The sequence below is a fragment of the Hordeum vulgare genome, chromosome 4H (assembly GCF_904849725.1).
Source record: "Hordeum vulgare subsp. vulgare chromosome 4H, MorexV3_pseudomolecules_assembly, whole genome shotgun sequence".
Classification (NCBI taxonomy): domain Eukaryota; kingdom Viridiplantae; phylum Streptophyta; class Magnoliopsida; order Poales; family Poaceae; genus Hordeum; species Hordeum vulgare.
In genome coordinates this window covers 551,848,176-551,920,264 of record NC_058521.1, presented here as the reverse complement: position 1 = coordinate 551,920,264, position 72,089 = coordinate 551,848,176, and the positions used below count along the sequence as shown (strand labels likewise).

Below are 72,089 nucleotides of genomic sequence, written 5' to 3'. Positions count from 1 at the left end.
GCGTTTGCACGTCCCCTCGAAGGTCTTGATGAACAGTCCGGGAAGATCTGCCCAACTGTAGATGCTTGAGGGGGCCAACTGATTCAGCCACGCTCGCACCGAGCCGTCGAGCATCAGAGGGAGGTGCTTCATGGCGACATGGTCGTCCCCTCCTCCGATCTGGACCGCCACTCGGTAGTCATCTAGCCACGTTTCCGGCTTGGACTCTCCTGTAAACTTGCTGATTCCCGTCGCCAATCGGAAGTTGGGCGGGATGTCAGCCGAGCGGATGGCTCGACTAAAACACTCGGGACCAGACACGATGGTCCTGCTTCCACTTGGACGGTCCATATCGTGACCATCGCGGTGGGCTCGGCCCCTGTCGACCCTTCGCTGGGCGATACGCCCTCTTGCATCAGGCCTTGGGTCGTAAGTGTCACCGACCGAACGCCGATCATCATGATGTCGGGGCCCGTGGGGCCCACCCCGAGGAGGGGTGCGTGAACGGCGGCGATCTTCGTGATTTATGGAACGGCTGCCTCCTTTGTGCCGCTGATGGGAACCAGGGCTGTGAACCGACCGATGCGTATTCGCATGAACGGAACTATTATGGATCCTGTTATGCAACTGGGAGACTGCCGAATTCTGCTGCTGCGCCGTGTGCAACAGGGCTCAGATCTGCTCGATTCCCCTACCAGCCTCTGAATCAGTCGGCTGGAGGGAATCGGCTATCTTGGCAGCTGCAGCCAAGTTGAGGAGGGGTGTGCGGAACAACTCCACGTTGCTCCGCCGAGTGTGTCGACTAGCAGAACGGCGAGGCGGACGACGCGCGCCGGACGTTTCGCCGATCTCGTGCTCGTTCCGGCCAGCTTGAGGGGGATCTTCATGGGAGTTGGCCATGTGTACTTCTGCTGCATGCCCGCGACCCGCATACTCGGAAGGAAACTCAGTCGGAACCGAGCCCGAGTGCTGGGACTGCGGGGCAACCACAACAGACTCTAGAACCGCCACTTGCGAAGACGCGTTCTAGCGCGCCTGGGTGTGTTGCACCCAACGCTGGAGCCGCGGACGGCGAGACCGCTTGCTGCGGCGCGTGACGGCGGTGCAGGTCGGCACCGAAGCCGACTGTTGGAGAAGAAGAATGCCGCGGGCGCCGGCACGGAAGTGCGTAGCCCCACGACGGGGAAGCGCCTCGATGTCGAGGGGCGCATCCCGAAGCCACGCCGAATCGTCGACGATGAAGGAGAGAGCGCCGAAGAAGATCTGGTGACCCATGCTCGAATCTCCACCAGACGACATGACGAAAGGAAGTAGTCGCAAACTCGCCGGAAGTCGCTTAGACGCCTGCCCCACGGTGGGCACAAACTGTCGTGGGTATAAGCCTAACAGTAGATGTGTAGGGTACGAAAAAGATGGTCAGAGTCCCAGCTACGGCGAGGTTGTATGAGTTCAGGCCCCTCTACGGTGGAGGTAATAGCCCTACGTCTCAGTGCTCTGGGAGCTTGTTGTCGAGTGGAATATGGAATACAAATGAGTTGCCAACCCCTCTATCAGTGGGGGAGGGTGACTTATATAGAGTGCGCTGCCCTCCACAACGGTTCCGGTACAGGGGTGGAGTAGTGGCGATTGAATGCGTACGTTACAGGTAACGTACGCCCTAAATGCTAATAAATGCACCTGGAAACGTACGACCGTTTCCCTCCAGGGGGGTTACGATGTTCCGAGTGGTATACAGTCGGTTATCTTGATATCCTCCGAGCGCTAGTCTCCGACTGGACGATCGAGGATGTGTTACCGACTGGATGGAGGGAACTCCTTAGTTCAGTCGGAACTGACTAAGGGCCTTGTCCTTTGTGAGGGGTAGTCCTTGGGTAGGACTTACAGGGCAGGCCTATGACCGTACCCTAGGACTATAACCCCATCATGTAGACTGATATGTATTCTTGAGAGAATGCTCAACTTGTAAGCTTAAGCTAAATTTGGTTGAATCCAAATTTTCCGTCTTGAGATGATTTTGTGTATGTTTATGTCTTGTAGAGACATTGATGATGAAATCGATATACACTGAGGTGATGTAAGGAAATAAATTTTTGGGATTCCTTTATTAACACATGAACAATCATCATCCTTTGAGTAATCCTATGAAGAAGGAACCCGTCTAGTCGGTAGTACCATATGATTCACGACTATTTCTGTTTATAGAGTGACTTATGAAGTTTTAGACAATACATGTTGCGATTTGTTTTTGGATTCGGAAATGAAACCCTTCAGGGACTTTAATATAGATTTTCAAAATGAGTGACTCATATGGGTATGTAGTCACTGCATCCATTAACTGCATGGATAATATTATTTGTACTGCCAACTGTATTTATTATCGAAACATAGTTCCACTCATACTAAGAAGGTATGTTACATCGTAATCGATGTTGGGTCTCTGCGTGAACCCTTTTGCTACAAGCTTCGCTTTTTCACCACCTCATTGACTTTGTCTATGAATGAAAAGTTTTTAGTATTCCATATGGAAGATACTTATGAGGAGTAGGTATTACTGTGGTAAATACCACTCTTTGATTGGCGAGTGCTATTATTCATTACTTGCTTCCTTTTATGCGAACCAATATGAGTACAAGAAGCACTCTACCATGGATTTTGGTTCAGGGCCCAAAAGGTTTTAGCAATCTTTAGAAGAAATATATGTCGACAAATGTAGACTTACGTTATATGATTCTAGAGGAATCGATGAAATTTGTGGAAATGTATTTATTCCTTTTAACTCCTTGTGATTTCTTACAACAATGGAGTCAAGGTGTTTCGATGTCCCGACACCAAAACATTTGTGCACATTTATGTCGGGCTTTGGATGATGAGCATCTAGTGAGGTGTCTTTCAACTTGATGTTGAATTACATTTAGTGGTTGAGGATTTGATTTCCTCTGTTTCCGCGGAAGCATATGCGAGATTGTATCTCATGTGGTCAGATATCTCCCCCTCTTGCTCTAATTTGGGGAGAAGAGTGGTTTATCAGGTATCTCCACTCTTTCTGACACTTTACTGCATGAATATAAACTTGAGTGACACCTTTATCATGAGTAAATGTATATGGCAGATTTGCAATAAGTTGCAAATATGTGATTCTAAACTTCTTGTTTAGATTCTTTGAGTACGTGGATATAAGGACTGAATGTAAATAACATGTCTAATTTATTTCTCGGCATTCTTTGTGGTACTAATCTCCCCCTAATGCTGGAAATGTCCTTATTGCTGATGCAATCAGCATACGGGTTGTGAATAATTTTGATTGACGGATAAATTTTTATTCCTCACATAGTTCCCTAAATTTATGTGAGAGCCCATTGATGTATGCTGGAGTGGTGTTATCGGTATGTAACCGAATTATCGAGATAGGAAATACTTTGTTGATTTGCATGTAATTACTACAAGGGGAAAGTAGTATGCTATGCAGTTGGTATGATTTAGATCATACTTACGGTGTGTAATGTCGTATTTGTCTAGCATGAAGCTAGTAAATTACGATTCTATAAGTTTGGTCATATTATTAATTTCATTATCTTTGATAAGATATTGAACTAAACCATTATGTCTATGTACATAAAGTATTAGGTATAATCAGACATTGCTTGTAAAATGAGTTCAACGAAGTTGTCCATTCGAATGGATTTATCCCTTGTTTAGGATAACTAGCTTGCTCTTACTTTGAGAATCTGAGCAATTAATTTAGTTATATCATTCATGGTTTGTGTGACAAGAGACACACTGGAAATCATTTTATAAATGTTTTCATGAGTACCATGAAGTATCTATATAATACCACACAATGGTTGAGTAATGCACATATCTTCTGAATGTGTTTAAGGAAGAATGAGTTAGCTCATTTAGAATTGTAAGGTGAAAGTTCCTTAAATTAATTTCCCCTATGGCACATGTGGTGCACATAAAATCTGATGATTTGGGAAATTTTGCAACTTGTTAAGTTATGACCAATAGAATTGTCAATAATTTTCTAATCATCCCCAAACCAGGATGGCTAAGGCTATTAAGCTTTATATTTAATTTATTAATACTTAGAAAATCATTGTATACGCAACAATATTCAGTATGAATTGATTCATACATTCAAAATTTATCAAATATAATGTCTAATAAATATGATATTGAACATTACACTACATGTAGTAGCACAAGTATAGGCTGATGTTATTTTGAGAATAATTAGGATATTCCATGAGGTCGCCCATATTACTGAAAAATTAATTATGCAAACATATCATAGGCATAAAGGAATTGATCATTCTTTTATTACACTATACGTTTGGTTCTCCTTCTGATGAAGATTTGAAAACAATCATTTACGAGGATATTTCCTGGTTGTATGTTTGCAAATTTTCAACTATCCCAATGAACTTATTTGCCTTCTTAATAAATTTATGGTTTGGTTTGACCATATGTTTGACGGTTTGGTAATTATATGTATGATATTTATGTAACCACACATTTGAAAAACTTGAGAGTTGTCTTTGTGATCATTTGAAAATGATCAATTACCAATTAAAAGGTAATTATGTCATTGGTTGTCTTTAGCCTTCACTTTACTTTGAATTCCTCATGGTTCTATTTTGTAACCACTGACTTGCATAGTGTTCTTAATGCTAGCAAATATTTGAAGCACCCATTGAGTGAATATGATGATTTTAAGAAATAACATGTTTCTTTACCATGAAAATTGTAATACCATCATAAGAGGATGTAAAGTGTATTATGGGCTTTTCAATCGGATTCAAATACGAAAAATATCTGATCATAAAATCTCAACTTAAAGTTGATTTTATAACTACCAAAATTGTAAGTTGCAATAGACTTGAGGCCTTGAATTTTTTTTATTGGGTGATCATTCCAAATGTGCTCATGACAACATGTTTCTCTTAAGAGAAATATTCAAGGTGAATAAATATTCATCCATTGTCTACTTAGTTTGAGAACTAAGTGAACTTGGTGACACATGAAATACATATGAATATACTTAGCTATTAAGAGAATAGCCATGACACATATTCCAAAGGTGGAGTTATAGCGGCCACAAATGCCACGTGTGGATATAATGACTCATGTCATGAATCATCTTACGATAAATACTCCCACCTAACATGAATTTAAAGCATTTGGAAATGTCAGCCATGGGTTACATGAAAATGCTATTGCATTCATTTTAATTTACTTCTATGAGTAATAAATATATACTGATAAAATAATTTGTTTGAGAACAACCATGGCCAAGGTGATCCTTGGTGAACCTAGGTGTATCCTTCAATATAACACATGCATTGAAATTATTGCTAATGTTTTGGACTTCATTCGTGATAAAAAGTGTGACTTTAGAGTCACGGCCAAAATCATATACTTTGTAATTTTAACATTGCTTTGTAACTATGAAAATAACAACCACAATGTGATGTGGATCTTGCAACAGTGTTTGAGATGGCGACAGGCGGGGCACGCGACGAGATCCTTCGGCCGACACCGCCTCGACCGCCTAATTCTCTGGTGGATAAGCCGTGCGGGGACACCTCACCGATGCTGCTTCCCGATTCCACTACTCTGCAGCACCCTGGGCGGTCAGATCGGGCAGATGCGGCGGTGGGGAATGTGGCATTCCTGGCTCCGGCAGCGGGGGTCTTTTCTCCGCCGCAATTCCTCGCTAATACAACACATCCCCATGCTGAACCTGCAGATCGGGCGGCTGCGGCCGAGGAGAGTGAGGAACTACAATCATCGCCGGTGTTTTCAACCATGGAGTGGTGGACTGCATGGTATGCGGCGGAGGACGAGATCCTGAGGGGTGCTAGATGAGAGGGATTCCTCCACCTCTCAGCGGCGACAAGATGGATCACTATCCGTGACCTCGATGGTGATATTCTCGTGGGGAAGCACCTGCGCTCGGAGGAATCGATCTTGCAGGGGGCGTTGCTTTGGATCAACATTTTTTCGGTCATGGTTCAGCATCCGTGCCCGATCGTGGAATTGTCTTCACTGTCGCCGGTGGAGGTGGTGGATCTGACTGTGGAAACTAGGCGCTTCGGAGGGCGTTTCTGGGTCTTGGTTGAGGACTCTGACAACGAGGATGTCAACAATGATTGCGTGGCGAACAACGAAGACGTCGACGATGACTGCGGGTTGGACTTGGCGTCACGACGTGTGGTACCTTCAAAGGCCTTCACCAAGAAGTCGGAGAAGAAGAAAGCTGCAGTTCGGACCAGAGTTGAATCAGTATTGAAGAAGGCTCCTTCGGCGAAACCTAAACCTTGGGTTGGTCCTCTTCTGAAGGTTAGTCCTCCCAATGTTAAGCTGTCATATTTTTTATATGTTTCAAATTGGAAGGTGGTTTGCAACAAGAAGCATCGTCGGCGTCCAACATCGGTGATGCCGGCACCGCAGACGAACCCGATGGTGGATATCCATAGGGTTCTGTCAGATCGCTTGATTAACTTGGTTGCTTCGGTTGGGTCAGACATTGTGGTGCCAGTCGTGGGTTTTGCTGGGTTGGGTATGTGGCCCAGCTACCGGCCCAAGCTGCACCATCGATATCTATCGCCGTCTCCGGACCAATCAACGAGATACAGTTGTTGGCGTCGTCGACACCTACGATTTCTGGGCGACATAACTCGCCAGGGTTCGCTAGTTTACCTCCTGGTCATGCAGCAAGGATCCCAACCTTGTCGTCGCTCACAAGGATGTCTGGCTGTGGTGGTCCTCCACCAACGCAACAACCGAAAGAATCGGGCGAAGGCCATGGTCGCGAGTCTGGAGCTAGCGGGCCATGCGGCAGAGGTAACGTGGCCGCAAGTCGTGTGCACAAGCGAACGGGAGGATCGACTGCTTCGAGTCGTGGTCGCGGCGATCAGAACACAACTGTTGGCCGTGGTGCAGTGACTGCTGCTAACAAGGGTGCTACGATTGAAGATGATAGCCGAGCGCCACCACGAGGTCAGTGGGGAGACGACGGGTTCGATGCCTACGGTGAGGGGCAACACCGGGTTCTTCATCAACGGGGGGCAGACGCGGGTACGGGTGGATTAACTCTACGGCTCCGGCTCAGGGGTTTAACGGACCTGCTGGAGATTTCGTTGAAGGTGCATCTGGCGCTGCCAACAAGCAGCGCGCCTTCTACAGACCAAAAGGGAGGGGTGGTAGAAGGCCGAATCCTCCCAGGTCACAGGCTCTTGCCAACGAGGAGCAGACCCATACAAATCCCAAAGAGGCTGAAACAACTATGGTTGTATTGTGTGAATTGGATCGGAATGTTGTTCAGAAGTTAGCTGCGGTTGAGCTGCCAGCAAAATTTAAAGACGCGGGAACTGGTACCAATAAGGCAGAAGATAAAGCATCTAAGTGGGCACGCAAAAAAGAAAAATTATGTTGCTTCCGCTGTGGTGAAACTGGACACTTTGCGGCACAATGCTCGGTGCTGCTTTGTGACATTTTGTCGTAAACCTAACCATGACTACGACGGGTGTCCTGTGGTTTTAGGGCAAAAACCGATGGTCACCATTTTTGGAGCTTGCTGTCCGGAGTTGATGTTCTTTGAGTCCCCTCTGTCAACTTCGGTTGCTCAGAACATGGACAACGCTAGGACCGGTGTGATCAAGGTGACTAGGGGAGTTTTATCAAAAGATCAAGTGATTCAACGCCTGCGGGAGTTGGTTTCATCTACCTTTCAGTGGACACCAGTGGTTCTGGTTGATCAGAGCTTCAAGGTTGAGTTCCCAACTAAGGAAGATCTTGCTAGACTTTTAAACTTCAGAATGAGGAGGGTTCCGAACAGTTCTTGTGTTATGGAGTTCGAGGCATGGACTAGCAAGGAGCCAGAGGGGGTACCTATGTCACAACTTTGGATGCGTTTTATTGGGGCACCAAGCGCTGCATTGGATGATTACCTGGTTACTTGGAGTTTTGGGTCGTTAATTGGGAAGACACAACAGGTGGATATGACCTTTACTCAGGCGAATGCTGAGGCACGCCTGTTAGTAAGCGTCATTAATATTAAGCATATTCCGTATGTGGTCCGATGGTGCTATGCTAGTAGGAGCTATGACCTCGAAATCGAGATTGAAGAAAATGCTCATTTCCAAAGTTGGGGCAGCACATGGACATGGATACGGATGGCGGCCATCAAGGTGATGATGCTCAGGACAAGCCGAAAGATCCCTCGATGGGCGATGGGATGGGTTCGACTAGGCCAGAAAAATCATCGGATGTGTCGGCACGGTCGACTTCAACTCCACCTCCGTCCGGTACATCGACGGTCAGCGCCGTCGCTGCTTCGAATCAGCTCAGGTTTGGCTCTTTTGCTTCAACACCAGCCATGATGCGATATGCATCAGTATATAACCAGCCAGAGCAGACGCGACATCTGGTACGACCATCCAATGTTGACAAGGTGGTGCCGTCACAACAACACTCGGGGCTCCTGTGATATGCATCAGTATATAACCGTCCAGAGCAGGCGCGACATCTGGTACGACCGTCCAATGTTGACAAGGTGGTGCCGTCACAACAACACTCGGGGCTGAAGAACACGACGTCGACTGCTGATCTCCTGGTTGGTCCTGTGGAATTGCAGCAGTTGATGATGGATGCACCCGCGGTTCTACCGAACATGCAGGTCCAGCATCCTCCGCTTCAGCAGCAGGAGGCTAATGCAGCATGCATGGCTACGGCGGGTTGCCATGAAGTGGAGCCGAGTACCGCTCCTGGCTGCCCGCTAATTACTCTGGCAGAGAACCTGCACCCGTCCAGAAGCTCTTCCTCCGTGCCAATAGGCAGGCGACCACATTGACTCCGAATGAGCAACCATACAATGATGATGCTATGCAAGGGGCTACGCCGACAAGGGCATCTGCCTCTGCTAATATTGGACAGTCTATGCCTGAGGTTATTGCTTTCAGAGGGATACCAGACCGGAAGACGACTGATAGGAGATCTAGCTTACGTTTTCAAGGTCAGGCGAACATTGATGAGCTGCAGTTGGGCCGAGCCATGAGGGCGGCTAAACTTCGCGACATCGAAGTAACTACAGGTATGTCCGTCAATACTAGTTGTTCTATTCTACACTTCTCAGATGAGGAGATTATTTTAAACGCGAACAAACTAGGGGTATCTTTAGGCAATAATGATAAACAAGTTTCAAAATCAGTTAATGACCTTCTTGACTTAGAGGTGAGAGAAGTATGGACATGATTAGGAACTTAGCTGCGGTTAAGCCTATGAATGATGAAGAAATTAATGTGCTTGGTTTTCGTGCTCTAGAGAGCCTTTGTGAGGATCTCGGACCTACTTCTATTTTAGCTGATGCTGTGATGGTTGAGATGGAAGAGACTGTTTCACCAGAAAAATTTAGATGACAGCGCTAAGCCAGATACCGGTTATATGGACCGGCTGGTTTCTCACGATAGACCAAAAAGACCGTGAAAGAGGAAGGTTTATCTTGTATCGGCGGTTCGCCGAAGTGCGCGGTTAAAGAAGGCAAAAAAATTCTATGATGAAAGATGAGAGGAATCTTTTGGAATAGCAGAGGTCTTGCTGACTTGGCTAAAAGAAGGTTCCTTGCGGAAGCGACTTTAGAACACAAACTTGACTTTATTGCGTTAATGGAGACCGGTAGACATAACTTCACTTCATAATTCCTGTGAACTCTATCCGACGGTGTTGACTTTGATTGGCACTGTCTACCTCGAAGAGGAAGATCTGGTGGGATCTTACTTGGGGTCAAGTGCAAAAACCTTGGAGTGCGACACGTGTCCTATGGGGACTTTGCGATCAAATTCAGGGTCACATCAAAGTGTGATGGGTTCCAATGGGCACTCGTTACAGTCTATGGTGCTGCCCAGCCAAAGCTCAAGATGGAATTTTTAGCATATTTGGTCAGGGTGTGTGGTAACGAGAGTCTTCCGGTTCTTATCGGGGGTGATTTCAACATCACTCGTCGAAGGCATGAAAAAAATAATGATAACTTTGATGCCAGATGGTCATTTATGTTTAATACGATCATCGAAAGTATAGATCTTCGGGAGATTGAACTTTCAGGCAGAAAGTATACATGGGCAAATGCGTTACCTAACCCAACTTTTGAGAAGTTGGATCGGGTATTAAGCGGTGTGGATTGGGAGCAGAAGTTTCCTCTCGTCTCGGTTACAGCTTTGCAACGAGCTATTTGAGATCATGCTCCGCTGCTTGTGGATTCTGGAGAAGCGACCCATGGGGGGAATAAGAATGTCTTTTCCTTTGAACTAGCTTGGTTTGAGAGGAAGGGCTTTCTGAACATGGTTGCCAGGGAGTGGAACCGTCTCAAGCCGGGCAGATCGAATATGGAGACTTGGCAATATAAAATTAGACACTTAAGACAATTCTTAAGGGAATGGGCAAAACATGAAAGTGGGATTTATAAGATGGAAAAGGAGAGGCTCCTAAATCTTATAAATGAGCTTGATGTCAAAGCCGAAGGGGCTGTCCTCCTACATCACGATAGGACTGCCCAGGCCGAGGTTGAACAGAAGCTAAAACAACTTCTAAGAGAGGAGGAGTTGAAGTGGGCGTTAAGGGCTAAAGTGTGTCATGTGGTTGAGGGTGATGATAACACTCACTACTTCCACCTGATTGCCAACAACACACATAGAAAGAAAAGAATCTTCTAGCTTGAGCAGGATGAAGGTATGATATGTCCATTTTGCATCATGCTTTCATGTTGATATTCATTGCTTTTTGGGCTGTTATATTACTTGTGGTACCATATTTATGCCTTTTCTCTCTTATTTTGCAAGGTCTATTTGAAGAGGGAGAATTCAGGCAGCTGGAGTTCTGGACTGGAAAAGGAGCAAATCCTAGTCCACTATTCTGCACATCTCCAAATGCCCTGAAAAGTTACGTGGATTTTTTTTTCTGGATTATAAAAAAAATACTGGGCGAAAGAACTACCGGAGGGGGCCACCAAGGCTCCACAAGCCCCCACTCCGCCACCACCGCCCTGGTGGCGCAGGGCAAGCTTGTGAGCTGCCTGACGGCCCACTAGCCCCCCTCTTTTGCTATATGAAGGGTTTTGGTCTGGAAAAAAATCAATCGGGAGCTTTTTCGTGGTTTCGCCGCCGCCACGAGGCGGAACTTGAGCAGATCCAATCTAGAGCTCCGGCAGGACGATCCTGCCGGGGAAATTTCCCTCCCGGAGGGGGGAATCGTCGCCATCGTCATCACCAACACTCCTCTCGTCGGAGGGGAGGCATCTTCATCAACATCTTCATCAGCACCATCTCCTCTCCAATCCCTAGTTCATCTCTCGTAACCAATCTTCGTCTCGCAACTCCGATTGGTACTTGTAAGGTTGCTAGTAGTGTTGATTACTCTTTGTAGTTGATGCTAGTTGGATTACTTGGTGGAAGAGTTTATGTTCAGATCCTTGATGCTATTCATTACACCTCTCATCATGATTATGATTATGCTTTGTGAGTAGTTACTTTTGTTCTTGAGGACATGGGATAAGTCATGCTGATAATAGTCATGTGAATTTGATATTCGTTCGGTATTTTGATATGATGTATGTTGTCTTTTCCTCTAGTGGTGTTATGTGAACGTCGACTACATAACACTTCACCATATTTGGGCCTAGAGGAAGGCATTGGGAAGTAGTAAGTAGATGATGGGTTGCTAGAGTGACAGAAGCTTAAACCCCAGTCTATGCGTTGCTTCGCGAGGGGCTGATTTGGATCCACTAATTTAATGCTATGGTTAGACTTTGTCTTAATTCTTCTTTTGTAGTTGCGGATACTTGCGAGAGAGGTTAATCATAAGTGGGATGCTTGTCCAAGTAAGGGCAGTACCCAAGCGCCGGTCCACCCACATATCAAACTATCAAAGTAACGAACGCGAATCATATGAACATGATGAAACTGGCATGACAGAAATTCCCGTGTGTCCTCGGGAGCGTTTTTCCTCCTATAAGACTTTGTTCAGGCTTGTACCTTGCTACAAAAGGGATTGGGCCACTTGCTGCACCGTTGCTACTACTTGTTACTTGTTACTCTTTGCTTGCTACGTTTCACCTCGCTACACAATCACTTGTTACCGCTACTTTCAGTGCTTGCAGTTATTACCTTGGTGAAATCCGTTTATCAGAGCCTTCTGCTCCTCGTTGGGTTCGACACTCTTACTTATCGAAAGGACTACTATTGATCCCCTATACTTGTGGGTCATCAAGACTCTTTTCTGGCGCCGTTGCCAGGGAGTGAAGCGCCGTTGGTAAGTGGAAATTGGTAAGGAAACATTTATATACTGTGCTGAAATTTATTGTCACTTGTCACTATGGAAACTGTTCCTTTGAGGAGTTTGTTCAGGGTATCTTCACCACGAACGGAAGCACGAGGAGTTGCTCCTCAACCTGAGGTACCTACTAAAAATATCTTTTATGAAATTCCTTCGGGTATGCTTGAGAAACTGCTGGCTAATCCTTTCACAGGAGATGGATCTTCACATCCAGACTTGCATCTAATCTATGTAGATGAAGTTTGTGGTTTATTTAAGCTTGCGGGTTTGCCCGAGGATGAGGTAAAGAAGAAAGTCTTTCCTTTATCTTTGAAGGATAAGGCATTGACATGGTATAGGCTATGTGATGATACTGGATCATGGGGCTACAATCGGTTGAAATTGGAATTTCATCAAAAGTTATATCCTATGCATTTAGTACATCGTGATCGGAACTTTATTTGTAACTTTTGGCCTCGTGACAGGGAAAGCATAGCTCAAGCTTGGGGAGGCTTAAATCAATGCTATATTCATGCCCCAATCATGTGCTCTCGAGAGAAATCATCACTCAAAACTTTTATGCTCGGCTTTCTCATGAAGATCGTACCATGCTTGACACTTCTTGTGCCGGTTCTTTTATGAAGAAGGATATTGATCACAAATGGAATTTATTGGAGAGAATCAAATGCAACTCTGAAGATTGGGAGCTGGAGGAAGGTAAGGAGTCAGGTATGAATTTCCAGTTTGATTGCGTTAAATCTTTTGTTGAGACAAACACTTCTAGAGATTTTAGCGCTAAGTATGGATTTGACTGTGAGATAGTAACTTCTCTATGTGAATCTTTTGCTGCTCATGTTGATCTTCCCAAAGAGAAGTGGTTTAAATATCATCCTCCTGTAGAAAGCAACATAGCAAAAACCAATCTAGTTGAGGAGAAAGTCATTGCTTTTAGTGATCCTGTTGTTCCTTGTGCTTACAGTGAGAAACCACCATACCCTGATAGGATAAATGATTATTCTAAATCTCCAACTGTGATACATAGGGGTTACATTAGATAACTTGCACCCCCTGAGGAGATTAGAGTTGAACCTAGTGTTGCTATTATCAAAGATCTCTTAGCCGAAGACATAGATGGGCATGTTATCAAATTCTGTGAGGACTCCGCTAGAATTGCTAAACCTCATGCGAAAGACAAACACGGACCTGTAGTTGGCTTGCCCGTTGTTTCTGTTAAGATAGGAGATCATTGTTACCATGGTTTATGTGATATGGGAGCTAGTGTTAGTGCAATACCCCGTTCTCTATATGATGAAATCAAAGATGAGATTGCACCTGCTGAGTTAGAACCCATTGATGTCACTATTACGCTAGCTAATAGAGACACTATCTGCCCTCTGGGAATTGTGAGAGATGTAGAAGTCCTATGTGGTAAGACGAAGTATCCTACTGATTTCCTCGTCCTTGGTACTGCACAAGATAGCTTTTGTCCCATCATATTTGGTAGACCCTTTCTCAACACTGTCAATGCTCACATTGATTGCATTAAGCAGACTGTCACAGTAAGTTTCGAGGGTGTGTCTCATGAATTTAACTTCTCCAAGTTTGGAAGACAAACCCATGAAAGAGAGTCGTCTGGTAGAGATGAAATCATTGCTCTTGCCTCTATTGTCGTACCTCCTACGGATCCTTTAGAGCAATATCTTCTTGAGCATGAAAATGATATGCATATGGAGGAGAGAGATGAGATAGATAAAATTGTCTTAGAACAATATCCTATTCTCAAGAATAATTTGCATGTTGAACTGCTTGGGGATCCTCCCCCATCGAAGGGTGATCCTGTGTTCGAGCTTAAACAGTTGCCTGATACTCTTAAGTATGCCTATCTTGATGAGAAGGAGATATATCCTGTCATTATTAGTGCTCTCCACTCAGAGCGTGAAGAGAAGAAGTTACTAAAAACTCTGAGGAAGCACCGCGCTGCTATTGGATATACTCTTGATGATCTTAAGGGTATTAGTCCTACTCTATGTCAGCTCAAGATTAAAACCGATCCTGAATTTAAACCACTTGCTGATCATCAAAGGAGATTAAATCCTAAGATGAAAGAGGTCGTTAGAAAAGAAATATTAAAGCTTCTGGAAGAAGGAATCATTTATCCTGTCGCTCATAGTGATTGGGTAAGTCTAGTACATTGCGTACCTAAGAAGGGAGGTATCACCGTCGTTCCTAATGATAATGATGAACTAATCCCACAAAGGATTATTATCGGCTATAGAATGGTGATAGACTTCCGGAAACTGAACAAGGCAACCAGGAAAGATCATTATCCTTTGCCGTTCATCGACCAAATGCTAGAAAGGCTATCAAAACACACACACTTCTGCTTTCTAGACGGTTATTCAAGTTTCTCGCAAATACCTATTGCGCAATCTGATCAGGAGAAAACCACTTTCACCTGCCCCTTCGGTACCTTTGCTTATAGAGCATGCCTTTTGGCTTATGAAATGCACCTGCCACCTTTCAAAGATGTATGATGGCTATATTCTCTGACTTTTGTGAAAAGAATTGTTGAGGTTTTCATGGATGACTTCTCCGTTTACGGGTCTTCCTTTGATGATTGCGTCAGCAACCTTGATCGAGTCTTACAGAGATGCGAAGAAACCAACCTCGTCTTGAATTGGGAGAAGTGCCACTTTATGGTTAATGAAGGTATCGTCTTAGGCACAAAAATTCTGAGAGAGGCATTGAAGTTGATAAGGCTAAGGTTGATGCAATTGAGAAAATGCCTTGCCCCACAGATATCAGAGGTATACGAAGTTTCTTAGGTCATGCTGGTTTCTATAGAAGGTTCATTAAAGACTTCTCTAAGATTTCTAGGCCTCTTACCAACCTCTTGCAGAAGGATTTTACTTTGTTTTTGATGAGGATTGTGAGGAAGCCTTTGAAATACTTAAGAAGGCTTTGATAACCGCACCCATTCTTCAACCACCTGACTGGAACTTGCCCTTTTAAATCATGTGCGACGCTAGTGATTATGCTGTTGGTGCTGTTCTAGGACAAAGAGTTGACAAGAAGTTGAATGTCATTCACTACGCTAGTAAAACTCTAGACAGTACCCAAAGAAACTATGCCACTACAGAGAAGGAATTTTTAGCAGTCGTGTTTGCATGTGAAAAGTTCAGATCTTACATAGTTGACTCCAAAGTCACTATTCACTCTGATCATGCTGCTATTAAGTACCTCATGGAGAAGAAGGACGCTAAGCCTAGGCTGATCAGATGGGTTCTCCTGCTACAGGAATTTGATTTGCATGTCGTTGACCGAAAGGGTGCTGATAACCCTGTAGCAGATAACTTGTCTAGGCTAGAGAATGTCCTTGATGACCCACTACCTATTGATGACAACTTTCCTGATGAGCAATTAATTGTCATCCGCACTTCACTTAGTGCACCGTGGTATGCCGATTATGCAAACTATATCGTAGCCAAATACATACCACCCAGTTTTACCTATCAACAAAAGAAGAAATTCTTCTTTGATTTGAGACACTACTTTTGGGATGATCCTCACCTTTATAAGGAAGGAGTAGATGGTGTTATTAGACGTTGGGTGCCTGAACATGAACAGGGACAGATCCTGCAGAAGTGTCATTCCGAAGCCTACGGAGGACACCATGCTGGAGATAGAATTGCCCATAAGGTATTGCAATCAGGTTTCTATTGGCCCACTCTCTTCAAGGATGCCCGTAAGTTTGTCTTGTCTTGTGACGAATGCCAAAGGATAGGGAACATCAGTAAGCATCAGGAAATGCCTATGAACTATTCACTTGTCATTGAACCATTTGATGTCTGGGGCTTTGATTATATGGGACCCTTCCCGAGTTCCAATGGGTACACTCACATCTTAGTTGTTGTGGATTACGTTACTAAGTGGGTAGAAGCTATCCCCACTAAAAATGCTGATCACCACACCTCTATTAAGATGCTTAAAGAAGTCATATTCCCAAGATTTGGAGTCCCTAGATACTTGATGACTGATGGCGGTTCACACTTCATTCATGGTGTTTTCCGTAAGATGCTAGCTAAGTATGATGTCAACCATACAGTTGCATCTCCTTATCATCCTCAGTCTAGTGGTCAAGTGGAGTTGAGTAATAGGGAGATCAAGTCGATCCTACAAAAGACCGTCAATAGATCTCGAAAGAACTGGTCTAGCAAACTTGACGATGCACTATGGGCTTATAGGACTGCTTATAAGAATCCCATGGGCATGTCACCGTATAAAATGGTTTACGGTAAGGCCTGCCATTTACCTCTTGAGCTGGAACACAAAGCTTATTGGGCAATCAAAGAGCTCAACTTTGATTTCAAACTTGCCGGTGAGAAGCGGTTGTTTGATATCAGTTCGTTAGATGAATGGAGAGCCCAGGCATATGAGAATGCCAGGTTGTTCAAGGAAAATGTTAAGAGATGGCACGACAAACGAATACAGAAACGAGAGTTCAATGTAGGTGATTATGTCTTGCTATACAATTCTCATTTGAGATTTTTTGCAGGCAATCTTCTCTCTAAATGGGAAGGTCCCTATGTTATCGAGGAAGTATATCGTTTCGGTGCCATCAAAATCAATAACATGGAAGGAAATTTTCCTAGAGTGGTAAATGGGCAAAGAATCAAGCATTACATCTCTGCTACTCCCATAATTGTTGAGACCAATATCATCAATGTCATGACTCCAGAGGAGTACATAAGGGATGTTTATCAGCCTGTTTCAGACCTTGAAAACGAAGATGTACCTGTTTCGGCAAGAAATTGGACTCCGATACTTTTCCAATAGGAAATTTCTTCCGTTTTGGAATTTTTGGAAAATTAGAAAAATAAAAAGCAGTCCGGAGAGCGAACGAGGCGGCCACAAGCCCTGCCACCGCCCCCTACCCCCCTGGTGGCGGAGGGCAAGCTTGTGGGCACCTCGTGTGCCTCCCGGACTCCGTTTTCTTGCGAAGGACTCCTTCTGGCCCAGAAAAAATCAATATATAGTCGCCCGAAGGTTTTGATCTCCGTATCGCGTAGTTTTCTTCTGCTTTCGTTTCGAGCTTGTTGTCTGCCGCAGATTTAGCTCAAGATGTCTTCTCAAGATTCAGAGGGAGAGAGCTCTGTGGCTGACTACCTTGCTAACCCCAAGGTCTATGGGGATTTGGAACCATATGGCTGGACCACTGATGAGGAAGAGGACTATGAGCCCAAAGGGAAGGAGCAAACGAGTTCCGATGAAGAGGAGGCTCCTCTACCTCAACCTGCAAACACCGATGTGGAGTTCAAGAAGTCAAGCCTCCCTAACCATAGGAAGAAGCCTAAGACCTTGTTTATCCCTTCTCGTTTCTTGCAGGAGAGTAAGCAGGAGCTTTGCCATAGAGTTTTGAAACTTGAGGAGGAAAATGACGATCTAAGGGAGCAGAACGTTTTGCTCAAGTGGAAATTAGACAAGCTCAAGACTGCTCCAACAACACCACCATCACCACCAAAGGAAGACAACTAAGCATTGGTATGGGCAATCCCCTTGGCTTCTGGCAAGCTTGGGGGAGTTGCCCTGGTATCGTATCACCTTTATATCTTTTGCTTTTACCTTTTTTTAGTTCTTTACTTTTCAGTTTTTATTTCTTCTTTTAGAGGAATAAGTCTTTAGTTTTTAGTTTGAGTCTTTTGCTTTTGTCTCTCCCCCGATGTATTCGAGCTTATGACCTATATAATGAAGAGTTTATTAGTTAAGGGCTTTGCTTTGTGCCATGATCAATAGTATGAAAAGAACGATAGCATGAAAGATCATGAGACGATCTTATGGAAAGTGATAACTTGACATATGACACATATGATGATTGAAACTTGTTGAGAATAAATCAACATAGACCTCAGTCATTGTTGCAATTAATAAGAAGTAATAAGGAAAGAGAGGTTCACATATAAATATATCATCTTAGACACTTTTTACAATTGTGAGCACTCACCAAACTATTACATGCCTAGGAGTAGATGTTGGACAAGGAAGACAACATAATGAATTGTGGTTGCTTGGTTCCAAACAATGTTATATGATTAGAGATCCCTTAGCATGTGACGATTGCTTCCACCTCATATTAGCCAAAACTCCCGCACCAAGTAGAGATACCACTTGTGCATCCATAAACCTCCAACCAGTTTTGCCATGAGAGTCCACCATACCTACCTATGGATTGAATAAGATCCTTCAAGTAAGTTGTCATCGGTGCAAGCAATAAAAATTTCTCTCTAATATGTATGATCTATTAGTGTGTGGAAAATAAGCTTTGTACGAACCTGTGATGAGGAATACATAAAAGCGACATACTGCATAATAAAGTTCTTTATCACAGGAGGCAATATAAAGTGAGGTTCCTCCGCACTAAGAGGACACGCATCCAAACCTCAAAAGCGCATGACAACCTCTGCTTCCCTCTGCGAAGGGCCTATCTTGTACCTTTACTTTTTACCCTTGTAAGAGTCATGGTGATCTTCACCATTTCCCTTTTTGCCTTTGTCTTGGTTACCGTCACATGCTTGGGAAAGATCTATATTCATATATCAACTTGGAGTTGAGTACTTATGCTTTATTGTTGTTGACTTTACCCTTGAGGTAAACCGTTGGGAGGCAAAACTATAAGCCCCTATCTTCCTCTGTGTCCAGCTAAAACTTTGACACCATGAGTACCACGTGAGTTGTAACAATTATGGAAAACAAAAGAGATGATTGAGTATGTGGGTTTGCCTTACAAGCTCTTATTTGACTCTTTCTGATGTTGTGATAAATTGCAATTGCTTCAATGACTATGGATTATTGTTGGTTACTTCTTGGTAAGGTTTTTGCTTCATGCTTTGCTTTGTGAAGGAATTGTTACTTTCCCATAAGAATCTTTATGATGTATTGTTGTTCTATGTGTGATCATGATGCCCTCATGTCCGTATTATGTTTTATCGACACCTTCGTCCCTCAACATGTGGACATGTTTATGGAACTTGGTTTTCGCTTGAGGACAAGCGAGGTCTAAGCTTGGGGGAGTTGATACGTCCATTTTGCATCATGCTTTCATGTTGATATTTATTGCTTTTTGGGCTGTTATATTACTTGTGGTACCATATTTATGCCTTTTCTCTCTTATTTTGCAAGGTTTATTTGAAGAGGGAGAATTCAGGCAGCTGGAATTCTGGACTGGAAAAGGAGCAAATCCTAGTCCACTATTATGCACATCTCCAAATGCCCTGAAAAGTTACGTGGATTTTTTTCTGGATTATATAAAAAATACTGGGTGAAAGAACTACCGGAGGGGGCCCACCAGGGCTCCAGAAGCCCCCACTCCACCTCCACCCCCTGGTGGCGCAGGGCAAGCTTGTGGGCTGCCTGACGGCCCACTAGACCCCCTCTTTTGCTATATGAAGGGTTTTGGTCTGGAAAAAATAAATCAATCGGGAGCTTTTTCGTGGTTTCGCCGCCGCCACGAGGCGGAACTTGAGCAGATCCAATCTAGAGCTCGGGCAGGACGATCCTGCCGGGGAAACTTCCCTCCCGGAGGGGGGAATCATCGCCATCGTCATCACCAACACTCCTCTCGTCGGAGGGGAGGCATCTTCATCAACATCTTCATCAGCACCATCTCCCCTCCAATCCCTAGTTCATCTCTTGTAACCAATCTTCGTCTCGCAACTCCGATTGGTACTTGTAAGGTTGCTAGTAGTGTTGATTACTCTTTGTAGTTGATGCTAGTTGGATTACTTGGTGGAAGAGTTTATGTTCAGATCCTTGATTCTATTCATTACACCTCTGATCATGATTATGATTATGCTTTGTGAGTAGTTACTTTTGTTCCTGAGGACATGGGATAAGTCATGCTGATAATAGTCATATGAATTTGATATTCGTTCGGTATTTTGATATGTTGTATGTTGTCTTTTCCTCTAGTGGTGTTATGTGAACGTCGACTACATAAAACTTCACCATATTTGGGCCTAGAGGAAGGCATTGGGAAGTAGTAAGTAGATGATGGGTTGCTGGAGTGACAGAAGCATAAACCCTAGTCTATGCGTTGCTTCGTGAGGGGCTGATTTGGATCCACTAGTTTAATGCTATGGTTAGACTTTGTCTTAATTCTTCTTTTGTAGTTGCAGATGCTTGCGAGAGAGGTTAATCCTAAGTGGGATGCTTGTCCAAGTAAGGGCAGTACCCAAGCGCCGGTCCACCCACATATCAAACTATCAAAGTAACGAACGCGAATCATATGAACATGATGAAAACTAGCATGACAGAAATTCCCGTGTGTCCTCGGGAGCGTTTTTCCTCCTATAAGACTTTGTTCAGGCTTGTCCCTTGCTACAAAAGGGATTGGGCCACTTACTGCACCGTTGCTACTACTTGTTACTTGTTACTCTTTGCTTTCTATGTTTCACCTCGCTACACAATCACTTGTTACCGCTACTTTCAGTGCTTGCAGTTATTACCTTGCTGAAATCCGTTTATCAGTCTTGTGCTCCTCGTTGGGTTCGACACTCTTACTTATCGAAATGACTACGATTGATCCCCTATACTTGTGGGTCATCAAGGTACAATTGTAGGAACTGAGAACCTAAAATTGTATATCACGGACTATTATAAACAACTATTCGGTGCTCATGGCGACAATTACATGTCTATGGATGAGCAAAGGGTCGAAGACGTACCTCAACTCGGTGTGGCTGATAATGAGGTCCTTTCGGCGCCTTTTTCGGAGAAAGAGGTTTTTTAGGCCATTTTGTAGATGAAAAATAACAAGGCAGCAGGACCAGATGGGTTCCCGGCTGAATTTTATAAAAAAATGTTGGCACATTATTAAGGATGATTTACTTCCGATGTTCCATATCTGTTCAACGGGCATTTACAACTGTTTCACATTAAGTTTGTAACGATAACGTTGTTGCTAAAGAAGGAAGGGGTTGTGCGCATTGAACAATTTTGTCCGATCTGCTTGTTAAATGTGAGTTTCAAGATATTCACTAAGGTCGGTACGGACAGGTTGACTAAGGTTGCACATGACATAGTGCAACCGAGTCAAACAACTTTCATGCCGGGCAGAAACATACTTGAGGGTGTGGTGGTCCTCCATGAAACGCTGCATGAAATTCAATCAAAGAAACTCAACGGAGTTATCTTCAAAGTGGATTTCGAGAAAGCGTATGACAAGGTAAAATGACCTTTCCTGCAGGAAGCTTTATATATGAAAGGGTTTGATGATGTGTGGAGAAGAGACGTTCAATCTTTCGTACAAAAGGGGAGTGTTGGAATTAAGGTCAATGATGATATTTGGCATTAATTCCAAACTCATAAAGGGTTGTGGTAGGGGTATCCAGTGTCCCTTATCCTCTTTAACATAGTTGCAAATATGTTGGCAATTATGATTGGGAGAGCAAAGCAAGAAGGCTTGGTAGGTGGACTTGTCCCACATCTCATTGAGGATGGTGTATCCATTTTACAGTATGCTGACGACACTATTTTGTTCATGGAACATGATGTTGAAAAAGCCAGAAATATGAAATTGGTCCTTTGCTTGTTTGAACAGCTTTTGGGTTGAAGTTCAACTTCCACAAGAGCGAATTGTTCTGCTTTGGGAAAGCCAAAGAAGAGCAAGATACGTATTAAAAGTTGTTCGGGTGTGCGTCGGGTAGCTTGTCGTTTAGTTATCTAGGCATACCAATTCATCATCGGAAGTTAACAATCAAGGAATGGAAGTGTATTGAAGAAAGATTTGAGAAAAAGCTGAGTTGCTCGAAAGGCAAGTTATTGTCTTACGGGGGTAGGCTGATCCTCATTAATTCGGTCCTCACCAGCATGCCAATGTTACTTCTCTCCTTTTTTCTGATACCTGTTGGGGTACGGAAACGGTTGGATTTCTACAGATCCCGTTTCTTTTGGCAAAGTGATGAAGTCAAAAGAAAATACAGAGTGTCTCAGTGGGATATTGTCTGTAGACCAAAAGAACAAGGCGGTCTTGGGATCGAGAATTTGGAGGTCAAGAACATTTGCTTGCTTAGCAAATGGTTATACAGACTATCCTTAGAGTCTGAAGGCATGTGGATACAAATTCTAAGGAATAAGTATTTACATGCCAAAACCTTGGCTCAAGCCACTTTAAAGCCTAACGACTCACCCTTCTGGAAGGGTCTCATGAGAATGAAGGCGACGTTCTTTCAAAGAGCTAAATTTATCGCCAGGAATGGAGAGACTACGAGGTTTTGAGAAGATACATGGTTGGGGAAGACGCCATTAGCCATGCAATACCCTTCTCTATATAATATAGTACAACATAAGGAGGCTTATGTTGCCACTGTTCTTCAGTTTGTTCCTCTCAATATTCAATACCAAAAGAGTTTGACAGGGGATCGTTGGATCGCTTGGATTGATCTAGTCAGGATGCTAATGCAAGTCTCACTATCAGATGAGGACGATAGACTTCATTGGAAGTTATTGAAAAGTGGCATCTTCTCGGTCAAAACGATGTACTTAAACCTCATTGATACTGGACTAATTCCTAAATCCATTAATATCTGGAAGATTAAGGTGCCTTTAAGAATCAAAAATTTTATGTGGTTTGTGCACAAGGAAGTGATTCTAACTAAACATAATTTGGCAAAGTGCAATTGGGCGGGTAACAAAATATGTAGCTTACATGATCAGCCCGAGACTATCAAACACCTCTTTCTCGTTTGCCCGATGGCAAAACTGTTGTGGACTTCGATTCGTATATCCTTTAATATCAAGCCTCCAGCTAGTATCCAGTCCTTGTTTGGGTCCTGGCTGGACGGAGTTGATATCTATTCCTTGAGACAGATTCACATAGGAGTTTCTGCGTTATTATGGGCTATATGGAACTGTAGGAATGACATGGTTTTTAATAGAAAATATCATACCAAATTTTTGCAGGTTTTGCATAGGGCAACATCTTCGATCCGTATGTGGTCGTTACTCACTCCTGTGGAGAACAAGGATACTTTGGCTACTGGATCCACCCTATGGGAGATGGTAGCTCAGGATATATTCAACCAGTTTGGATGGCAGTCCAATAGTAGAATAACTAGATAGGTTCTAGTACTATTTTGCACCAGTTGTCGCTCTTTATTTGATCTTTTAGCAGCTTCCTTGAAAGCTTGTATTGGACATTTGTTTGTTTACTTTGGATTTTAATAAAGGTGGATGTATGCATCGTTCTGATGCAGAGGCCGGAGGTCAGTCTCCTTTTCAAAATAAATAAATTATTTTGTGGTCTTACTACAATGATTGAAACTTCCCGTGGCCTAGCATTGCGTATGTTGATTGTTGTCATAGATGTTGTACCATGCAGAGCCACTAAGCATCTAATTTTAAAAGTTTTGAAAACTGAATTATATATCTACTATCTACTATCACTAAAACAGGAAGAAATGGCACATCTAAGTACAAATCTAGACCGTATAATCACGTAATCAACGGTCTAAATGCTTTGGTAACGAAACTAATGAAATCTTCATTAATGCTAATCCTTCCTCGCACATACCTAAAAAAAACCTCCCTCGCACCTCGCATGTCCTCTTCGTAACTGCGCCGCACCCCGGCCGCACCTTCGCTCAGCCGCCTCCGCCCCGCACGGTCGCCCTGCCCACGTTGGTCGCCCGCCCACGGTCGACCCGTCCGCGCCGCTCGCCGTGCTCACTCGTCCCGCCCGCTCTCCCCACCCGCGCCAGTCTCTGCGTCGGTCGCCGCCCGCTCACCGCGCCGCGCCGCACCTTGCTCGCCGTCCCCGCCGCGGCCGCACCTGTGCCCGCTCGCCGCCCATGCTACGGTACTCGTGCGCATCCTCTGGATCAGGTCAATGCGGTTGCTCGAGCGACTGGGGACGACACGTCTGCTCGATGCAGAACGACAACGGCAGGATCCAGCGGGCGCGGGAGAAGGAGGGATCCGACACGACAACGCGAAGTCCTTGCAGGTGGACGGCTTTCGCGCTAGTTGCTCAAAAATCGTATAGAGGCGGGCCTCCATGGCTGGCAGGGAGAGCTCCAAGGTCATGGCGGGGCTTCCAATTTTTTGGTAGAAAAGAGAGACAGAGGAGGATCCAGGGAGGAGGAGAGGTAGGAGAAGAAGGTCGAGAAAGAAGAAATGGTGCGACAAGGGTGCAGCGGCGCGAGGGCATTGGTCTGGTGCGTGAGGAGTGCCTCTCCTCACGAGGGTCGGGAGTGAGCGAGTGAAACTCAAATCCACTTCAGAGCAAGGTACTGTTGCAGAACTACGACGAGGCAAGCTGACCAGATGCACACATACTAGCAGGCAACAACGATGAAAGAAGCCAACCAGATGTGTACGAAACTACCATACATCAGGCGATTGAATCCTCCGGTACGTTTCCATTGGCTAATTTCCCATGCTAAGCTAGCTAGCAACCATGTAAATCCCACACGCTTGATTGACACCTTTCAGACTATATTAACTTCTATATGTTTTTCCCATGATTATCTAGATAATACCAACTATTGATGTTTATTTCATGCATACATCATTTTTCTAGGAGTTTTTCCACTAATGAGGTCTGAACTCTGAATATTATGAACTTAAGGATAAATCTTTTAGCAGATTAAAATCATGGTCCACGCGAAAAAGATCAGAATCATGGTTGTGCTGATTTCATAGGGGCCTCACGATGGTTTGTGTTCTTTTATTCAAATGAAAAAACCAAGATTATTATTGTAACTGTTACACTTGTACACTTGTACTAGCAAGATTATCTTAGAAGTTGTGCCAATTTTCCATCAATTGATAATAGAATAAGGTAGTGAATCATCTTTGTAGACTTTACCATGCCTAGATTGGTTGACTTGGATCATGCGTATGTCTTGAACTTTTTGACAACTCTTACTTTCTATGCTAAGCTCGAATTTGAAGATACAAGTTGAGGTGTATCTTGGGACAGTGTGACTAAAAAACAAACCTTCAGTTTCTTCAATCAAAAGAAAAGTGAGTGTTTTTTCAATGAAAACATGATACTTCTGAGCTTAAGCATGATAAAGTGCAGCAACCGACTTGGCTTATTGTTTTGTAAATCGCAACCGATGCTCTCCTTATTGTTTTTGTGAACATTGTTGCTTTTACTACCTCTAGAAGCCACAATCTAAAGCTTCTATAAAAATATCATCATGGAGTAGATCAAAAAGTTGGAGCGACAAGATAACAATACTTATTGGTTGGTATTAACTTTATAAAATAATTTGATTATTTTGTCTAATATATATTGTTGCTAATGTGTTCATGCTTTCCTCAGATTTTGATATGCGGAAAAGTGTGCCAAAGTTGAGTCGCTAGGAACTTGAAGTAGCATGTCAGGATTTTAGCAGCATAATTGGCTCAACTCCGGAGGTTGTAGGCTACAAAGGAACAATGAAGGATGGACCTGAGGTTTCTTCATATCAATGGTTCGTAAATTCTGGTAATGCAGACCGCCTCCGCCTCCTCAGTTTGGAGTCATATTGTTCTATATTAGTGGAGGTGAAAAACAGGTCTAGTTATCCTCCCTGTAAATTGGGTTGGTGGTGTCTAGTGCAGACTAAAATTTGAGTTGATTTTGCTTTCCCCAGTTATATTCATATCAACCATAAGATAGGGAGAGATCAATAGATAACATATCATTCAGTAAAAGTAAATCACAGACTTTCCTGAACCATAGATTTGAAGTTTCTAGGATCGAGACTTGAAAAACATGTAATTAATTAGAATTGCCTACCAAACGGGGAACCAACATAGTCGAGATTCAACATTCATGAAAGTATTACATGTGGAAAATCCTCTACAACCAACTAGACTGTTCGAATTGTTTTTGATGGTCCTTATTCTATCTTCGTTAGTGTGAATAATAAATAAGCAGGAAACCTTCAAGAAATGTTAGTGCATTATTTCTTATGCAAGTGCTACTGCAATTGATTCCATTCCAATCGCCTTCTAGAGAGCTTTTCAGCATCTCTCTTCTTAAAGTTACATGGATTCAATGTAGTTATTTTACCTGTAATAATGAGCATCATGTTGATTGCTGAGTAGTTTCTCTCAACTATTTTGTTTTTCATCGGATTTGCAATGAACCGATAACTTCGGATCTTTTCTTCTTTTCATCAGATAATGTCTGAAGCACTAGAGTATGTTTCCTATTGTAGAGGATTTCACATATTTCCATGCGTAGATTGTACTTTCATGATATAGGTGTTTATTTCATATAGAGTACTAAGTCATGCATCCATGTCCACAAAGAGTGTTAGAGGCAAACATGGTCCTTCAAATCTTTAGGATTCAAACTCATATTTTTAACCAGAGGTCATAAAAGGCAATTCTTGTTTGTATCCCACCTTGGTCATCTTAACTATTTTTTTTTCTGTTTTTATAGTCTAGAATATCTTCCTATAATTTTAAAACTGTTTGCATACTGTAGAAGTGTTTATTCAATATGGCACAAAAATTTAGCACATAAAGAAGATGCATGTTGTTCCAAATGGATACCTTTTCTCTTTGTTTGTTAGCTTTGCGAAACATCAATTATTATAGCCACTGATCTGCAAAGGTCCAATTCCTTATTTGTACAGTTTGTCATTGTAGAGTAATAGACTTTCTCCACTGCTAATATGTTGATAGAACGGTGACATCTTTAGCTCATGTTTAATCTTGCCAGAACTAAGTTGGTTTATGAAAATGTTCGATGTGCATGTCATTTATGCCATGCAGAAAATGTTAATTTCCCTCTGCATTTTCTTATTATTAATCTAATGATTCATCGATTTATTTTTGACTTCTACACGTTCTATCGAACCGTAGTTCCATTTTTTAGGAGAAGCTGGAAGAAAGTGAGTGGGGGCAAAACTGCCTTGATTATCGACATACTCTTCCAGCTCGCAGGTGGTGCCTGCTGTGACTCCCATGGATGGCCTTACCACCATCACCGGGCCTTCAACATACGAAGATGACAAGCAACTTGAATCCAAGAAGGAATTAATTAATTTTTTCCAAGACTGATTTGTTTTTGTATCTTCGCTCCAAGTTTGCATCTTCACCCTGTTCATTTGGACAATGTTTATATGTTCCTTCCAAAGTTCACCCAACAAAATTAGCCATTTTAAAAATCTTCATCGAACGTTTGATTGCATTTTTACACTACAATAAATAAAATGGGCCATGCCACTAACTTCTCTATGGATAAGTTGTTCATCAAGTTGATTTTCTTTCATCTGTGACATATACGAGTTATGGTTTTTTCTTTCTGTGCTCGAATTTCACATGACATCCCAAAACAGAATTTATGGGTGTCTTGCACGTGCAGGGAACGAAAACAGTTACCTAGGAGGACCTTTATTTGTGGAAGGAAGCAATGGTGGCGGTGGCTCCTATGTTGTGAAAATCATTGAGACTTGGACTCGGAAATACTATCCTTGTTTCGTTATTGCGTGTTCAACTGGTGCTCTTACCCACCCGGCAAGAAAAAAACCGTGTGCTTTATAAGAAGAAGTTGAATTGAAGAAATTAAAAACTACTCCTACACACGGATAGGACCGGAGTGCACCATCTTGGAACAGCCTGGTGTTCACGTAGTGCTACTCCAACATCTGCCCGAACGCTCCCATCCACGTCGCGCCTTCACTCCCCGAACCCAGACCACCTACCGTCTCGATGGCCTCGTCGCCGCCCCGCCGCAATCCACCCCGCCGTTGCTGCTGCAGGCCGACCCCGGCCCTCTCCAGCCTGGTCGACACCCACGCGGCACCCGCAGCCGCCGCGCTCTCATCGGAGGAGAGCCGCAACCCACCCCGCCGCGGCAGGCCGACCCCGGCCCTCTCCAGCCTGGTCGACACCCACGCGGCACCCGCAGCCGCCGCGCTCTCATCGGAGGAGAGCCGCAATCCACCCCGCCGCGGCAGGCCGACCCCGGCCCTCTCCAGCCTGGTCGACGCCCACGCGGCACCCGCGCTCTCCTCGGACAAGGTTTGATCAGTACCCCCATACCCCTTCACAAACTTTCTCTAGTACCCAGTGAGGCCCAGATATGACATGACCCAAATACTCAAGCTGAGGTGCAGCAAAGGTGCATTTGCTGAGTTTGGCATATAACTGGCGTTCTCTCAGCAGGTGGAGCACTTCTCTTAGGTGTGACAAGTATTCCAATAGGTTCCTGCTGTAGATCAATACGTCGTCAAAGAAGACAAGTAGAAATTTTCTGACTAAATGGCCCAATACTGCATTCATGAGAGCTTGAAATGTTGCTGGAGCATTTGTGAGGCCGAAAGGCATGACCAAATATTCACAGTGTCCGAAATAGGTCCTGAAGGCAGTTTTATGTACGTCGTCAGATTTCATTCGAACTTGGTGGTAGCCTGATCGCAAGTCCAATTTGGTAAAGTATTCAGCTCCATGTAGCTCACCAAAGAGGTCCTCAATTACGGGTATTGGAAACTTGTTCTTCACGGTCAAGGAGTTGAGCTTTCGATAGTCAATGCATAGTCTCCATGTCCCATCTTTTTTCCTTACCAATATGGCAGGTGAGGCATAAGGGCTTTCACTGGGTCTTATGACACTTGCTTCTAGGAGTTCTTTGATTTGTTTCTCCAATTCACTCTTTTGATTATGTGGCACTCTATAGGGTCGAACCATAGGGGGTGTGGCATTTTCTTTTAAGGGAATAGCATGGTCACAACTCCTTTCTGGTGGCATACCCTTGGGTTCCTCAAACACATCTTTGAATCCTGTTAGGAGATCTTCAATTTCAGAACAGTGTTGTTGATGTCTTTCTGTTTATTGGGTGCTGGAATTAAACAGTAGCCTGAAATTCCCTTGGGTCCCAATTTCTCCATTCTGTCCAAAGAGATGACTGGGACAGATTTCTTCCTGTTATCGTCCTTGAGATGGACTTGAGTTTTTCCATCCAAGTTAATAACAATTTTTCTGGTATCAAAGTCCATCGTAATAGGACTGTGTTTGCTGAGCCAATCACAACCCAGAATGATGTCATAGCCTTTTAGGGGTAAAACTTTAAAGGAATTACTGAATTTATGCCCTTGTATAGTGTAACTGGAGTCAGCTACTCCCTCCGTCCAGAATTACTTGTCGCACAAATGTATAAAAATGGATGTATCTAGAACTAAAATACATCTAGATAAATCCATTCCTATAACAAGTATTTCCGGACGGAGGGGTACATGTGATCCAGTTTTGAGGGTGCCCCCACCAGCAATGAGAACTGTTTCCATGTCAGTAGTTACAGTGGGACAAGTTGTTTTTACCACAAAATTCATATCAATGAAAGTGTGTGAGCTTCCCGAGTCCACTAATGCTATTCCACATTTGCCTCCAATGTGCACTTGAAAGGTGAATGTTGCAGCTTTAAGTTTTTTTCCTAAGGCCTGTAGGGAAATTTGCATCAGTTGCTCCTCTTCAGTAGGGCTTGTGGCAGCTGTAGTGTTGTCAGGTTGCTCCACGTTGTTTAATAACATGTCATTGTTAGGAAGTATTAGTATTAGTCTAGGAGTCCTTAGTAGTCTATGTTTACTTTCCTTGCACCTCAAGTCATGTGTAATATATATATGCCCCTTGGGCCTTCAATAAAGATAAGTTGCTTTCCTAACATGGTATTAGAGCTTTAGGTTATTTTTTCGCACGCGCAACTCGTGCTGATCCAATCTCGCGCCGCCACCAACCTCCTCTCGGCCGGACGCTCCCTCCCCTCGCGATGCTGCCATCGTCCTCTGGCCGTCTCGCGCTGCCCTCCCCGATCGAGAAGGAAGAACCGCACGGGCTCCCGCTCGAGCTGCTGCTCGATCCCCGAATCAATCTCCCGCTCGAGCTCGCCCTCGTCCCGCTCGCAACCTCGGCCTCGCTCCCCAGCCGGTCCGATCTGATCCCCAATCTCCCGCCGGCTCCCGATCTTCAGCCGGTCCCGCAGGCCCTGGATCCCGCCGGCCCCCGTGGGTCTTTGTCCCCGGCTGCTGCAGATCAGGCCGGATCTCGCAACGCCGGCCCCGCCATCCCGCTCGCCTACCCCGCCGCCGAGATCCCATCTGCTGGGGGCTCCTTCTTGTACCTGCGGGTCGAGCTCGGCGACATGGCGGCGTTCCTCGCCGCCGGGAACATACTGCTTGAGGCCGTCATGGGGGCGGCCGGCCTGGGGCGCTCCTGGCCGTCCTACCTCGCCGCGCTCTTCGGACTCGACATGGACGCGCTCCGCATCCACGTCCCGGCGCTCGCTGAAGGTTTCAATCTGCAAGATCCCAGTCGTGCCTGCCCTCAACCTCCCTGTTGCTGGCCCAGACAGCTCCTGCACCTCCAGCCTACTGTGGCTGCTCACGTGTTGCTCTCCTCGTTCAGCTGCCCTTTGCTGCACTGCTCATGCGTCCGCCTTCGGCATGGGCAGCAGTTCCTGCTGCTACGTGGTGCTACTCCTGCTACTACGTGGTGCTCCTCTTGGCCGCCGCTGCCTCTGCTCCGCACGTTGCTGCTGCGTGCTACCTTGGCATGACGTGTGCTGCTTTGCTTCCGTGTGCGTACCTGCTGCTATCTTCTGCTACGCTGGCTGCTGCTGCATGCTTGTCTAGTTGTCTGCACTAGCTGCTAGCCTGCTACTTGGTGTTCTCTGTTGTTAGCTGCTTACGTGCGATTAATGCTGCTACAACTCTGCTGTTTGGCCTCGTTATCATCTTCCGCTGCCATTGCATCTAGTCTAGCATGTGTTTTTTTTTCCGCTGCGTCCACCAAATCTGTTCATATTTTGTGTTTTCTCGTGCCATGCGAGTCCACCATACCTTAGTCCGTCAGCCTTTCTCCGGTCCTGATCCTTTCTATACAACTTTTGTGGCCTATTTGCCCTTGTTGTTTTCTATAGGATTTTCTGGACTTTTTTTGCATTGTCAATCTATGTTCATCGTGCCTTAACCGCCGAGCTTCTTTCGCTGTCGGTTGTCGTGGACTATGATTTTCTGCACAATGCTTTATTCCTCTTGATGTGCCATCTTCTTTTGACAACCCATCTTCTCTTGATACTTATGTTGTATCTTCAAGTGATGCAGTGTCTTCCTCTGATGTGCCATCTTCTTTTGACCCATCTTCTCTTGATACTCATCTTGTATCTTCAAGTGATGCGGTGTCTACCTCTGATGTACCATCTCTTCGTTATCTCCTTCGGCGACTCGACAAGTTTTGAAGACTCTTCATGCTACGACGACACTCTCAAGACGCGGATTTGGATTATCATTTTTTTTTAGTATTACACTTCTTCAAATGCAATGCTATTACATACGCTTTGCATTTGAGGGGGGGTGTTAGGAAGTATTAGTATTAGTCTAGGAGTCCTTATTAGTCTATGTTTACTTTCCTTGCACCTCAAGTCATGTGTAATATATATATGCCCCTTGGGCCTTCAATAAAGATAAGTTGCTTTCCTAACAGTCATTAGGATGTTCCTGTTCTGTTGCTTCTTCTGTAGCCATCAAATTCAGAGTTTTGTACTGAGCACACTTGTGACCAAAGAACCATTTGCCACCACAGTACCTGCAAGTGCCAGGTTCCCTATACTTAGGTTCAGGCCTTGTGTTTGTTTTGGTGTCAGTGTCCTTCCTGTCATTGGGTCTGAATTTGTCAGGCACGGGGTTTGGGTTGTTTGGTTTCTGGTAGCCATTGAAGGATGTTAATTTCTTTTGATTACCTTGAGCTAACACTCCTAGCTCCATGTCCCTTGCGGTCTCTACTGCATCAGACAGGGTAGGTGGTTTGAAAGGCTTGAGGTAATTTTTGATTTCGGGCTTGAGTCCATTGATATAACACTTTACATAGTATGATTCTGTTACTCTGGGATTTTCTTTTTTGTAAGCTGCCATTTTTTCTTCAAATGTGTCAGTGTACTCAGAGACAGAACTTTGGCCCTGCTTAATGGAGTTGAATTTTTCCACAATTTCATATGATCTGTCACCAGAAAATCTCTTGATTATCACATCACAAAATTGGTCCCATGTCAGGTTCTCTTCTAAGATGCCAGAGTTTCTTAGCCACACATCTGCCTTTCCTGTGAGATACATCTGTGCATAGCCCCATTTTGCTTCTTCTGGCACATAGACCATGGAGAAAATTTTCTCTGTTGTTCTCAACCATTCCATAGGATTTGTGCCATCAAACTTGGGAAACTCCAGTTTGGGGGCTCTGGCTATAGACCTGTAAAATTGGATGTCTCTGTCGTGGCCTCTGGTAGGATCAAAACCTCTCCCAGGTCTAGAGACTTGATAGTGTTGTTGTCTCTGTACTTGCCCTGTGTCCTGAAGTGGCATTGGTTGTTGCATATACTGCAGTTCAGGCATAATGTAAGTGGGGTGGTGGTATTGTTGTTGTTGAAATTGATGGTTGTCTCATGTCTGGAGGGTACTGTTCTTGTGGGTAATAGTAATTGGGTGGGGGTGGAGGGTGTCTGTCGGTAGGCTGCACTGTATTTGGTCGGTAACTCCACTGGACAGTTTGATCTTGGTAGCCTATTTCTGTATATGGAACTTGTTCAGACTGAAAGGGTTGCAATTGCTGAGAAACAGTGTTAGCGTTCCAGCTTTGTTGCTCTTGCTGGTAATTTAGTTGTTCTTGGCCGTGCCGCTTCCATACTGGAACGCCTCTGTCAAGCAGGGGAGATTGACGTGCTTGGGGGTCAGACTGCGTACCATAAGGTGTAATTTGTTGAAGTGGAGGTTGGGGTGGTGGTGGTTGCTGCTGTGTCGGCCGGGGTTGATGGTGAGGTGAGTGTTGTGGAAGCTGCTTGACTGCGTTCCCCCCATCAGCCGCTGACAGCTGACTCTCTTTGTGCCGGCGATGAGCCTTTCAGCTGCTCAGCCATCTGGGTCATTAGCTCCTCCAGACGTGTCAACTGCGTCTTCAAGCCAGTGACCTAAATTTGTATGCCCTCGACCTCGGTGTTGATGTGCTCGAACTTGTTATCTAGCTGCTCGACATCAAGCATGAGCGCCGCCACCTTTGTGGCGTTCGCCTTGTCTTCTCCCTTAGATTTCACCATCTTGATCGGAACCAACTACCGGAATTTTACCACAAGGACGAACCTTGGAACCCTCGTTGGATCTCGAACCCTGCCGCCACCGGATCTCCGCGCCTCCTCTAGTGCACCGACAGGCTTGGGTCACGGGATTTTACATCCGGGAGTAGGATCTCGCCGGAAACCGCACCTCAATTACCAGTCTGCACTCGAATTGTCTACTGCCGCCTGCGCCGCCCGGTACCAACTCCGTCAAATTGCAGAAGGGCTTATCCTTGGGGTAATTATGCCTGCCTCCAACATCTGTTTAACTTGTCTCTCGATTTCATCTATAAGTCCTGGCATTAACAGGAACTGCACCAGGAATTAGGTGAATTGCATGATCAAACTGCCTTTTTGGAGGTGAAGTAGTGGGCTCCTGAAATATGTCTGCAAATTCAGACACTAGCTTCTGAATTTCTTTACGTACAGGGCTATTACCATCTGGATTAGGAGGAATAATTATTGCAGTAGCCCGTATTTCATTTCCCTTGTGTCATTTGACCACTTGATCCACAGAGAGCTCTTGTACTTTATTTCTTTTTGTTCTGACTGCTGCACTCCTTGCAGAGTTACTGTCTCCCCTTTGTGTTCAAACTGGATCCACTCTTGTTTCCAGTGACATATCATGGCTCCCCACTGTTCTAACCAGTCCATCCCTAAAATCATGTCATAGCCCCCCCAACACAAGCACCTTGACTGGATATTGGAAAGTGTGCCCTTGGATCCACCAACATAATTCAAGCACTTCTGAATGACAACTCATTTTATCTCCATTTGCCACCTTCACTGACAGAGGGACTGACAATGCTGTAGGAGTGGTATTGATTCTTGCTAGCAGTGCTTCATCTACGAAACTATGCGAGCTTCCTGAGTCTAACAGGATGAGCACCACCTGATTGCCAATTAGTGCTCTCAGCCTGATGGTCTTAGGGTGTTCAGTCCCTGACAGCGCATCGACAGACAACAGCAGCTCCTCTTCCACTGCTTCCTGCACTGCTATGGCATCTAGCGCGGCATCGGAAATAAGTACATTTGTCCGATCAGTGGATGATATTGCATTCACTTGTGCTGCAACTGGTTTGGCACATACATGTCCTGGACTGAATTTCTCACCACAACTGAAGCATAGGCCGTTTGCACGCCTGTAATCCTTTAACTGCCTCGCTTTCCAAAGTTCTCCTGCAGGCGCATTTGTGCGTGGTTCTGGTCTTCCCCCTCCCGCTTTAAACGCTGTTTTAGTGGCCTTAGTGCGAGCAATCGTCTCTTCCTGTACCGTTGCATAAGCGGCTCCTGCTGCGATTGTTATCGCAAACTGAATCTCAACTGCTCCTCTCAATTCATCCTTCAGTCCCAGAATAAAACGGGTGACTAAGAAAGTACTCCCTCCGTCCCAAAATTCTTGTCTTAGGTTTGTCTAGAAATGGATGTATCTAAATACTAAAACGTGACTAGATACATTCATATCTAGACAAATCTAAGACAAAAAATTTGGGACGGAGGGAGTATCACTGAATGCTGTTTCATAGAGCCTGATTTGATACACTAACTGACAGAAAGCCCTCTTGTTATCTTCCACTGTACCTTCCTGTTTCAACAGTAGCAATGCCTTCGTCTTGTCCCTATGAGTGTTAGAGTCAAACTCTTGCAACACCGCATGGCGAAACTGTCCCCAATCCACCAAGAACATTATGGTCTGAATCCTTTAAGTCTCGTGCCACTGCGTGTATCTTGCTAGATGTATTATTTTCTCATCTTAGACTCACAGCAGCCCAAGCATTTTCTACAATATTTTTGCATTCTTCTTCTTGGAGCCATCTTTCTTCAAACCTGAATGCACTTATGTGTTTCCCTGTGCCTTCCACCCATATGGTGACCGGCCGGTGGTCTGAGTGCCTTGGGTCTCCATTATTTATCTTATATGAGGGTTAGCGTTGACGCCATCTTTGACATATTTCTTTCCTGTGTAGCCCAAGTCCTGGAGACCACACTCAGCTAGTGCCAATCTGAATTTCTCCATGGCTGTTGCGGTCTGCCTGGCCCTCCTTTCTTTTCATGGAGGTAAAGTATCTTGTTGAAGTCACCTGCACATATCCATGGTAGGCAGAGCTGCTGGTTTAGGATGCTTAACCATTTCCATGTTGTATTTCTTCTCTCACTTGTTGGTTCTCTATATATTCTCATAAATCTCCATCTAAAGTCATCTGCCTCGACTACCTCCACATCAATGTGGTATCTGGAGTAATTGTGGAGCTCTGACGCCAAGCCAGATTGTCTACCATGTCATCACAGATGCTAATGGACAAGATAGCCTTCACATTCTTCGTTATATCTTTGTTTGCATGATCATTCGTCATCTGCGTGATTATATTTTGGTTGACCTTACCCTCTCCTGTCTTTTGCGAACCAACCTTTTGAATTTTGTCCACATCTTTATCAATAATCATTTCTTCTTCCTTGTTCGCCCCCTTTTCCTGCAAGTCAGATAGAGAACCTAACTTGTGTTGCCTGCTTGTCGTCTCTCCAATAGGTTCCCTCGCTTCCGTCCGGCATGATTTCTGGGCCAAAACCCGGCGCACGCATGGGGACAGAGTATCGCGATGTTCGTGTGGAGAAATCTGGCAGGTACTCGGTGAACGTGTATGTGAAGAAGAAGGGGAGGAGGCAGGTGGGGACCTTTGATACTATCGAGGAAGCCATCCAAGCTCGAGATAAAGCCATCCAAGCTCGAGAGGAAGCCATCCAGAAGCTTAAAGATTTGAGGGCAAGGAAGCAGGGTCAGAGAGCCACGGTGAGTGTTTATAGTTCAACGAATTGTTCATATTAAATTGTATTAGTTACAAATCAATTTGAACATTATGTTACATGCTTATCTCCAATAGGCTCCCTCGCTTCCGTCCGCCATGATTTCTGGGTCAAAACCCGGCGCACGCATGGGGACAGAGTATCGCGATGTTCGCGTGGAGAAATCTGGCAGGTACTCGGTGAACGTGTATGTGAAGAAGAAGGGGAGGAGGCAGGTGGGGACCTTTGATACTATCGAGGAGGCCATCCAAGCTCGAGATGAAGCCATCCAAGCTCAAGAGGAAGCCATCCAAGCTCGAGATGAAGCCATCCAAGCTCAAGAGGAAGCCATCCAAGCTCGAGATGAAGTCATCCAAGCTCAAGAGGAAGCCATCCACAAGCTTAAAGGTTTGAAGGCAAGGAAGCAGGGTCAGGGAGCCATGGTGAGTGTTTATAGTTCAGAAAATTGTTCATATTAAATTGTATTAATTACAAATCAATTTGAACATTATGTTACATGCTTATCACTGTTAAATCTGCAGCAGAAGAGAAAAAGGGAGGAGGGCAGCCTCCATGGAAGTGAGGAAAGGCCAAAGAAGACCCCAATGCGGCCGTCGACGCCAGCGTCTTTGAGGGAGCTGGTTCCCAGTTCCAGGGTCACCACCAGGCGGCGGGAGCAGGAGCAGGAGCCAGGGGCAGCGAGCAGCAGCAAGATGAGATGCCGGGTGATGTAGACCAGGGGCGGAGCCAGCAATCAGGCATGGCTTGGCAGCGGCCGCTGCCATACCTAAATGTATTGCATACTGCTGTAGGTATGTAGGCACATACGTATGTGTTTGGAGATTTGAAGTACTCCCTCCGTTCCTAAATATAAGACCTTTTAGAGATTGTACTATAAACTACATACGGATGTATATAGACATATTTTAAAGTGTACATTCATTCATTTTGCTTCGTATGTAGTCCCCTAATGAAATTTCTAAAAGATCTTATATTTTGAAACGGAGGGAGTATTGTGCACTGGTGCATGCTTGCCGTTGACTTAATTGATGGTGCACACACCGACACACGAGTAAAACTGCTAACGATTGATTACATTGGCTGTGACGAGACATGTCAGTGGCCATCGGCTGGCGAGGTAAGGCAAAGACCGGCGAGGCCGTATGCAGATGGAAAACATTTTTTTTTCTTGTTGCCATCGACGACTGAAATAAGCTCCACTAATTCATTAGTCAGTCTACTCTAGTGCTCTTGGTTTCTCTTAGTGATTTTGTTAAACATTGTTTCTGTCTTTTATAAACTAATAACTATTGTTGGGATGCTCCAGCTACCACCAGCTGTTGGAGCCCCTCATGGAATGGAACCCCACTAACTATTTTGAAGCAATACATACACTTGGATAATGATAATAATAATAATCATGCAACAGCAGCAGCATGCATCGTTGAGAGACCCTCATGGAAACGTTTGTCTTGGAAAATGTTTGCCTGCACAAGTTCAAACGCCATTTGTTTTACAATCTGATTCAATCTACACCATGCACTAGTACTAACAAAAAAGATATGCACGCCCTTCTCTCTCTGTTCTGGATGAGCTGCACGCGGTAAGACTTCTCTCACAATCTCACCCCGTTTGTGGCCTCTAAAAATGAACATATTCGATCAACAGCGAGGTACGAAAAGCGTATGTTACTTGAAAGGAAATATGGAGGCTGCTTGGTTTGATGCCGACGTTTGGTTACCAGACCAAAAGTTGGCTACTTTTCTAGAGATTGGCAGGAATATTTGACAGCCAATTTTTTTTTCTTTTTGAAACGAAGACATAAGATTTGACTCATCGATTAAATGAGAGTTGCCTGTTGGCATGCCAAATATTGGCATCAAACCAAGCAGTCTCATTGTATATGGAAACACGCCATGTTTATGAAGGGCACCCATTAAAACGTGTACAAATGAGATATCTGTATAAATGGATTGGAAACTCTGAGATAAGATACATCTCGGTACAGGCAGCAAAGCCAGCAACAACGCTTTCTCAGCTGTGTCGGGCCGGTATAGCGGAAAATGGTCTCATGAACGAATTACAGGTGCGCCCAGCAGCTCACATGAGCAGCGTCGTCGCCACGGTGGCTGCGGCCAGGAGGACGTTTGCTAAAGCGGGGAAGGCGGCTGCGGCGGAGGCCGACGGCGATGGAGCTCGAGCGGTGGTGGAGTCGCCGCTTCCGGCTGGTGATCCGGCCGAAGGTGCGGACGGTGACGGGGACGTCGGGGAGCCATCGAAGAACGGAGCACCGGAAGATGGGGCAGGCGCTGGAATGACGGCAACAACGTTTCAGTACTTGAAAGAGTTGCGACATTTTCTACTCCAAAAAAGAACCAGAAGGGGCAAGAGAAAGAGTGATTAGCTTGTAAACACACCTGGAGACCCGCCAGTCATACCCGGGATGGAAACTGCAATAGCGAAAGAAGTGATCGTCAGAAATTCAGAATATAATCCCGTCAGTTTTTTTCAGATCACTGTTCCGTCAGGTTTAGATTTAACAATGGTTTTGCTAGGCCTCGGTCGACTAAGGTTCTATTTTCGTTGTGCTTCAGATTTTCTGAAGCCTCAACTGATTCTGAAGATGAAACTTCAGTTCAACAAAATATACAATTTGCACTTTTCTAGAAAGGATGTACAGGAGAAGTGAAGTTCAAAGATGGTCGACACCGAGGCCAGCCTAGCTTCTCCGGCGAACCGGCAGCCTCGGTGCTCCGCGCGCCCCCTGTTTCCTTCCCGCCGGAAATCGACTGACCCAAATTATGTTTTCACGCGACAGACATGCAGCTCACTGTTGGAGTGTATTTTTGCATTTGCGAGTGGTGGAAAAACAAGGAAAAAAAGAAACTTACTGTGGCACTTGCTGAAGGGAGGCGTCTTGACCTTGCAGGCGCCGGGCAGCTGCAGGGCCTTGGTCATGTTGAGGGCGACGCCGTAGTCCTGGCCGCCCTGGAAGGCCTGGCAGAGGCAGGCCACCTCCTTCCTCACCACGTCCTTGAGCCCGGAGCAGCACGACTCCTCCGGCGTCGCCACCGTGCTCCCCTCCTGCACGTAGCTCAGGCACCCCGCCAGGCTGATCAGGGCGTCGCTGCAGTCCACGGCCGGCGCCGGCGCGGCCACGGTCGCACCGTCGGCGCCGTGCGCTGCCACCGCGGCCAGCGCGAAGACAAGCAGCAGCGACGACCTTGCCGCCATTCTCGCCGCTGTGGCTGTTACTGCCTGTGTACTGCACTGCTAGCTGCTACGATCGATGGTGGTTTCAGAAGGTGTGGTTTTGTCCGTGGAATGTGGTGTGAGATTGCAAGGGGGGTGCATGCATGGAGGGTGGTTTTATGTTTGTGATGGGCTGCCACCGCCGCATGCACCACGCTGCATCAGTGGGAAGTTTGGTTTAGTGAGTGCTACACTGTGCTGGCACTGGCAAGAGACAGGAATGGAACTCATTGCTCCTCATCCTAGCTTTACAGGTCAAAGAAAATGGCGCCACATAGCAGCAATTTCTCTCACCGAGACACTGACACCTGCGCACGGCCGCGAAAATGCTTGAGAAATCATGGCGCCTGTAGCCCTAGGATCCCTTCTGGTCCCAGCTACCGGAGAAGCTAGTGAAAGGGCGGCTTCGGCACGGCATTCCTTTTCCGAAGCGGCGGCGTGCCGACATGATTGAAGTTCGAACGGTGGCAGCGGCCTGTGGTGGTGAGCCAAAAGAAGGTCGCCGCCGTCGCCGTGGTCGGCCGGTGACCATGATAAAAGGAGCTGGGTGGGCATGCAGTGGCACGGGAGAAAAGAAAAGAAAAGAAACCGAGCGCACGATGGCATGGGCCGAGTGGAATCGAGATTCTCCGAGAGTTGGGACCAAAAGGGGCACACGTACGTACGTCGACCGAGCAATTTTTCCGACCCGGTATGAACATCGAATCTCCTTTCTTTTTTTCAAGTCTGAATGCAATGCCACGATGTATGGCCTAATGGCTGCTTACGCCGCCGCGTCGAATTGCTCACGTCACCGCCAGGCGACGCCGGTATGAACATCTGATCACCGGCTAAGTTGCGATGTGCGATTACAAACACTGACGGCGAGGAAACACAACAAATAACGTATGACTGTGAACGGGGCGTTCACTTTTCTTCCATAGTATATGAGTCGAGGCTAACACACGTAGTAGTACGTAGCAGAGTACAACCGGAGTAAAAAATTCTAGTGTATCGATCCTAACAAAAAGTAACTACTATACTAGGCTATAGCAGAAGGCTAACTACAAAGCCAATCCGCTAAGCTAACTTGAAACCGGCAGGGCCTAAAATAGCGCTGCAACGGCGAGCGCGGCGCCAAGGACCATGGCTCCCATGGGAGCGATGGTATCAGCGGCAGAAGCAGTCGGCGAGGCGGTCGGGGTGCTCGCCGGCGATGATGCGGGAGCTGGAGAGGTGACTGCGGCGGGCAGCGTGGCGACCGGCGCTGGGGCTGTCGGCAACGGGAGCACGGGGCCTGCAAACAATATTTTCCGCTAGGCGTTAGTGATGATTTTTTATTTTTTTGGATTATTTCATAGTAGAGCAATTTTGTGGATCGATTTTTAGTTCCTCGTCGAAGATCAATGACATACCAGGTTTGGGTTGTGCCGACGCAGGGGGTTGCGAAACGGGAGCTGCACAAGCACATCAGTCAGGAAATCAGTTAGAAAGACTGAAAAGGAAATCAGTTAGAACTGTACAAAGAGTTTCCTCTGTTAAGATTTGCTAAGAAATCAAGATTTACTAGGGTTAATAACAATATTATTCCACGCAAAAAATATAACAATGTTAGATTACTTATCGTAAAAAGTAAGTTTCTAGGGTTAATAACGAAAATAGATTAAGCCACACAAAACACATTTTAGATTAAAAAATGTGGCAAACAAAATGGGAACCCTAACTGGGCCGCTTCAGGCGGTGACTCGTACGCGGGCCATTTCAATGGATGCTGAGCCCAATCGTACAAACCGATCGGACGCGCTACGTAAACCGTCTGACAGTGTCTCAAAAAAAAAAAAAACGTCGCACAAAGTAACAATGAACAGAGGCACGCGATCACGAAGCATACCTGGCGTGGTGGGAAGCGCGGGCATCGGCGACGGCGCGCTCGATCTCGGTGCGGACGCTGCCATCGAAGGAGCAAGAGCCGGCGCTGCCGTCGGCGGCACGCGCAGAACGCGAGCTGCGGCCATGGGAGACGACGCCGGCACGGGCGCTGGTCCGGGGACGCCAGAAGAAGGCGCCGCTGCAGGGCCGCCGGAGGGCGCATGCACGGGGGCCACGGCCATCATAGGCGCCAGAGCGGGCGCGTTCGACGGCAGGGTGCGCGACGGCATGGGCGCGTTGGACGACGGAGCCGTGGTGGGCGGCACGGGCAGGGCGGGCGTCGGGAGCACGGGCGGGACCGCTGAGGGAGACGTGGGCGACGGCACCGGCGGCTTCGACGGAGCGGTGGCAGGCGCCGCGGCCTTCTCCTGGAAAGAGGCCCTCGCAATGCCGCGACGGAACCAGAGGTCGTGGAACATCATGGGGATGTCGACTGCAACGATCGATGGGGAAAATGGAAGAGAAAGTTAAGATCGATCGATCGATCGAACTTGACGCGCAAGGAAAACATTGTCTGAAAGCTTTGACGTGTGTTCTACTTACATGATTCAGCGACGGTGGTGGCGCAGAGCACCAGCGCCAAGACGGCGATGCTCTTCGTCAGGAGAGCCGCCATGGGAGGAGATGGAGGCTGGATGGGTTAGGGCCAGATGAGCTGCGCGTTCGCGTGCGTGTGCTTCCTTCGCGCGCTCTTTCGTAACAAAGCGTCGGATGGGACGTGCAATATATATAGCGGGAAGCCAAGCTAACCGAGATTTGTTAGGATTTCTCGTAACCCTAACTTCACTCTGAATCTAGCCTAAATTGTTAGGATTTTCTGACTCTTTACGAGGGAATGTTACATTTTCCCTCTCTTTTTTTTCTCCAGATTAATAGCGTTGTAGAGGATTGCCTTTGCAAAGACGATCTGCTGGGGGAAAAAAATGTACTATTGTTCTCGGTAACGCACGCGCCGTTCACCACGTGCGGGCCGGCGCAAGTTTTGGACGATTTTATTCTTTTTCCTTTTTCTATAAAATTTCTATTAATTTTTTTTCTTAAAAGTGTATTTAGAAAAAATCATCACTAATTTGGATTTTTTTTCATCATGTATTAGTTTTTTTTATTGTGTGTATACAAAATAATTAATTGAGTATTCGAATAGAAATCACCAAGCATTGAAAAAATGGGAATTGTGTATTCAAAATGTTTACCACATATTACGAATGGCATCATATATTTCTAAAAAATCTTCGCTTATTAAAAATGCTTATTAAAAATCTTCGCTTGTACGAAGAGTAAACACCTCAACAGCCGTTCACTCATCGGCATGCATGAGCGAAGCGAGCAACAATGTGTTTCAAAAAAATGTTCCAAACTTGTAAAAAATAATTTAATTTCCAGAAAATGTTTAGAATACAAAAAATAATCCATATTTTCAAAATTTGTTCATTTTTTTGGAAAATGTCCTGATTTTTAAAAATCATTATTTTTTTTGAATATATCCAGATTTTCAAAATTTGTTGAAATTTTCAAAACAAATAATCAAAATTTCATTTTTTCCAAATATTCAAGAAATGATTGGATTTAAAAAAATAGTTTTTCCAAAAAATATTCAGATTTTCAAAATTTGTTTACATTTTTTAAAAGTTCAAACTTTCGTAAAAACTTCGATTTTTTTAAAATGTTTAAATTATTGAAAACAAATAATTGTATTTTTAAAAAATGTTTACATTTTTGAAATGTTTGTTGACTTATTTGAAAATATTGGTTGCTACATCATCTGCCAACATGTCTAAACAGATGCAAGCTACCAAACATATTATCACCTTAACATGTCTCAGCATATACACCGTTATCAAACAACACCAAATGTATGTATTCAGCGTGTCTATATTCAGCATGTACTCCTTAGGGGTGATGGTGAATGAGTTCTTTAGATACACAACTAAGGTGAGAATAACCTACTCGCTCCGTTCCTAAATGTAAGACCTTTTAGAGATTTTATTATGGACTACATACGGAGCAAAATGAATGAATATACACTTTAGAATAGGTCTATATACATCCTATGTAGTTCATATTAAAATCTCTAAAAGATCTTATATTTAGGAACGAATGGAGTATATGCAATTCCATGATTCAATGAGACTTAATTTCCAAATTTGGTAGCTAATTTCGTGACTTACCACCATTTCCTAAAGTAGAAATGGGCACCATTAGCCAACCACATGGAAGAATGTTTCAACCAAATAATTAAACTCATAGTAGCTATCGAATTGGGATTAGTAGCATATTAAGGATAAACACTTTGCATGTTGTTGTTGGAGAATGAGCAACTAGCTTTCGGAGAGGACCAAAGGCCAATATATGTACAGATGTGATAAAATGTAGAAAGCCTCTTATACAATGGGAATATACAGTAAAGGGACTATACACATCTACCCCCCCCCCCTCTTCTAAACTCATGGTGGATCAACAACACTGAGTTTGGAGAGAAAGAAACCTTGTTGTGCTCGACTATGTGCCTTCGTGAAGAAGTCCGCCATGTGTAACTCAGAGGACACATAGTGAAGAGTGAGAGTCTCATCCTACACAGCAACACGCACAAAATGGGCATCCACACCGATGTACTTGGTGACCTCATGCTTCATCGGGTGTGACGTCCTCGATTTGATCGTACGCTAATCATACACGCAAATTTGTACAACCAAGCTCAAGGACTAACAAGAAGATATCACAACACAACTCTACATAGAAATAAAAACATACAAACTTCATATTACAAGCCAGGGGCCTCGAGGGCTAGAATACAGAAACTCGATAAACACACGAGTGAGCGGAAGCAACAAACATCTGAGTACAGACATAAAACAAGGATAATGCCTTATAGAAGGCTAGCATAAAAGATACATCGATCGAACGAGGCAAGGCCTCATGCCTAAGAACCTTCTAAACTAATCATGGTCTTCAACGACCTTCATGTAGTAGTAAGCACCGTCGGGGTAGCAGTCGTCGTCGGCGGGATAGGCCATCTCCTCGGATCCATCATCTGGTCGCAGCAATCGTATCAAGGGGAAAAGGGGAGCAAAGCAACGGTAAGTACTCATCCAGAGTACTCGCAAGACTGACATCAGAACTATACTAAGTATGCATCAGTATCAAAGCATTAGTGTTATATGTGGACTGACTGCAGCAATGCGAGAATAGAGAGGGGGAACTAGTCCTATCGAAGACTAACATCTTCAGCGTCTTGCAGCAATAGACGAGAATAGAGCAAGTAACACAATTAAATAGTCATATTATTTCAACAAAATTAATTAAGGTCACACCATGATATTCATCCTCGACTCCCTCCGAGAAAGCAATCTTGAAGCAACATTCGAGTTAAGTAATAGTTGAAGTTGTATAAGATCGGTGCACAACTCCAAGTCGTCCTGTAACCGTGGACACGGCTATCCGAATAGTTAATTTTTCATCCCTCAGGGGTGCACCACAGTACCCAACACGCTTGATAAACTCTGGCCGAACACACTTTCCTGGGTCATGCTCGGCCTCGGAAAATCAACACGTCACATCCCTACCTAAGCTCAACAGAGAGGCCAGCCCGTCGGTCTAAATCCTAAGCGCACAGGGGTCATGGGCCCATCACCCTTTATGCTCCTGCATGATGCGAGGGCAGCCAATGTCAATCGTGGCACCTCTTATACAAGAACGATGCTTATCCGGGCCACTCGGGCGCGCGTCGCTCCACTGCTGACGTCTGAAGAGCTTCGGCTGATACCACGATGTCGAGTACCCATAACTTCCCTCACGTGAAGGTTAGTGCGAAAAGGTCTTCCGACCAACTCAGATCAAATACCCAAATCCATTAGCATTTTAATTAATCTCGAGCATGTGTGGCAAGGCCCATACTGCCCCGCCACGCCTCGCCACATTCATGTGGGAATCCACCCGCAACACACCTTTCATGTTCCCAATAGCACAGTCAAGTAATCGTGTGGTTCTAACATCAGAGTGATCTGAGGTATCACCCTCGATGGATTCCGAACGATGTAACCGTCAAGGTGACGAGCGAGGAAACACCCTTCGAGAACCACCGCAGGTCAACTACACTACAAAGCTAACACCAGGAGTACGTATCGAGGTGTCACCCTCGGTACTCGATAGTAGCTCTGAAGTGTCAGACAACTAAGGGTGTGTGTGAGTGATGTGACGGGTCTTGGCTCGTCGATGAGATGATCGAGACTTGAAGAAAAGCAACGGCAACTAGACTAAGGGGGGGTAAATGGGGATCACTGCTCCACCTATACTAAAGAGTTTAAAGTGCGGTAGACTAAAGTAGCAGTTCATCAAAAACAGGCTATGCATTAGATATAGGAGCTAACTACAATAGTAGCAAAATCTAATGCAAACACGAGGGAGAAAGAAATAGGCGATATAGGAATGATCAAGGGGGTTTGCTTGCCTTGTTGCTCTGCGGCAAAGGGTTGGTCGTCACGCGGGTAGTCGTACCCGGCAGCAGCGTCAGTCTCGGGGTCTACCAGAGAGAAGAGGGGGGAGAAACAATAAATATAATAGCATAGATGCAACACGATGCATAACATTGCAATATGCAGGGCTAGGCTAGGCATGAGCTAACACAATATTATACGTCGTGGGCGCACTAGGAAAATATATGACAATATTTTCCGGATCTCTGGCTACTATCGGACATGCGCAAACGAGGGAAAAGTTTCATGTTCGCTATGCTAGGGACGCGTGACAGCTGAACGGACAACGTATTCAGATTCATGGAATTTTTCTAATCAACTTTCATGTACAAAATTTTTCATTCGGATTTTGGATTATTTTATATAATTTTCTGAAGTTTTATTGATTTATTGAATTTACTGGATTAATATAAATTCGAATTTAAAATAGGAAAATGGCCATGGATACCGAGAAGTGTACCCAACCAGTGTATGAAAGATGGGGCCAGATGACTTGGTCAACTTCCCATTTAGCATTGACTGGTTCATGGTTGACTGGTCAAAGGCCCACTAGGACCCAGCTGTCATGGATAGTAGCTAAATTAATTAGTAAGCAGCACACAACGATGCGACATGAGCATCGGCTAGCAGAGCAGCAACACTGGCAGCAGAGCAAAAGTAGTGACGGGGCATGAGGGGACAATTTTTGTGTTTTGACCTTAATGACAAACAAAATCCAGATTTGACCTGAGTTTCACAAAAAAACAAATCTAACCTCTTTACGTGACGCGAACGTCAGTGGCGTCTGGATTGCACGGGAGACGCTAGGGACCATGGCGTCTGGTACGGGCCCACTCGATCCATACCGTCGTTGAACAGCTGACGTGGCAAAGGGGCCAGACGCCACGGATCCCGACGCTTGGTCGCCAGACCCCAAACGCCACGCACCCTAGCGTCTCGCTCGGGTAACTTACACAACCCACGGGAGAGTGGGTGGGACCCACCCCACTCACTCTCCCCAATCCAGCCCGAGCTTTCTCCTCCTACTCTCATCTTCCCCTCTCTCTCCAAACCTCAACCCCCCTCAAATCCTCTCCAAAAGGTGGTTTCCTTCGGTGGATCTTTCCATCACCTTGTTGCTTGTGGTAATCTCCTTTGATTCATCCAATTTTTTTGCTTAAATATTGTTATTTGCACATATTTTTTAAATCTTGGAGAAACCCTAGTTCATGCCTTTTCCCCTAATTTTGGTGTCTTTTAGGGTTAGCTTGTTTTATATTTGGTAATATGGATGAGCTTGTTGTAGCTATAAATATTAGCTTCATGAGAGAAAGTTTTTAGTTTAGGGTTAAATAGTGTTTAGGGTAATGTCATTAGTGTATCTTAACTAGTGTCATTAGTGTATCTTAAATAATTTAGACAACCCACAATTGTTATTGATGTGTTTAATTCATTCATGGTGTCTTTAGATGGGGAGACTTGTTAATGTTCATTATATGGACAAGGAGGCATTCTTGACTAACAATGCCGACGCGGATGAGGAAGCAATTGTTTTTTATACAAGTCCTAGCTATGATGAGCTTGTTGCAAAAGTGAGGCATGTCTTAGAGTGGATGAATCCCAATGATGGTGTTAAGTTAATAGGAAGGTATGATGTTGGAGTTGGAGCCAAATGTCGCTTGAAAAGTATGCCTATCACCTCTAGCTTGCATTGGGATGTGGACAAGGAAAAAGTTTCCTAATCAAAAGACAAGTCACTTGAACTATTTGACACCAAGGTTGAAGCTCCTCGGTTTGCAATTAACTTGAACCGACCTGTCTCTTCCCCAATGAACGAGAGGAGAAGTGCGCCTTTTGTTGAGGATATGATTGTGATTGATGCCTCCAATGCTTATAGCCAACCACCAACTAGCCAAGAAAATGAGGTTGATTTGTATGGCCGTAATGCTTGTAGCCAACCACCAACTAGCCAAGCAAATGAAGTTGATGTGATTGCTACTGAGAAAATAATTCAAGAGGATGGTGATGGTGATGCCGATGTTGATTTGGATGAAGTAGAGGAAGGGTTTCATGGTATTGATGTTGGTAACTTGGATGCGTACATAGTGCAAAAGGATATGGATTGTGAGTTACCTTTTAGGCGTCTATATGGGTATGACTCAGATGACAAAGGTCCTTAGGAAGAATTGGACGAGGATGGATTCACAAAGGAGGAAAACCAAATTCATTTCGAGTTGACCGGTTTGGAGAAAAGAACACGCTTGGTTCGAGATCTCAGCCTCGCTCATAAAGCCATAGTTGACGGTGGCATGAGAAACACGGTGATTGAGCCAACACCTTGCCGTGATCCAGTTGAACCAAGGGATGTGGATGAGGACGAGAATGCTTATTTGAAGAAAGGAGTGAAGTTTCTCTAACTTTGGATGACATTAAGGTTTGGTTGTTTGACTATGCCATTCGGAACCACATGCCATTTTATGTTGAGCTCTCCGACATAAATTTGCATTACACCGTGAATTGTGAGAAAGGAGATGAAGGATGCCCATGGAAGGTTCGTGCAAGAAAGTTAGAAGAAACCGGAGAATGGGTGTTAAGAAGTTATGTTCCCACTCATTTTTGCAAACCACCAAAGAAACGAGGACATACAACACATCGTCAGCTCACGTTCGAGTACCTTGGATACAAATTTATGAAAGACATAGCTATTGATCCCACTGTCAAAGTGAGGTTTCTCATGAGGATGGTGAAAAAACTATATGGTTATGAAGTCAAGTATGGGAAGGCATGGAGGGCCAAGGCAAATGCTATTAGGATGTTGTATGGTGGTTACGAAGAAGCATACAACCAGCTCCCCAGATTGTTGGGAGCAATTGCACATAGGAACCCGGGCATGTATCATGTCGTAGATGATAACCACAGAGTGTTCCACCGTGCCTTCTGGAGTTATGGACAATGTGTGGAAGTATTTAAGCATTGTCGTCCGGTCTTGTCTGTAGATGGCATCTTCTTGACCGACAGATACAAGGGCACACTAATGGTAGCGATGGCCCACTCGTTGAACGACAATGTGTTGCGAGTTGCATTTGCTTTGGTGCCTTTCAAGCACCAAGACAACTAGGAGTGGTCCATGCGTCATGTGAGGCACAAGGTGATTGTTGATAGGGAGGTATGCATCATATGAGACCGGCACCATGACATACTCAAGGCAGTGGACATTGTTATTCCAGGCTATCCAAAGCTTCACCACAGATGGTGCATGAGGCATTTCGATGCCAACTTTTACCGTGCATGTAAGAGCAAGGAGTTAAGTAAATACCTTACCCATGTATGCGTGGCCTTCACCACCCAAGCTTTCGATGCTCGGTACAACAAACTATTTGCAGCGGTGAACAACGGGGAAAAGAATTCTTAAGCAGGAATTTTAGCGAGAATCACAAGTGGGCACAGGATCATGATGATGGAGGAAGTCGGTATGGCGACATGACGAGCAACTTGGTTGAATGTTTCAACAACGTGCTCAAGGGTGCTCGTTCCTTACAAGTGACAACAATAGTGGAGTATACATTCTTCAAGCTTAATGAATACTTTCAGAGTCATTTGGAAGAGACTACCAAGTGGATAGGTGAGAAAATGGATTATCCGGCGAAGGTTCATGAATGGCTTCAGTTACAAGCAATTAAGTCTTCGCAACAACAAATTATCACATTCGACAGAAATGAAATGAAATATCAAGTCGACGAGCCACGTGGCACAACACGTGACATCCATTCATATGGTGGTGCTGCATTTGAGGTGCACCTCAAGACACGGTGGTGCCAGTGTGAGAGGCCTGGTAAGTATCATTGGCCATGCTCACATTTGATAACAACGGCGAAGGCGACACACATAGCAGTTTGCGATCGGAAAACCGTGCGGATGCAAGAGTTCCATGTGGAAGCTACTAGGTTGACATGGGATCCCCCGTATCGTCCTTTCTTAGACCAATCACAATGGCTTGAGTATCATGGCACCCATATTAAGCCAGACCCTCTTTTGATGGTGGAGACCAAGGGTAGAAGGAGAACTAAGAGGTTCACGGGTGAGACTATGTATGTGAACCAAATGTGTGGTGAACTTATCATTGTCGAGACTATGTATGCGAACTTATTGTTGCCGAGACTATTTCTGATGTGAGAACAAAGTTGCCGTAATTTTTGGACACACGCACTTCAAGTTAGCACACTTGTTGCACACAAGTTCTGTAGACCCAGACGCCAGGCACCTTGGCATTTGGCCCTCTTGGCCACGCCACGAGACGCCAGGAACCCTGGCGTCTCAGTCCTCCAATTTAGTGCAAACCTACTCGTGTTTTTGTGCACACCCAGATGCTAGGCACTCTGGCGTTTGGCCCTCCTGGCCACGCCACCAGACGCCAGGAACCCTGGTGTTTCGGTGCTCCAATTTAGTGCAAACCTACTGATGTTTTTGTGCACACCCAGACGCGAGGCACTCTCGTGTTTGGCCCTCTTGGCCACTCCACCAGACGCTAGGAACCCAGGCGTCTCGGTGCTTCAATTTAGTGCAAACCTACCGGTGTTTTGCTGCACACCCAGACGCAAGGCACTCTGGCGTTTGGCCCTCCTGGCCACACCACCACACGCTAGGAAGCCTCGCGTCTGGTTCCTGAACCCTGCTGGTATATGTGGTGGAGTGTTGGTGCGGGTCCCACCACACTCACTTTCCCCAATAATTCACCCCGAGCTTGCTGCTTCCATTCTGATATCCTCCTATCTCCTTCCCCTCAAGACCCCCATCGAATCCTCGCGAAAAGGTGATTCCCTAACATAAATATTTCCATAACTTTGTTCCTTGTAGTATTCTCCTCCGATTCATCCATTTTTTGTTAATTCTTCTTATTATGCTACATAACAAGTACACAAATTAAAGATAGCATAACACGTGCATTCATTTCATTTCACGACAAGTTCACGAATTCAAGATAACATAAGGTGTTCATTACACGACAAGTTCACGAATTCAAGATAACATAAGGTGTTCACTACACGACAAGTTCACTTCACGACAGGTTCACAAATTAAAGATCTTTACCTAATAATAAAGAGGCTATCGCTTCCGTCGAAAAACCCACCGAGGTGATTTTACAAAAAAAAACCTTACTGTTTGTGACATTAAACTCGTAGTATATATTAATTGTTTTTAAAAATACTCATATCTTTTAAACCGTAACTCCAAATTTAACATATTATATATGGAATTTGATTAGAAAAATATGTAGAATTTAAATATGATATTATTTTATCTGTTAAATGTTTAATAAAAATACTATCTAGGGTGCAATCTTAATAAATAAGTCGTTATACGTCTTTCTTTCATACCGGTACTCATCCGGGTTGGGGATGAACACGTCAACAAAATCAGGATTAGAGATGAAACTGAAGGTCACTTGACTGATTCTTTGTACGTATTAAATCTACATGCAAGCCGTGTTAAAATAGAAGACCTGTGAAATTTTGAACTGCATTTTTGTAGGATAAGACCATCATTATTTGTGTTGTAACTACAAATTCTCGGATTATAGACCATTTTTTATAAATTAAGAGCGTGTGGTATTTCTTTCTCCTGTTGCAACGCATGGGCCCTTTTGCTATCTATATCTATATCTATACCTCTCTCTATATATATATAATAAAGAGGCTATTGCTTCCATCAAAAAACACACCGCGACATTTTTATAGAAAAAACCTATAACTTTTATTATTCAACCAGCGCTTCATCATTTATCTGCAATGCAAAAGGAAAAAAATGATTCGCTGCAAAAATTATACCCGTACGCATCGCCTCCTCCCGTCGATCCTGGGCCACCCTGGCCTGTGCCCAGGCCGCCGCCACACCACTCGCCGCCGTAGCCGACCTCAACCGCCACCGCTGCCGATCTCAACCCACCCGCCTCCGCGGCCGTACCTCTCCCCGCTCACTGCCTCCGTTGCGGCGCTCGAGCGCATCGCGTCGACCCTGGTCCATCCTGGCCTGTGCCCAGGCCGCTGCCACACCACTCGTCGCCGCGGCCGACCTCAACCACCACTGTTGTCGATCTCAACCCACCCGCCTCCGTGGTCGTACCTCTGTCCGCTTGCTGCCCCCGTTTCGGCGCTCGAACACAGCTTCTGGATCAAATCAACGCGACAGCTACAATGACTGGGGATGATGTGTCTGCTCGATGCAGAACGGCGGCGGCGCGCGGATAAGGCGCGGCGGAGTGAAGTACTTGCTGGTGGAGGCGGGCCTCCATGGCTCACACGGAGAACTCTGAGGTTATGGCGCGGCAACGACGACTCCTTATGGCTAGATAGAGGCGCCTAACCCTTGCTCCCCTCATCGTATCCCCTCCTCCGACAGGAACTCATCATGTGGTGAGATCCCCTCCCCATGCCTCCAACTGTGTGCCAAGGACCGGCAAGAAATTTTATTTTGTGGGGATTTGTTTGCTGATGAATGAATGTATTGAATGTAAGATTGTATTGTTGTAGAGACAGAGAATGGAACACCACCGTCAGTTTGTGATCTGATCCCACATTCTCTACCCCATGGGTGAAATAAGATAACAGTCCATTGATCAATTCATGTAGCCTCTTTGTTTTGCTTTGCTTGTCCCGCTCAATTTCTCATCATGGTGGAATTAACAATGGACGGGTTGATTTCTCAACAAAATAGGATAGGACTGACTACATTAGTTAGTTAGCTTATTATTTTAATAAATCAAAATGATTATAAAAAGATTAAAAGCGTGTCGTATTTTTTTCTCCCGTTGCAACGCACGGGCCCTTTTGCTAGTAACATATCAAGTGCACTTCACTTCACTTCCTTCTTCCTCTCTTCGTGGCTTTCCCCTTTCTTGTAGGCACTTCCTCCTCCTCTTCTTCCCTAGACTCCTCTTCTCCCTCTTCCTCTTCCTCTTCTATATCTTCCTCCTCTTCCTCTTCCTCCTCTTCCTCTTCTTCCATATACCGCATCCCCTTAGGCAAAACCTTACGATTATACTCCGGACTACAAAACTGAGAATTAAATGTCTTCTTTCTCACCGAACGTGGTGTCTTCTTCTTCGTGGACTGTGACGGCTGTGACGGTTGTGGAGCATCAATATCTACCTCATGCTCATGTGCCGTCTCCTCTTGTATTTGTTCCTCTTCTTTTGTGTCATCGATGGTCAGATGATGACATCGAGCTCTAGAGGAGCTGCTAGTACCAGATGTAAACACGTCCATGGACTGAGCACCGCGGCAAGAAAGCATAGCTTCCCACTTTGTGGAACCTTGCCTTAAACTTCTGAGGCAACACAAAACACTATGTTAGACGCAAATAACTAATCCATTAAGATAAACATTTGTAAACATGGTCATACCTCCACCGTGGTCCTAAGAATTCTCTCAGACAATGCACCTCTTGGGGGATGACCTAGTTCTACATTGGCATCGTTCACGCACATAAGGAACTCTCTGCCCTTAAATTCATTAACACAACAAACATTCAGAATTGAAGAAGACAATGTAATGCTGGTTGGTTCTGATTCATTCACTTACGAGCTCATCATGCATGGGTGCATAGTCAACTTGACTCCCTCCGGTCTCTCGCACAACCATGTTGAAGGCATGATACCCTTCTGCAACCGATGGATCTTCCGACACCAACTCGGACCACTCTTCCATAGTCCAACCGGGCTTAAGCTTCAACCGATAACGCCGCCCATACCACACAAGATATTTCTGGTAGGCTGAATCATTGTGGGGTCTATTCTCTGAGTCAACTAACGTCTCTCTCTGATTCCACAATGTTATCCAGTGATGGTGTTTGTTCTCCCAATCCGATATATCCTGATTGTTCCTTCGACTGAACCTACAAACGATGCATGATTTAAACCATTAGCAAACATAGGTATAGGGATACCGATGATCAAATCTCGGGCAAGTAACATACCGAAGGACAAAGGGAATGGTATACGGGATTATATGAATCATTGACACAGAGGTTTGATGACCCACAAGTATAGGGGATCTATCGTAGTACTTTCGATAAGTAAGAGTGTCGAACCCAACGAGGAGCAGAAGGATCTGACAAGTGGTTTTTAGCAAGGTAATATCTGCAAGCACTGAATTTATCGGTAACAAGTAGTTGTGTGGTGAGATGATTCATAGCAAGCAACAAGTAACAAAAGTAGCAACGGTGCAGCAAAGTGTCCCAATCCCTTTTGTAGCAAGGGACAAGCCTGGACAAAGTCTTATAGGAGGAAAAACGCTCCCGAGGACACACGGGAATATCTGTCATGCTAGTTTTCATCATGTTCATATGATTCGCGTTCGTTACTTTGATAGTTTGATATGTGGGTGGACCGGCGCTTGGGTACTGCCCTTACTTGGACAAGCATCCCACTTAGGATTAACCCCTCTCGCAAGCATCCGCAACTACGAAATAAGAATTAAGACAAAGTCTAACCATAGCATTAAACTAGTGGATCCAAATCAGCCCCTTACGAAGCAACACATAAACTAGGGTTTAAGCTTCTGTCACTCTAGCAACCCATCATCTACTTACTACTTCCCAATGCCTTCCTCTACGGCCAAATAATGGTGAAGTGTTATGTAGTCGACGTTCACATAACACCACTAGAGGAAAAACAACATACAACACATCAAAATATCGAACGAATACCAATTTCACATGACTACTATTAGCATGACTTATCCCATGTCCTCAGGAACAAAAGTAACTACTCACAAAGCATAATCATATTCATGACCAGAGAGGTAATGAGTAGCATCAACGATGTGAACATAAACTCTTCCACCAAGTAATCCAACTAGCATCAACTACAAAGAGTAATTAACACTACTAGCAACCTTACAAGTACCAATCGGAGTCGCGAGACGAAGATTTGTTACAAGAGATGAACTAGGGTTTGGAGATGAGATGGTGCTGATGAAGATGTTGACGGTGATGAGTCCCCTCCGATGAGAGGAGTGTTGGTGATGACGATGGCGACGATTTCCCCCTCCAGGAGGGAAGTTTCCCCGGCAGGATCGTCCTGCCGGAGCTCTAGATTGGTTCTGCTCAAGTTCCGCCTCATGGCGGCGGCGAATCCTCCAAAAAGCCTCCTCCTGAATTTTTTCAGAACGAAACCCTTCATATAGCAGAAGAGGGGAGCCAGTGGGCCAGCAGGGAGACCACAAGCCCCCTAGGCGCGGCGAGGGGGTGGCCGCGCCTAGCAGGCTTGTGGACACCTGCTGGCGCCCCTCTGGCATTTCTTCGGCCTAGTATTTTTATATATTCCCAAAAAAATCCACGTTGATTTTCATGGCTTTTGGAGTTGCGCAGAATAGGCATCTCAAACTTGCTCCTTTTTCAGGCCAGAATTCCGGCTGCCGTCATTCTCCCTCTTCATGTAAACCTTACAAAATAAAAGAGAAAAGGCATAAGTATTGTACCGTGAAGTGAAATAACAGCCCAAAAAGCAATAAATATCAACATGAAAGCATGATGCAAAATGGACGTATCAACTCCCCAAAGCTTAGACCTCGCTTGTCCTCAAGCGAAAGCCGAGCTCAATAAATATGCCCATATGTTTAGGGAGAGAGGTGTCGACAAAACAAGATACGAACATACATGCATCATGATCATGATCAGAATAGCAATACCAACATATAATCTCTCATGCTAAAGTGACAATTCCTTCACAAAGTAAAGTATGGATCAAGAACCTTACCAAGAATTAGCAATCGATAGCCTTTAGTTATTGAAGCAATTGCAATTTATCACAACATCAGAAAGAGTCAAATAAGAGCTTGTAAAGCAAATCCACATACTCAATCATCTTTCCGTTCTCAACAAATTCTACAACTCACGTGGTACTCATGAGATCAAAGTTTCAGCTGAACACAGAGAAAGATAGGGGCTTATAGTTTTGCATCCCAACTGCTTACCTCAAGGGTAATGTCAAATAATTCATGAATGCTTACCTCCAAGTTGACATATGAATATAGATCTTTCCGTAGCATATGATGTTAGCCAAGATAAAGGCGAAACAAGGAATTGGTGAAGATCACCATGACTCTTTCAAGGGCAAAAAGTAAAGGTACAAGATAGGCTCTTCGCAGAGGGAAGCAGAGGTTGTCATGCGCTTTAGAGGTTTGGATGCGTGTCCTCTTAGTGCGGATGAACGTCACTTTATATTGCCTCCTGTGATAAAGAACTTTATTATGCAGTCTGTCGCTTTTATGTCTTCCTCATCACAGGTTCGTACAAAGCTTATTTTCCACACACTAATAGATCATACATATTAGGGAGCAATTTTTATTGCTTGCACCGATGAAAACTTACTTGAGGGATCTTATTCAATCCATAGGTAGGTATGGTGGACTCTCATGGCAAAACTGGGTTGAAGGTTTATGGATGCACAAGTAGTATCTCTACTTGGTGCGGGAGTTTTGGATAATATGAGGTGGAAGCAATCGTCACATGCTAAGGGATCTCTAATCATATAACATTGTTCGGAGCCAATCAAACACAATTCATTATGTTGTCTTCCTTGTCCAACATCTACTTCTAAGCATGCAATAGTTTAGTGAGTGTTCACAATCATAGATGGTGTCAAAGATGATGTATTTATATGTGAACCTCTCCTTCTTTATCACTTCCTGTTAATTGCAACAATGACCAAGGTCTACGTTTGTCTACCCTCAACAAGTTTCAATCAACATTCTTTTTATATGTGAAGCCATCACTTCCCATAAGATCATTACATGATCTTTCATGCTTTTGTTCTTTTCTCACTCTTTTGATCATGGAAAGAGGCAAAGTCCTCAACTAGGACACTCTTTATTATATGGCTCACGAGCTCGAATACATCGGGGGTGACACAAAGCAAAACTCAAGACTAAAACACTAAGACTTTTAATCTACTAGAGAAAAAGAAAACTGAAGAGGAACAAACTAAAACAAAGGTAAAGGCAAAAGATGTGATGGTGATACGATACCGGGGCAACTCCTCCAAGCTTGGCACAAGCCAAGGGGATTGCCCATACCCATGCTTAGTTGTGTTCCTTTGGCGGCGATGGTGGTGGAGTTGCTGCAATCTTTGATTCCAAGAGGGCCATTAATCTTTGATTTATACCTTGGAGATCTGTGATACGTTTCTCCAGCAAAACAACTTCATGAGTGAGATAAGTATTGCGAGCACGAGTTGTTTCACAAAACCTCAAGAGTTCAATCAAGGATGGAGACAATAGGTGGAGGTAGGGTTGGAGGAAATCCACTTCTTCAACTTCTTCCTTGTTGAACACAGATTGTGCTTCGTCCCACGCCTGATTCTTCTCCTTAGTTTTGCCCTTGGTTTCTTTAGGTAGCCTTTCCTTGGCCTCCATTCTTTTCAAATCAGCATTTACTTCTCCATAGACTTGAGGGAGATTGTTCTCCCCCACAGATTCCTGGGATGACATCTTGCTCTAAATCTGCGGTAGAAAACAGGCTCGAAACGAAAAAGAGGAAATTTGCGTGTTACGAGGGTCAAACCTTTCGGGAGAATATATAATGATTTTTTCCAGACCAGAAGGAGTACTCCGCACGAAAACGGAGTCCGGGAGGCACACGAGGTGGCCACAAGCCCCCAGGCGTGGCCAGGGGGTGGGCCCGCACCTGGCAGGCTTTTCGCCTCCTCGCGCGCTTTCCGGACTACTTCCAATTTTTCTATTTTTTCAAAAATTCAAAAACGGAGAAAAATTCCTACTCGAAAAGTTTCGGAGTCTGTTTTCTTACCGAATCACATACCTCTTTGTTTTCGGAGTTTGAAACAGGTTGATAAATATCCCTTAGGTATTCTTCCGGAGTTATGGTATTGATGATATTGCTTTCAACATTTATGGGAGGTCGTGAGATATAATGCTTGATTCTTTGCCCATTTACAACTCTCGGACAATTACCTTCCGTGTTGTTGATCTTGATAGCACCAGAACTATATACTTCCTCAACAATATAGGGCCTTCCCATTTAGGGAGAAGCTTGCCTGCAAAAAATCTTAAACGAGAATTATATAGCAAGACATAATCACCTACATTGAACTCACGCTTTTGTATCCTCTTATCATGCCACCTCTTAACCTTTTCTTTGAACAACTTGGCATTTTCATATGCCTGAGCTCTCCATTCATCAAGCAAGCTAATGTCAAATAACCTCTTCTCACCAGCAAGTTTGAAATCAAAATTGAGCTCTTTGATTGCCCAATAAGCTTTATGCTCTAGCTCAAGAGGTAAATGACATGCTTTACCGTACACCATTTTGTACGCAGACATGCCCATGGGATTCTTATAGGCAGTTCTATAAGCCCACGGTGCATCATCGAGCTTCTTAGACCAATTCTTTCTAGACCTGTTGACAGTCTTTTGCAGAATTAGTTTAATCTCTCTATTGCTTAGCTCTACTAGACCACTAGACTGAGGGTGATAGGGGGACGCAATTCTATGTTTGACATCGTACTTAGCAAGCGTTTTACGGAAACCACCATGAATGAAATGTGAACCACTATCGGTCATCAGATATCTAGGGACTCCAAATCTAGGGAAAATAACTTCTTTAAGCGTCCTGATAGAAGTGTTGTGATCAGCACTACTTGTGGGGATAGCTTCTACCCACTTAGTGATGTAATCAAGAGCAACTAGGATATGAGTATACCTGTTGGATTTTAGAAAAGGTCCCATATAATCAAAGCCCCAAACATCAAATGGTTCAATGACAAGTGAATAGTTCATAGGCATTTCCTGACGTTTACCGATATTACCTACTCTTTGACATTCATCCCAAGACAAGACAAACTTACGGGCATCCTTGAAGAGAGTGGGCCAATAGATACCTGATTGCAATACCTTGTGTGCAGTTCTATCTCCCGCATGGTGTCCTCCTTAGGCCTCGGAGTGACACTTTTGTAGGATCTGTCCATGTTCATGTTCAGGTACACAACGTCTAATAACACCATCTACTCCTTCCTTATAAAGGTGAGGATCATCCCAAAAGTAATGTCTCAAGTCAAAGAAGAATTTCTTCTTTTGCTGGTATGTGAAACTAGGTGGTATATATTTGGCAACGATATAGTTTGCATAATCAGCATACCACGGTGCACTACGTGAAGTATTGATGACATTCAATTGCTCATCGGAAAAGCTATCATCAATAGGTTGTGGGTCATCAAGCATGTTCTCTAACCTAGACAAGTTATCTGCTACGCGGTTATCAGCAGCCTTCCTATCTACAACGTGCAAATCAAATTCTTGTAGCAAGAGAACCCATCTGATAAGTCTAGGTTTAGCGTCTTTCTTCTCCATGAGGTACTTAATAGCAGTGTGATCAGTGTGAATAGTGACCCTGGAATCAACTATGTAAGACCTGAACTTTTCACATGCAAACACGACTGCTAAAAACTCCTTTTCCATAGTAGCATAGTTTCTTTGGGCACTGTCTAGAGTTTTACTAGCATAGTGAATAACATTCAACTTCTTATCAACTCTTTGCCCTAGGACATCACCAACAGCATAATCACTAGCATGACACATGATCTCAAAAGGTAGGTTCCAATCAGGTGGTTGAACAATAGGTGCAGTTATCAAAGCCTTCTTAAGTATTTAGAAGGCTTCCTCACAATCATCGTCAAAAACAAAAGGAATATCCTTTTGCAAGAGATTGGTAAGAGGCCTAGAAATCTTAGAGAAGTCTTTAATAAACCTTCTATATAAACCAGCATGACCAAGGAAACTTCTTATACCTTTGATATTTGTGGGGTATGGCATTTTCTCGATCGCATCAACCTTAGGCTTATCGACTTCAATACCTCTTTCAGAAATTTTATGTCCTAAGACTATGCCTTTATTAACCATAAAGTGGCACTTCTCCCAATTCAAGACAAGGTTGGTGTCTTTACATCGCTGCAAAACTCGATCAAGGTTGCTGAGGCAATCATCAAAAGAAGACCCGTAAACGAAGAAGTCATCCATGAAAACCTAAACAATATTTTCACAAAAGTCACAGAATATAGCCATCATAATATTTGAAAGGTAGCAGGTGCATTGCATAAGCCAAAAGGCATACGTCTATAAGAAAAGGTACCGAAAGGGCAGGTGAAAGTGGTTTGTCCTGATCATATTGTGCAACTGGTATTTGGGAGAAACCAGAATAACCGTCTAGAAAGCAGAAGTGTGTGTGTTTAGATAGTCTTTCTAGAATTTGGTCGATAAAAGGCAAAGGGTAATGATCTTTCCGAGTGGCTTTATTCAATTTCCTAAAATCGATCATCATCCTATAGCCAGTAATAATCCTCTATGGGATCAATTCATCCTTATCATTAGGGACAACGGTAATACCTCCCTTCTTAGGGACGCAATGCACCAGACTCACCCAATCACTATGAGTGACATGATAGATAATACCTGCTTCCAGGAGCTTTAGTATTTCTTTTCTTACTACCTCTTTCATCTTAGGATTTAATCTCCGTTGATGATCACCAACTGGTTTGGAATGAGGATCAGTTTTAATCTTGTGCTAGCATAGAGTGGGACAAATGCCCTTAAGATCATCAAGAGTATATCCAATAGCAGCACGGTGCTTTCTCAGAGTTTTTAGTAACTTCTTTTCTTCATGCTCTGAGAGGCTAGCACTAATAATAACAGGATATATCACTTTTTCATCAAGATAAGCATACTTAAGAGTATCTGGCAACTGTTTAAGCTCAAACACAGGATCACCCTTTGGTGGGGGTGGATCCCCGAGCAGTTCAACATGCAAATTATTCTTAAGGATAGGATATTGTTCTACGACAGCCCTATCTATCTCATCCCTTTCATCCATATGCATATCATTTTCATGCTCAAGCAAGTATTGCTCTAAGGGATCAGTAGGAGGCACGTCAATAGAAGCCAAGGCAATAGTTTCATCCTTACTGGGCAACTCTTTTTCATGAGGTTGTCTACCAAACTTGGAGAAATTGAACTCATGTGACACACCTTCAAAGCCAACAGTGACAATTTGCTTCTCACAGTCAATATGAGCATTGACAGTATTGTGAAAAGGTGTGCCAAATATGATGGGACAAAAGCTATCTTGGGTGGTAGCAAGAACGAGGAAATCAGCAGGATACTTCGTTTTACCACACAAGACTTCAACATCCCTAACAATTCCCACATGGCAGATAGTGTCTCTATTGGCAAGCTGAATAGTGACATCAATAGGTTCTATCTCAACAGGTGCAATCTCGTCTTTAATTTCATCATATAACGATTGAGGTATTGCACTAACACTAGCACCCACGTCGCGTAAACCATGATAGCAATGATGTCGTATCTTAACAGAAACAACAGGCGTGCCAACAACATGCCTATGTTTATCTCTAGCGCGAGGTTTAGAAATTCTAGCAGCATCTTCACAGAAGTGAATATTATGTCCCTCAACATCATCGGACAAGAGACCTTTCATAATAGCAATGCTAGGTTCAACTCTAATTTGCTCAGGGGGTGTAGGTGTTCTAATGTAGCCTCTACGTATCACAGTTGAATCTTTAGAATGATCCTTTATCCTAACAGGGAAAGGTGGTTTCTCAATGTAAGCACTGGGAACAATAGGATCATTATAGGCAATGACTTTCTCTTCAACTGGATTGGGTTTAACTACATTGACTTCTAAAGGGGGTGATATTTAAACCACTTCTCTTTGGGGTGATCAATATGAGCAGCAAATGATTCACACAATGAAGCTACTATCTCAGAGTCAAGTCCATACTTAGCGCTAAAATCACAAAAAGTATTTGTTCCAACAAAGGATTTAACGCAATCAAACTTGAAATTCATACCTGACTCCTTACCTTCATCAAGCTCCCAATCTTCAGAGTTGCGTTTAATTCTTTCCAAAAATTCCATTTGAAGTCAATATCTCTCTTCTTAAAAGAACCGGTACAAGAAGTGTCAACCATGGTGCGATCATCATGAGAAAGCCGAGCATAGAAGTTATGAATGATAATTTCTCTCGAGAGCTCATGGTTGGGGCATGAATATAACGTTGATTTAAGCCTCCCCAAGCTTGAGCGATGCTTTCTCTGTCACGAGGCCAAAAATTATAAATATAATTCCGATCACGATGTACTAGATGCATAGGATAAAACTTTTGATGAAATTCCAATTTCAACCGATTGTAGTTCCATGATCCAGTATCATCACATAGCCTATACCATGTCAGCGCCTTATCCCTCAAAGATAAGGGAAAGACCTTTTTCTTGACCTCATCCTCGGGCAAACCTGCAAGGTTAAATAAACCACAAACTTCATTTCCATAGATTAGATGCAAGTCTGGATGTGATGTTCCATCTCCTGTAAAAGGATTAGTGTCACGCCCAAGATGCGACCCTATCCTCAATTTGGCATGAGGGCCTCATCAGGGATAGAAGCGCATCTCGTCGTGTCGCAAGAATGGATATCGTTACAAGTACGTGTACTGAAAAGAAGAGATGTATATAGAGTTGGCTTACACTCGCCACAAGCTACATCAGAGTCACATCAATACATTACATATTCATCAAGAGTAAGAGCAGGGTCCGACTACGGACGAAAACAAACGACAAAAGAAGAACGACGTCCATCCTTGCTATCCCAGGCTGCCGGCCTGGAACCCATCCTAGATCGATGAAGAAGAAGAAGAAGAAGCAACTCCAAATGAACAATCAACGCGCTCGCGTCAAGTAACCTTTACCTGTACCTGCAACTGGTGTGTAGTAATCTGTGAGCCACAGGGGACTCAGCAATCTCATTTCCAAAGGTATCAAGACTAGCAAAGCTTAATGGGCGAGGCAAGGTTAAGTGGTGAGGTTGCAGCAGCGGCTAAGCATATATGAGGTGGCTAACTTACGAGTACAAGAAATAAAAGGGGGAAGATCTACGCATAACGGACGTGAACTACTGATGATCAAATGAATGATCCTGAACACCTACCTACGTCAGACATAACCCCACCATGTCCTCGATCGGAGAAGGAACTCACGAAAGAGACAGTCACGGTTACGCACACAGTTGGCATGTTTTTATTAAATTAACTTCAAGTTATCTAGAACCAGTGTTAAACAAAGTTTCCACGTTGCCACATAACCGCGGGCACAACTTTCCGAAAAGATTTAACCCTGCAGGGGTGCTCCAACTAGTCCATCACAAATTACCACAAGCCGCATAGAAATCCTCAATCACGAAGCTCGCGATCTCGTCGGATTCCCTAGTGGAAAACCTCAACTCTGAGATTACCCAAAGCATCACCGGAATCCCGATGCACAAGATATCTCGTCAAAGGTAAAACTAATCCAGCAAGGCCGCCCGACGTGTCGACGATCCCGATAGGAGTCGCCTACCTCGTTCTCAAGACACGACGGATGAGCGATGGTTACCACGCCAAACGCCGAGTTGCCCCGGGTAGCGTTAATAAGCTGCTCTGTTTTGGACCAACACTCATGAGGAGCACTGGCCCGGGGGTTGATTAAATTATCCTCGGGTGCCGGCAGGTCCCTATGCATTATTATTAGGTTATTAGGCAAATGTAGTACCAAAGTTGGGCCTTGCCAGACCAGCTTTAATCTAAAACGAATTATCAAGGGGGTCCCCATAACAACCCCGATCGTGTTAGGAGCGCTCATTTATGGAACATAACACCGGTAGTCGGAAACTAAGGGGGCAAAGGTGGAACAAAACACCAGGCTAGAAAGGCCGAGCCTTCCATCTTTTACCAAGTATATAGGTGCATTAAATTAAATAGCAATTAATATGGTGATATAACAAGGAACCCATGCTTTCACATGGAAGCAATGCACCTGCAACTAGCAATGCTAACACAGGGTTAAGCAAGCGGTAACATGGCCAATCAGTGGTTTGCTAGTTCAAACAGGTTGAAGGTTAACATGGCATTGTTGAGAGGCTGATATTTAACATGTGGTAGGCAACGAGACATAAACAGTAGCAACGGTAAAACTAGCATGGCAATGATAGTAATGGTATCTGTGGAAATGATCATCTTGCCTGAGATCCCGCTTGGAAGAAGAATGACTTCGTGAAGCAGACGAACCGTTGTAGTCGAACGGGTCCTCACAATCCGACACGGTAGCAGAACTCTATCGAGACGAAGAAAACCGGAAACACGAATCAACACACGATATTCATCACACGATGCACAACACATATGATGCATGAGCAGCTGGATACATGCAAGTCACGGCATGACAATTCACAAAATCAAACACTACACATTAAGTGAAGTTCAATATGCAACGAGTTGCGTATTGACGAAACTCCACATATGAATTATTTAGTTCACTCCCGGTTATTTACACGGCAAAATTAATGTTGTTTAACTTGCAAGAGGTGAAGCGGAAATTAAACTACCTATCTAGGCATTTTAAATGAGACCGGAGACGACATATAACATCTCCGAGACGACCTCACATGTTAAATTCTAATTCTGTCCAGATTTGTCCTAATCACATTTTATGTTTGTTAAACGGCAAAACAAGTGGTTCACATGATTCTACTCGTCGTTCTGGCCCATTTACATATATGGCACATCTCCAACGGAGCTACGGTTAAATAACTACGACCTAAACCGCTTCTAACATATCGACATGCAAACCGAAGCAAACAACACGTTTATGTGATTTTATCATGCATGAAAGTCAGAAATTATTAATCTACACGAAATTCTAGCCAAGTTACATATCTAACTCGTCGAAAACCGACGCACGGAATAGAATCTACGGGCGTTTGAAAATATACCTATATCCTATATCCTGAAATAGCAAAATTCCTAGGGTAGATAAAAAAAGAACTGGGCCCAATCTGAAGACACAGTGCAACAGGTCAGGCCCAAGCGTGACAGCATTAAAAGAAAAAAATACAAAGGAAAACAACAATATGGGCCAACTAGGATTTGAACCCAGGACCCCTTGCAACCAGAGCGGCTGCGCTAGCCAACTTTGCTAGCAATCTATTTTGAAATAGCACAGGATTCTTTCGAAAAGAAGTAGCAGTACCATGGCGCATGCACAACAACAAGAAAAACAGAGCAAAAAATATATAGCCACGGGTGGGATTCGAACCCCAGACCCAATGGTTCAGGCGCAGATCGGCTACCAGTTAGGCTAGCAACAAGTTTGTGAACAAAAACAACGCCGAGGCTTTGTATTAAGCGCATGTTCGGACTTCTACAGGAAATGAAAAATGCAGGCACAACCTGTAGTGACGGGCGCGATGCGGGGCTTCAGTTCATCAGGGACTGCAGGGGCGGCGCCGACGGGGAACTTCGCCAGCGGGCTGGGCAGATCCGGACGAGGGGGGCCCATTCCCGAGGCTGTAGGCGTCGGGCGCAGCTGTCGATCTAGGGCGGCGGCAGCGGTCTCCCGTTCAGCTCCTGGCAGAAGAACGAGCAGAGGGAGAGATTAGAACATAGGAGGGAGAAGAAAAGAGAGAGGGACAAGAGAGGGATGGCACAGGGGCACCGGCCTGGGCGTGGTGCTGCTCCGGCGAGGCTGGCCTCGAGAGCTTGCTACCCCTGTTCTAGATCGGAAGCGCCGGCTGGAGTTGGGACTGCTATTGCTGTTGCTGGCGCAGGGCGCGTGTATGAAGCAGCTCCGGACATGGGGGCGCTCCTGGCCGAGGTAGCAGCAACCGGAACGGCAGCGGGGTTGGCTTGGCTCGGACGACAAGGGGGCTACGGATGCTCCAGCTGTTGGATCGAGGCCCCATGGGGCGGCTTGGCTGCTGCAAGACAGATACAGATGAGAGGAGGAAGAGAGAAGAACCAGGGAAGAGAGGAGGAGAGAGGAGCAGGGGCACCGGCACGGATGCAGGGAGCTACCGGTGACGGATGCTGGCATCTGCCGGCTCTTGGACGCGTCCAACATGCAGAGTAGAAGGTGGCATCGGGGCATGCTTCTTGCTGGTTGGGCAGGGTAACGAGATCCCGAGGAAACAGGAGGAGTGGCGGCAGCGGTGATGGGATAAGATCCCTAGGAATTAGGGTTGAACCTCTTTTATATAAAGATATTGAATTGGGCTAGAGTCTATCAGGACCCTCCGATGCGGATCAGACGGTCGAGAATAACTAGGTTAGGGAGTCCAATGGACAAACCGATGATGGTTTGCGGTATTACGGGGTTGAACCGGATCCAACGGTCACAACCGTGTTTTTCGGGCACCGGGAGGTTTCAGACTGGGCTGCGCGTAGGGGCGGTGCACTATGCAGAGGCGCTAGGCGGAGATGACAGGGGAAAACGGGCAACCCGGTGATAGAGTTTAAAATACCGAGCAGGGCTGCGCCGAGAGAGAGATGAAACCGTGTCTCAAACAGCCCCGAACCCTCATCTATATATAGGGGGAGAGGGAGCGGGCGCAGCCCTTAGGGTTCCCACCCCCAAGGGGTGCGGCAGCCCTAGATGGGAGAGGGGGTGGCGGCCAGGGCAAGGAGGAGGGGTGGCGCACCCCTCTGGTGGGCCTTAGGCCCACCTAAGCTAGGGTTCCCCCCCTTCCCACTTTTTCTGATGCGCATGGGTTGGGTGGGGGGCGCACCAGCCCACCTAGGGGCTGGTTCCCTTCCCAACTTAGCCCATCTAGCCTCCCGGGGTCGTTCTCCCCCTTCGGTGGTCCCCCGGGACCACCTCCGGTGGTCCCGGTGGTCCCGGTACATTACCGGTGACGCCCGAAACACTTCTGGTGTCCAACACCATCCGTCCTATATATCAATCTTTACCTCCGGACCATTCCGGAGCTCCTCGTGACGTACGGGATCTCATCCGGGACTCCGAACAACTTTCGGTAACCTCGTACAAAAATTCCCTATAACCCTAGCGTCATCGAACCTTAAGTGTGTAGACCCTACGGGTTCGGGAGACAGGCAGACATGACCGAGACACCTCTCTGGCCAATAACCATCAGCGGGGTCTGGATACCCATGGTGGCTCCCACTAGCTCCACGATGATCTCATCGGATGAACCACGATGTCAAGGATTCAATCAATCCCGTATACGATTCCCTTTGTCTGTCGGTATAGAACTTGCCCGAGATTCGATCGTCGGTATACCTATACCTTGTTCAATCTCGTTACCGGTAAGTCTCTTTACTCGTTCCGTAGCACATCATCGTGTAACTAACTCCTTAATCACATTGAGCTCATGATGATGTTCTACCGAGTGGGCCCAGAGATACCTCTCCGTCACACGGAGTGACAAATCCCGATCTCGATTCGTACCAACCCAACAGACACTTTCGGAGGTACCCGTAGTGCACCTTTATAGTCACCCAGTTACGTTGTGACGTTTGATACACCCAAAGCACTCCTACGGTATCCGGGAGTTGCACAATCTCACGGTCGAAGGAAAAGATACTTGACATTAGAAAAGCTTTAGCATACGAACAATACGATCTAGTGCTAGGCTTAGGATTGGGTCTTGTCCATCACATCATTCTCCCAATGATGTGATCCCATTATCAATGACATCTAATGCCCATGATCAGGAAACCATGATCATCTATTGACTAACGAGCTAGCCAACTAGAGGCTTGCTAGGGACACATTGTGATCTATTCATTCACACATGTATTACTGTTTCCTGTTAATACAATTATAGCATGAACGATAGACGATTATCATGAACAAGGAAATATGATAATAACCATTTTATTATTGCCTCTAGGGCATATTTCCAACAGTCTCCCACTTGCACTAGAGTCAATAATCTAGTTACATTGTGATGTATCGAACACCCATAGCATTATGGTGTTGATCATGTTTTGCTCATGGAAGAGGTTTAGTCAACGGGTCTGCAATATTCAGATCCGTGTGTACTTTGCAAATATCTATCACTCCACTCTGGACATGGTCCTGGATGGAGTTATAGCGGCGCTTGATGTGCTTCGTCTTCCGGTGAAACCTGGGCTCCTTGGCTATGGCAATGGCTCCAGTGTTATCACAGAAGAGTGTCATAGGACCCGACGCGCTTGGAACCACTCCAAGGTCGGTGATGAGCTCCTTCATCCAAATTCCTTCATGAGCCGCTTCTGAAGCAGCTATGTACTCCGCTTCACATGTAGATGCTGCCACGACTTCTTGCTTGCTGCTGCACCAGCTCACTGCCCCACCATTCGACACATACACGTATCCGGTCTGTGACTTAGAGTCATCCAGATCTGTTCGAAGCTGGCGTCGACGTAACCCTTTACGACGAGCTCTTCGTCACCTCCATAAACGAGAAACATTTCCTTAGTCCTTTTCAGGTACTTAAGGATATTCTTGACCGCTGTCCAGTGTTCCGCACCGGGATTACTTTGGTACCTCCCTACCAAGCTTATGGCAAGGTTTATATCAGGTTTGGTACACAGCATGGCATACATTAGAGAGCCCACGGCTGAAGCATAGGGGACAGAACTCTTCTTCTCTCTATCTGCTACCGTGGTTGGCGACTGAGTCTTACTCAATCTCATACCTTGCAAAACTGGCAAGAACCCTTTCTTTGAGTTTTCCATATTGAACTTCTTCAATATTTTGTCAAGGTATGTACTTTGCGAAAGACCTATGAGGCGTCTCGAGCTATCTCTATAGATCTTGATGCCTAATATGTATGCAGCTTCTCCAAGGTCCTTCATCGAAAAACTCTTGTTCAAATAGGCCTTTATGCTCTCCAACATCTCTATATCATTCCCCATCAATAATATGTCATCCACATATAGTACGAGGAAAGCTACAGAGCTCCCACTCACTTTCTTGTACAGACAGGCTTCTCCGTAAACCTGTATGAACCCAAACGCTTTAATCACCTCATTAAAGCGAATGTTCCAACTCCGAGATGCTTGCACCAGCCCATAGATGGAGCGCTGGAGCTTGCACACTTTGTTAGCACCCTTAGGGTCGACAAAACCTTCTGGTTGCATCATATACAACTCTTCCTTAAGGTTCCCGCTGAGGAACGCTGTTTTGACGTCCATTTGCCAAATTTCATAATTATAAAAGGCGGCAATTGCTAACATGATTCGGACTGATTTCAGCTTCGCTACGGGAGAGAAAGTCTCTTCATAGTCAACTCCTTGAATTTGTCGAAAACCCTTTGCGACAAGTCGAGCTTTGTAAACGGTTACATTACCGTTTGCATCAGTCTTCTTCTTGAAGATCCATTTATTTTCTGTGGCTCGCCGATCATCGGGCAAGTCCACCAAAGTCCATACTTTGTTCTCATACATGGATCCTATCTCGGATTTCATGGCCTCAAGCCATTTGTTGGAATCCGGGCCCGCCATTGCTTCTTCATAGTTCGAAGGTTCACCGTTGTCTAACAACATGATTTCCATCACAGGGTTGCCGTACCACTCTGGTGCGGAGCGTACCCTTGTGGACCTTCGCGGTTCAGTAGTAACTTGATCCGAAGCTTCATGATCATCATCATTAACTTCCTCTTCAGTCGGTGTAGGTGCCACAGGAACAACTTCCTGCGCTGCGCTACTTTCCTGTTCGAGAGGGGGTGTAATTACCTCAACAAGTTCTACCTTCCTCCCACTTACTTCTTTCGAGAGAAACTCTTTCTCTAGAAAGGGTCCGTTCTTGGCAACAAAGGTTTTACCTTTGGATCTAAGGTAGAAGGTATACCCAATAGTTTCCTTAGGGTATCCTATGAATACGCATTTCTCCGCTTTGGGTTCGAGCTTTTCTGGTTGAACTTTCTTCACATAAGCATCGCAGCCCCAAACTTTAAGAAACGACAACTTAGGTTTCTTGCCAAACCATAGTTCATACGGTGTCGTCTCAACGGATTTAGACGGTGCCCTATTTAAAGTGAATGCTGCAGTTTCTAATGCGTATCCCCAAAATGATAGCGGTAAGTCGGTGAGAGACATCATAGATGGTACCATATCTAATAAAGTGCGATTACGACGTTCAGACACTCCGTTGCTCTGCGGTGTGCCAGGCGGCGTCAGTTGTGAAACGATTCCACACTTCCTTAGGTGTGTGCCAACTCGTGACTCAAATATTCTCCTCCACGATCAGATCGTAGACATTTAAATTTTCTGTCACGTTGATTCTCAACCTCACTCTGAAATTCCTTGAACTTTTCAAACGTCTCAGATTTGTGCTTTATCAAGTAGATATACCCATACCTACTCAAATCATCGGTGAGAGTGAGAACATAACGATAACCACCGCGAGCTTCAACGTTCATTGGACCACACACATCAGTATGTATTATTTCCAATAAGTCGGTTACTCTCTCCATTATTCCTGAGAATGGAGTCTTAGTCATCTTGCCCATGAGGCACGGTTCGCATGTGTCAAATGATTCAAACTCAAGAGACTCTAATAGTCCATCAGTATGGAGCTTCTTCATGCGCTTAACGCCAATATGACCAAGGCGGCAGTGCCACAAGTATGTGGGACTATCATTATCAACTTTGCATCTTTTGGTACTCACACTATGAATATGTGTAACATCACGATCGAGATTCATCAAGAATAAACCATTCACCAGCGGAGCATGACCATAAAACATATCACTCATATAAATAGAACAACCATTATTCTCTGACTTAAATGAGTAGCCGTCTCGCATTAAGCAAGACCCTGATACAATGTTCATGCTTAAAGCTGGTACTAAATAACAATTATTAAGGTTTAAAACTAATCCCGACGGTAGATGTAGAGGTAGCGTGCCGACGGCGATCACATCGACCTTTGAACCATTCCCGACGCGCATCGTCACCTCGTCCTTGGCCAGTCTCCGATTCCGCAGTTCCTGCTTTGAGTTGCAAATGTGAGCAACAGCACCGGTATCAAATACCCAGGAGCTACTACGAGCGCTGGTAAGGTACACATCAATAACATGTATATCACATATACCTTTAACGTTGCCGGCCTTCTTGTCCGCTAAGTATTTGGGGCAGTTCCGCTTCCAGTGACCCTTTCCCTTGCAATAGAAGCACTCAGTCTCAGGCTTGGGTCCGTTCTTTTTCTTCTTCCCGGCATCTGGCTTACCGGGCGCGGCAACAGTTTTGCCGTCTTTCTTGAATTTCTTCTTACCCCTGCCTTTCTTGAAATTAGTGGTCTTGTTGACCATCAACACTTGATGCTCTTTCTTGATTTCCACTTCTGCAGACTTGAGCATCGAGTACAACTCGGGAATGGTTTTCTCCATCCCTTGCATGTTGTAGTTAAGCACAAAGCCTTTGTAGCTTGGTGGGAGAGACTGGAGGATTTTGTCAATGATAGCATCATCCGGAAGTTCGACTCCAAGTGAAGTGAGACGACCGTGTAACCCAGACATTTTGAGTATGTGCTCAGTGACAGAACTGTTCTCCTCCATCTTACAGCTGAAGAACTTGTCGAAGACTTCATATCTCTCGACACGGGCATGAGCTTGAAAGACTAGCTTCAGCTCCTGGAACATCTCATATGCCCCATGTTGGTCAAAATGCCGTTGGAGCCCCGTTTCTAAACTGTATAACATGCCACACCTGACCAGAGAGTAGTCATCACTCCGCGCTTGCGAGACGTTCAGAATGTCCTGGGCTGCTGCGGGAGCGGGAGGGTCACCTAGCGGCGCATTAAGGACATTAGCCTTTTTAGCTGCTCCAAGGATGAGCTTCAAGTTGCGAACCCAGTCCGCATAGTTGCTACCATCATCTTTCATCTTGTTTTTCTCTAGGAATGCATTGAAGTTGAGGTTGACGTTGGACATCTACAATATTTATAAAGACAACTTTTAGACTAAGTTCATGACAATTAAGTTCATTTAATCAAATTAAGTATGAACTCCCACTTAAATCGACATCCCTCTAGTCATCTAAGTGATACATGATCCATGTTGACTAACCCGTGTCCTATCATCACGTGAGACGGACTAGTCACCATGGTGAGCAACTTCATGCTGATCGTATTCAACCATACGACTCATGTTCGACCTTTCGGTCTCTTGTATTCGAGGTCATGTCTGTACATGCTAAGCTCGTCGAGTCAACCTAGGTGTTTCATGTGTGTAAATCTGTCTTACACCCGTTGTATGCGAACGTTAGAATCTATCACACCCGATCATCACGTGGTGCTTCGAGACAACGAACCTTCGCAACGGTGCACACTTAGGGGAATACGTTCTCGAAATTTTAAGAGGGATCATCTTATTATGCTACCGTCGTTTTAAGCAATAAGATGTAAAACATGATAAACATCACAATGCAATCATATAGTCACATGATATGGCCATTATCATCTTTGCTCTTTCGATCTCCATCTTCAG

The 72,089-nt window shown here is 44.9% G+C and overlaps 3 protein-coding genes across 5 annotated transcripts; 1 reads left to right on the top strand and 2 right to left on the bottom strand.

Annotated features, from left to right (window-relative positions):
* The first annotated feature begins 27,892 nt into the window (after positions 1-27,892).
* LOC123449454 lies at positions 27,893-37,049 on the top strand. 3 transcript variants are annotated; one of them, XM_045126691.1, is made up of 5 exons: positions 27,893-28,305; positions 35,904-36,164; positions 36,256-36,478; positions 36,521-36,600; positions 36,700-37,049. In XM_045126691.1, the coding sequence occupies exons 1-5, from the start codon at positions 27,994-27,996 to the stop codon at positions 36,889-36,891; spliced, it is 1,068 nt and encodes a 355-aa protein (XP_044982626.1). In that variant the 5' UTR covers positions 27,893-27,993; the 3' UTR covers positions 36,892-37,049. The 3 variants fall into 3 exon arrangements, with proteins under 3 accessions (XP_044982626.1, XP_044982625.1, XP_044982624.1); XM_045126690.1 differs by having other exon boundaries at positions 27,896-28,305; positions 36,256-36,600; positions 36,703-37,049; XM_045126689.1 differs by having other exon boundaries at positions 27,899-28,305; positions 36,256-36,600.
* LOC123449456 lies at positions 31,714-32,731 on the bottom strand. The gene has a single exon (XM_045126692.1). The coding sequence runs from the start codon at positions 32,658-32,660 to the stop codon at positions 31,752-31,754; it is 909 nt and encodes a 302-aa protein (XP_044982627.1). The 5' UTR covers positions 32,661-32,731; the 3' UTR covers positions 31,714-31,751.
* A 1,044-nt stretch (positions 37,050-38,093) lies between the features above and the next one.
* LOC123446955 (non-specific lipid transfer protein GPI-anchored 31-like) lies at positions 38,094-39,630 on the bottom strand. The gene is made up of 3 exons (XM_045123503.1): positions 39,049-39,630; positions 38,575-38,607; positions 38,094-38,466 (listed from the first exon to the last, which is right to left on the bottom strand). Exons 1-3 carry the CDS (start codon positions 39,389-39,391, stop codon positions 38,258-38,260), a joined length of 585 nt encoding a protein of 194 aa, XP_044979438.1. The 5' UTR covers positions 39,392-39,630; the 3' UTR covers positions 38,094-38,257.
* Between the last annotated feature and the right edge of the window lie 32,459 nt (positions 39,631-72,089).

What these genes read in the sequence shown, in the direction of transcription:
- LOC123449454 (XM_045126689.1), top strand. Translation starts at nt 27,994, where the DNA reads ATGGCCTCGTCGCCGCCCCGCCGCAATCCACCCCGCCGTTGCTGCTGC. An exon ending in CCGCGCTCTCCTCGGACAAG is followed by an intron (nt 28,306 to 35,903) that starts GTTTGATCAGTA and finishes TCTCTCCAATAG; the next exon opens with GTTCCCTCGCTTCCGTCCGG. An exon ending in AGCAGGGTCAGAGAGCCACG is followed by an intron (nt 36,165 to 36,255) that starts GTGAGTGTTTAT and finishes TATCTCCAATAG; the next exon opens with GCTCCCTCGCTTCCGTCCGC.
- LOC123449456 (XM_045126692.1), bottom strand. Translation starts at nt 32,660, where the DNA reads ATGCCTGAACTGCAGTATATGCAACAACCAATGCCACTTCAGGACACA.
- LOC123446955 (XM_045123503.1), bottom strand. Translation starts at nt 39,391, where the DNA reads ATGGCGGCAAGGTCGTCGCTGCTGCTTGTCTTCGCGCTGGCCGCGGTG. An exon ending in TCCCTTCAGCAAGTGCCACA is followed by an intron (nt 38,608 to 39,048) that starts GTAAGTTTCTTT and finishes TCGCTATTGCAG; the next exon opens with TTTCCATCCCGGGTATGACT. An exon ending in TATGACTGGCGGGTCTCCAG is followed by an intron (nt 38,467 to 38,574) that starts GTGTGTTTACAA and finishes CCGTCATTCCAG; the next exon opens with CGCCTGCCCCATCTTCCGGT.